The sequence below is a fragment of the Macaca mulatta genome, chromosome 10 (assembly GCF_049350105.2).
Source record: "Macaca mulatta isolate MMU2019108-1 chromosome 10, T2T-MMU8v2.0, whole genome shotgun sequence".
Lineage (NCBI taxonomy): Eukaryota > Metazoa > Chordata > Mammalia > Primates > Cercopithecidae > Macaca > Macaca mulatta.
Window position 1 is genome coordinate 24,319,395 of NC_133415.1, and position 72,089 is coordinate 24,391,483.

Below are 72,089 nucleotides of genomic sequence, written 5' to 3' on the forward strand. Positions count from 1 at the left end.
TCTTCCAATCCACTGGAGGCTTAAATAGAATAAAGGGCTGAGTAAGAAAGGATTATTTCTCTCTGCCTCACTGTCTTCCAGTTGGGACATCAGTTTTCTCCTGCCTTTTAACTTGGACTTGGACTGGAACTACACCATTGACTCTCCTGGTCCCCAGCTTGCCAACTACAGATCTGAGACTTCCCGGCCTCCATAGTCACATGACCCAATTCTTTAAAATAATCTCTTCGTATCTAGATATATTCTGTTTCCCTGGAGAACTCACACTAATACATACTATTGTTATTAGTGTTCTCATTTTACAGGTGGGGTAATGGAGGCTTGAGTCGCTGAAGTGACTTTCTTTTTTTTTTAATTTTCTTTTCTTTTTTTTTTAATTTTAGGTTCTGGGGTACATGTGTAGGATGTGCAGGTTTGTTACGTAGGTAAACATGTGTCATGGTGGTTTGTTTGCTACACCTATCAACCCATCACCTAAGTATTAAGCCCCGCATGCATTAGCTATTTTTCCTAATGCTCTCCCTCTCCACACCCATGACAGGCCCCAGTGCGTTGTTCCCTTCCCTGTGTCCATGTGTTTGCATTGTTCAGCTCCCACTTATGAGTGAGAACATGCTGTGTTTGGTTTTCTGTTCCTGCGTTAGTTTGCAGAGGAAAATGGCTTGCCGGAGTGACTATCTGCAGGATCTTACCAAAGAAACATCTGCACCAGAACTTTCACCGACCAATGAATCTGGAAAGGGTGAAATGATTTGGGTGATATTCAGGAACATTTTTGCAAAGGAAGGAACCTTAACCTGGCTTTCCAGGTCTTCCCCAGAGCGGCCTCAAATTGTCTTTCCTGTGCTCTCCCTATAACTTCTTGACACCTGCTCTGTCCCTCTCATGGCCCTCTATGGATACATCCTGCCCTGCAGCCGTCGTCACACTGCTCCATAGCCACACAGTGCACCACCCTGTCCCCTGGCATTACCTGTGCTGCCACGTTTGCCCCCGTCCTTCCTTTGGGGTGGTTTTGTGTCCCAGCTTGCACCCCTGTCCCAGAAACCTTTGCTGATCCCCTCCCTCCTTTCCAGCTCTAAAGCTGCTCTCTCTCTGCATGCCTGTGTCCTGTCCTCCCCAGCTGCTCTGCAAGGGAGTGGAAGGCGTCTACTACACGTCTGCATCCCTCTTCCTCGGGGCGGGGGTGCACCTTGGAAGTGCAAACACGTCTTATTTATATATGAATGAAGTAATAGATAAGAAGCAATGCCTTCCCAGGAATCACACTGTGACTTCTACCTTTGGGGAGTGGGGTACAGTCTGATGGCAGACCACATCAGCTTCACACACAGTGTTCATGGAGCCCTGGGAGCACAGCAAAAGTCTTGCTTTTGTGAGAAGCATGGTCCCTGTCCCTTCTCCCACCCAGATGACTGCCTGTTGGTCCTGGGAAGTAAGTGGTCAAGTGCCCCATGATGATAGACATTATTGTGTGTGTGTGTGTGTGTGTGTGTGTGTACAGGGGGTGTGCTGCAACAGAAGGAAAAATTCCCTAAGTAACTGGAAGCTGTGAATTCACCAACATATCAAGAAAAGAAGGATAAAACCAATGTTGGATAGATTGTTAAGAGATTAACCAACAAACAGAGAGAGAGAGAGAGAGAGAGAGAGAGAGAGAGAGAGAAATAGGAAGGGAAGTAAAAACCCAGAGGAAGGTGAAGGAGAACTTTTCTAGGCCAAAGCAAGCAGACGCTGATCCCTCTGCTCTCAGGGAAGGAAGATCAGTGGTTGTAGGGACCTAGAATAATGAGGCAAGAACAAAGAGAGAAGCCAAAAAGAAGCGGAGGAGGAAGAAGGGCCTTCCGTCCAGCGTACTCAATACGCCAGTCCCCGTGTAAACCTGTGCGCCTTCACTGTCATGTCTTTTCAACCCTCCAGGCAACCTCCAGGCTAGGAATTATGATGCCCATTTTACAGATGAGGGATCTGGGGCTCAGAGAGGGGCCGGCACTTGGTTAGGGAGCGGCGGCTTGCCAGTGGCCGAGCCAAGAATGAGCCCCGGTCTGTGTGGCCCCGTGCCCGGTCTCATGCTGTCGGAAAAGCAGAGCTGACAGGAGAAAGGTTAGAGGAATAAGAAACAGGCTGGGGACACGCAGCCTTTCCCAGGGCCCCTCCCAGGCCTGCCTGACCCCCTACCCTTGGGAAGGGACAGGTTTAATGGCACTGTCCCTCCTGGGGTGGAGAAGGTGCTGAGTGGCACTTTCCCACAGGACTTGGTGGGAACAGAGCTGCCTGGGCCCCAGCTGGCTGCCCAGCTAATGAGCCCCGGAGGGAGCCGGACAGGCCTCATAAAGCCAAGCACAGGGCAGCAGGCAGGAGGCAGCTGGAGCCCTGGGCTGTCTGCCCCTGGCCTTGGCTCAGTGCCGGCTGAAACCAAAAGTGCCCAAGACCTTGACAGACAAGGGAGCCTTGCCAATCCCTGCTCCTGGTGCCTCCCTCTCCCTGCACAGGGCCCAGATCTGAGCCATCTCCACGGAGACCATCACCTCACTGCCTTAGAGATCATGTGGTCCTGATGGGACAGTCAGGGGTTCAGCTCAGAGCTAGGAGGACCCTCGGAGAGCATTGGCTCCCTTCTCCTTGTAGAGTTAGGGTAACTATGACCCAGAGACTGCAAGCTACTGGGAAAAGGTCAAACAGCGAGATGGGACAGGGTTGGGTTGCAGACCCATGCACCCGTGTGTTTGTCTTCCTAGGAGAAATAGAAGTCCACCTGCCCAGAGAGTAATTGGAATATGTGATATGACCAGCCCTTGAGAGGGCAGAGGACAAACATTTAAAAAATGGCAACTTAGCCATTTCTAGCACACACAAAAAGGCCAACTCTGGATTAGCATAAGGATTAGCTCATTTAATCCTCCCCCAAGCCCCACTAGGACACTTGTAGTATCCCCACTGACAGCGGAAGGCTCTGAGGCTCAGAGAGGTTAAATATCTTGTCCAAGGTCACACAACAAGTGCTATGGTTTGAATGTCCTCTCCAAAACTCATGTTGAAATTTAGTTGCCATTGTGACAGTAGTAAGAGGTGGGACAATTCCCAGACTCCAGAAGTGTGAGAAATAGATTTCTTTTCTTCATAAATTACCCAGTCTGGGGTATTTGATTATAGCAGCACAAAACGGATGAAGAGAGCCAGTTGGTGGCAAAGCTGGAGTTTGAACCAGAGGCCAACCTTTTACCTGTTATCCACGTGGCTTTCCCACCGAGGATGGAGTCAAGCTTCTTCCAGTGTGGCCAGACCATGAGCTAAGCACTCACAGGGCAGGTGGACCCTTAGGGGATCTCACAGCCTGGGGCCGTGGTGGGTGATCAGTCATCACACTCCAGTCTACTATTCTGGCAGCCACCCAAGCTGGGCACAGAGGTAGACTCTGCCTGATTCCTGACACTTAGCTTGTTCAATGCAGTCTAGCCTCAGTGTCACGTCTTTTCATCACCAAGAGCTTGTCCCAGCTCCTTGGTCTTGTTGTGAGTGGTGATAGTAGGGGCTCTGGAATCTGCCTGCCTGTATCTGTGTTTTGACAGCGGTGTGACCTTAAACAAGTCACTTACCCTCTCTGGGCTTTACTTTCCTCATCTGTAAACTGGGACTAATAATAGTACTTGCCTCATAAGGTGGAAATGAAAGTAGTGACTATTTAAAGTGTTGGAAAAATGCCAGCACACCCCAGAGCTCACTATAAGTGATGGTTACTATGGCTACTGCTACTTCTATCACTGGGGCAGGGGTGTGCTACAAACTGGAGTTGTCACCATAGACGAGGTCTGTGCCACACATTGCCAACCACAGGGTATTTATTGGACACCCACTGTGTGCCAGGCCCTATGCTAGGCACTGAGGGTGAAATAGTGAAGAAGCAGGCAGGCACCATCCCTGTCCCATGCGCCACTCCACCCCAGTCTAGTGGGGCAATGGATGGGGAAACTGACAGTTCCACCCAGAGTGATCAGGGCTGCTGTGGGAGCCTCCCTCAGGAGGCCCCAGAGCCAACAGCGGGTGGGATGTGGGCTGGGTAGACTTCTCGGAGGATAGGTGGACTCAGAAGAAGGTGAGAGGAACAGGATTGGGGGTGGTGGGATCAGCATGTGTAATAGCCTAGTGGTGGACAGACCACAGGAGTGCTGGAGGACCAGAATGTGGTTTTATAGTACTGAAGATCATGGGGGACGGGGTCCTGAAAGGAGTGGGGGTTGGAAGGTCATAGAAGAAGGAGGCATGGAGGTCAACAGGGGCCAGATCTTCCAGCCAAAAGGAGAAAAGGGTTTGGACTTAACTTGAGGGCAGCAGGGAGCCATGGAAGGCTGTAGGCACAGAAGGGATATAGTCAGATGAGGGTTTGAGAAAGACTTTGTGCAGCATAGAGAGCAGAATAAAGTTGGGAGGGGCCCTGTCTTTCATGAAACAAGCAGAAGGTGGTTAGGAAATGTCTCCCGCAGGGGTGCGGAGATGTTGTTCCATATTCCTTGTCCCTAAGCTCAGGTTGTCTCTGAGGAGCAGCTCCCCCACTCCCAAGCCCATCCTCCAGGTACGTAGCCTTTGTAGCCTGGGTGGGGTGAGGTCAGAGCTCTCTGGAGCAAAGCGTCACTGTTGATTCCTGGGGTCCTCGGGAGGCCGCAGCCAGCAGGGAGGGCTGCAGGGAGAGGAAAATCTACTGAGGCATTCCCCGCAGCTGCCTGCCCTGAAGCATCACTGGCCAGGAATGCAGGGGCACCCAGGGGCCATGCTTATCACCCTCCCCAAGCGTCCGGAGCAGCCTGGTTCCTGTCGGCTGTCCATCCAGATGGGCCCTAAATCAGTGGGCTCTTCCTCCTCCAGCTGCAGCCAACACAGAGCCTGAACCCCAGCCAACGCCCAAGCCCAGAAGCCCAGACGATAACATGTCAGCCTCCCACACACACAGACCCTCCCAGCTCCCAACACAGCCACTGGGCCTCGCGTGTGTCAGCTGAGAGATGTTGCAACAGGGAAATGGCGTGGAACTGGACAGGTATGGGTTTGAATTTGGACTGCTGGGCTTAGTGACTCGCCTCAGTTTTCTTCTCTCTAAAATGGGAATATTAACAGGACCCACTTCCTCGAGTAGTTGTGAGGATTAAATAAGACAGCAGATGTGACTGCACCTAATAGGTCTGGCTAGCACATTCTCTCTGTCTCATTAAATATATACTCCAGAGCTCTAGAGCTCCTTTTGTAAGATCAATGCAATTACCCACATACAGCTTTGGACAGAATCTACTTCCGAGTTAATGTCTCCAGATTATTCCCCAAATGGCTCCCAGCACATTCTCTTAATGCATTCAAATTGGTTTCCCAGTTTTACAGGAACTTGTTTGAGACCCACTTCTGGGGAAGTACACGGGTTAAGAGGAGGAACCTGTAGTTGTAGAGGTTCAGTACCTGGTCTTCCCTTCCCTCCAGCCTGGTTTCATGGCCCCATGGAATGCAAAAGTTATAAATAACAAGCTATAGGATATGTTGGAATGTGATAGTTCTATGGGAAAGAAACAAGTAGAGGAGGATAAAGGAAATTGGGTGTCTCAGGGGTGGGAGGTGGTGCTAGAATTTTAATAGAACTTGGCTGGGTGAGGTGGCTCACGCCTGTAATCCCAACACTTTAGGAGGCCGAGGTGGGCAGATCATCTGAGGTCAGGAGTTCGAGACCAGGCTGCCCAACATGGTGAAACCCCCGTCTCTACTAAAAATACAAAAATTAGCCGGTCGTGGTGGCAGGTGCCTGTAGTCCCAGCTACTTGGAAGGCTGAGGCAGGAGAATTGCTTGAACCCAGGAGGCAGAGGTTGCAGTGAGCTGAGATCCTGCCATTGTACTCCAGCCTGGGCGACAAGAGTAAAACTTCATCTCAAAAATAATAATAATAATAACAATAATAATAATAATAATAATGTTAATAGAACTCCTGGATATAGTTTAGCTTTTCCTTTAAAAACTTCATCTTTGTGTCTGTTTTATATGGTACTTAATCTATGAATACAGTAGTGCATGGTCACGATTTATAAGCTTGTGTATTTATTATATAGGTATGTTTATATGTATTTGTGCATATGTTTGTATTTTTTAGGGTGTGAGTTCAAATAGTTTGGACACCCCTGAGTTATACAGACACAAGCAGGATTCTAGTGGATGGCCAGGCTTCAACTCTTAGGTATTATTTGCTCCTCAAGGTGGTCTCAGAAATCAGCCCTCTCCCCTAAATTCTACATCCTTGCTGAGTCCAGTTTGAAGACACTGATCCTCAACCTCTTCATTCACAGATGAGGAAGCTGAGGCTCAGAGAGGAGCTGTGGCCCATCCAAAGGTACAGAACTAGTGAGCAGCTCAGCGGGGAACTAATCCAGGTTTTGGAATTGTCCGGCGTCTTTCTGCTGAGCCCAAACCTCGAGATACTCCTTAGAAGTGCTGGAGCCAGAGTGAGGCAGTGGAAATGTAAGAAGACAGGGACCAGGGCGTGAGATTTTTCTTCTCGTTCCCCTCGCCCGAGAGGCCACTTAAGCGGCGCATAACTGCCCTGTGATGTATTGAACCCTCTCTCTGCGCATAAATGCGGCCGGTCAACCGCTAGGCAGAAATGCCACATATATTTCCTCCCATTAGATGAAATACGCCCCTAATTTGGCGGGGGTTTTGTTTTATTAGACCTATGGCAGCGAGGGGGCCCTGCTGCAGAGTAACCTTTTCCTGATCACTTAGTTCTCTCTGGAGAACACTGAGGGCCTCGATAAAGGGGGAAAGAAATGCCCTGTTCTATTATTTTTCAGCACACATTCCCAGAACAAAGCTCTTCCCGAGCCATGGAGACAATGCATGAGGCATTTCAGAGACGCCTCCTGTGCTAAGAATGTTCCTGGGGCTGGGAGCCTGGAGACCCACGTTCCAGCCTTTTAAACGGTGTCGTTTAAAAATGGAAGAATTGGCCACATTGCCTCCGTTCTCTGGGCCTCAGTTTCTTCATCTGTAAAACATGGCTAATGATGGAACCCCCATCATAGAGTTGCTTCAAGGATTAAATAAGATCAAAAATGACAGAAGGCATTTAGTATACCTTCTCTGTTAACGTCATTGTTTCCAAAGAGAAGTGAGTTTCTTGATCCCTATAGGAGAGCATGTTGGTGAATTCTGCTGGGCTAAAATTAAAACAGTGATTTTTTTCCCCACAGTTCTTTAGGGGTACCCTAATACTAATTAAACCTACCCCACACAAGGCTGGCTGTTGTGTCTTGGGGCCACTTCATCAGGGGAGGGAGATGTTAAGGGGCCTCACTCAGGACTGGTGCGTCCTTCCCTACCTCCATGACACCAGCCACCATCAGAGAGCTGACTGTGAATGTTCAACAGTACCCATGCAGAAGGGTCCTGAGCTCAGCGGTCTCTCCATCATGCTGGGGTTTGGGACCCTAGTTGTTTCCTTTCTTTAGCCCAGTGGATCTCGTCTTTTGCTGCACGTTACTATCACCTGAGGAGCTGTAAAAAATATTTACCCCAGACCAGACCAATTAAGTCAAACTCTCTGGTTGTGGGAAAGGAAGGGACCCTAGTTTTTAAAGCTCCCTAGATGATTCTAATGAGTGGCAAAGCTGAGAATAACAGTTTAGCCCTTTTCATGTGATCGAGACCAGACCCTAAATCTGTGTCTTCCTCCTGCAAAAGGGTAAAGTGGAAGAGCCAGACTGGAACTGGGTGCAAATCTTGCCTTTGTGTGGTTTCCTGCCTCCATCCCTGTTCACCTCCCTGTGCCTTGGCTTCCACATCCCTAAGGGGGAGTAATAATAGTGCCTGCTTCTTGGGACTGCTGGGAGAGCATCTAACAGGGTCTGCACTGTGCCCGGCACCTGTAAGCCCTCAACAGGTGGTGGGATCATTACCGTTATTACTCTAGACCAGGGATCCAGAAAACTATCTGCAAATTAGGGTCAGTTCTTAAATATTTTCAGTTTTTCAGGCCAGAGGGTCTTGGTCAAAGCTACTTAACTCTAGTGATGTAGCCTGAAAGCCACAGACAACATGCAAATGAATGGGAGTGACTGTGTTCCAATAAAAACTTCCAAAAACATGCAGCAGGCTGGATTTGGCTGTTAATTTGCTGACACCTAATCTGGAAGATATTTTCAGTTTGAACAACTTGGTATATGCTGGGTTTTACCTGTTATGTTTTGGGTTTATAGTCCTAGACAGGACCTGGAAATCTTTGTCTCATTCTGTCCTTTTTACACACTCATCTCATAGGATATTTATATGAGAAGCTTATGACATCGTTTTTTTGTTTGTTTGTTTTTTAATAATACTTTAAGTCCTTGGATACATGTGCTGAACGTGTAGGTTTGTTATGTAGGTATACACGTGCCATGGTGGTTTGCTGCACCCATCAACTGGTCATCTACATTAGCTATTTCTCCTAATGCTGTCCTTCCCCTAGCCCCTCACCCCTGACAGGCCCTGGTGTGTGATGTTCCCATCCCTGTATCCATGTATTCTCATTGTTCAATTCCCACTTATGAGTGAGAACATGCAGTGTTTGGTTTTCTGTTCCTGTGTTAATTTGCTGAGAATGATGGTTTCCAGCTTCATCCATGTCCCTACGAAGGACATGAACTCATCCTTTTATATGACTATGTTGTATTCCCTGGTGTATATGTGCCACATTTTCTTTATCCAGTCTATCATTGATGGGCATTTGGATGGTTCCAAGTCTTTGCTATGTGAACAGTGCTGCAGTAAACATATGTGTGCATATGTCTTTATAGTAGAATGATTTATAATCCTTTGGGTATATACCTAGTAATGGGATTGTCTAGTCAAATGGTACTTCTGGTTCTAGATCCTTGAGGAATCACCACACTGTCTTCCAAAATAGTTGAACTAATTTATACTCCCACCAATGGTGTAAAAGTGTTCCTATTTCTCCATATCCTCTCCAGCATCTGTTGTTTCCTGACTTTTTAATGCTCACCATTCTAACTGGTGTGAGATGGCATCTCATTGTGGTTTTGATTTGCATTTCTGTAATGACCAGTGATGATGAGCATTTTTTCATGTGTTTGTTGGCCTCATAAATGTCTTCTTTTCAGAAGTGATTGTTCTTATTCTTTGCTCACTTTTTGATGGGGTTTTTTTTTCTTGTAAATTTGTTTAAGTTCTTTGTAGATTCTGGATATTAGCCCTTTGTCAGATGGATAGATTGCAAATTTTTTCTCCCATTCTGTAAGTTGCCTGTTCACGCTGATGATAGTTTCTTTTGCGTGCAGAAGCTCTTTAGTTTAATTAGATCCCATTTGTCAATTTTGACTTTTGTTGCCATTGCTTTTGGTGTTTTAGTCATGAAGTCTTTGCCCATCCTTATGTCCTGAATGATATTGCCTAGGTTTTTTTCTAGGGTTTTAATGGTTTTAGGGCTTACGTTTAAGTCTTTAATCCATCTCGAGTTAACTTTTGTATAAGGTGTAAGGAAGGGGTCCAGTTTCAGTTTTCTGCATATGGCTAGCCAGTTTTCCCAACACCATTTATTAAATAGGGAATCCTTTCCCCATTGATTGTTTTTGTCAGGTGTGTCAAAGATCAGATGGTTGTAGATATGTGGCATTATTTCTGAGCCCTCTGTTCTGTTCCATTGGTCTATATATCTGTTTTGGTACCAGTACCATGCTGTTTTGGTTACTGTAGCCTTGTAGTATAGTTTGAAGTCAGGTAGCATGATGCCTCCAGCTTCGTTCTTTTTGCTTGGGATTGTCTTGGCTATACGGGCTCTTTTTTGGTTCCACATAAAATTTAAAGTAGTTTTTTCCAATTCTTTGAAGAAAGTCAATGGTAGCTTGATGGGGATAGCATTGAATCTATAAATTACTTTGGGCAGTATGGCCATTTTTATGATATTGATTCTTCCTATCCATGAGCATGGAATGTTTTTCTGTTTGTGTGTGTCCTCTCTTATTTCCTTGAGCAGTGGTTTGTAGTTCTCCTTGAAGATGTCCTTCACATCCCTTGTAAGTTGTATTCCTAGGTATTTTATTCTCTTTGTAGCAATGGTGAATGGGAGTTCACTCATGATTTGGCTCTCTGTTTGTCTATTATTGGTGTACAGAAATGCTTGTGATTTTTGCATGTTGATTTTGTATCCTTAGACTTTGCTGAAGTTGCTTATCAGCTTAAGGAGATTTTGGGCTAAGATGATGGGGTTTTCTAAATATACAATCATGTCATCTGCAAATAGAGACAATTTGACTTCCTCTCTTCCTGTTTGAATACCCTTTATTTCTTTCTCTTGCCTGATTGCCCTGGCCAGAACTTCCAATACTACGTTGAATAGGAGTGGTTAGAGAGGGCATCCTTGTCTTGTGCTGGTTTTCAAAGGGAATGCTTGCAACTTCTGCCCATTCAATAGTATATTGGCTGTGGGTTTGTCATAAATAGCTCTTATTATTATGAGATACGTTCCATCAATACCTAGTTTATTGAGAGTTTTTAGCATAAAGGAGTGTTGAATTTTATCGAAGGTCTTTTCTGCATCCATTGAGATAATCATGTGGTTTTTGTGATTGGTTCTGTTTATGTGATGGATTACATTTATTGATTTGCATATGTTGAACCAGCCTTGCCAGGAAGAATTCGAATCCCTGAATAGACCAATAAGAAGGTCTGAAATTGAGGCGGTAATTAATAGCCTACCAACCAAAAAAAGCCCAGGACCAGACGGATTCACAGCCAAATTCTACCAGAGGTACAAAGTGGAGCTGGTATCATTCCTTCTGAAACTATTCCAAACAATAAAAAACGAGAGCCTCCTCCCTAATTCATTTTATGAGGTCAGCATCATCCTGATACCAAAATCTGGCAGAGACACACAAAAAAAGGAAATTTCAGGCCATCACCCCTGATGAACATCTATGTGAAAATCCTCATCAAAAAGCTTATCCACCACGATCAAGTTGACTTCGTCCCTGGTACATAGTTTATTAAGAGATAGGGGTCTCACTCTGTTGCCTAGGCTGGGGCACAGTGATGCGATCAGAACTCACTGCAGCCTTAAACTCCTGGGCTCAAATGATCCTTTTGCCTCAGTTCACCAAATAGCTGGGACCATAGGCACACTCCACAATGCCCAGCTAATGTTGTAATTTTTTTTTTGTAGAGATGGGGTCTCGCTATGTTTCCTGGGCTGGTCTGCAGCTCCTCACCTCAAGCAATCCTCCCACCTCCGCTTGCCAAAGTGCTGGAATTACAGGTGTGAGCCACCATGCCCAGCCCCTGAAATATGTTTTTTGAAGTGACTACCACATTACAAGTTCTTTGTAAATGTTATTTCCCAATTCTTTGCATCTTTGTTTCAGATTATTAGATCTGAGAAAAAGAATTATTAAGGTGGTCATTTATTTGGCACCTGCAATGTGTCCTTGCTCATCTCATTGAATTCTCGTAGCAATCTTCTGAGTGCCTACCATTATCACCCCCATTGTCAGGTTGAGAAGACTGAGGCTTTGAGAGGCACAGATGCTTGCTCAAGGTTAGAGGTGGGATTTGAACCCAGTCTGTTAACCCCAGAATGTATGCTTCTCCATGCCTCCTTTCTGCTGTCATTAAGGAGGCTGGCACTTGGGCATGAAAGGCCAGCATGCATTATCCATCCTAGACAGCCTTTTTGTTTCTAAGACTGGAAAATGCAAGAAAGAAGTTGGCAGCCAAGGAACAAAGCTGCCAGAGACACAACAAAAAAATTCCTTTTGTTTTGGGTGTTTATCAGACATGCCCTGCATGGTCAGAATCTCCTCTGCACGAAGCTGGGGCTTTTCTGTGGTTATCCAGTGAGCATCTATTCTGGAGGCTGGAGAGGGAAAATCGTGTTTTGGAGATTCCTCTTCACCCGCCCAAATCACCTCTCTCTCATCAGGAGCCTCGTGGAATCCGAATGAGCGGGCAGACGCTATTCATCAGAATAAGAGTTGCCAGCACAACCCGCTATTTCTTGTTTCCAACAGTTAGGGGGAAAAATTTCAGATAGACATTTTTACTTTATGCAATTCTATTTTTGTCTCAACTTATCTGATCCTCTAATTCTGTGAGGGACTTTATTTCCTTGTGATGTTAAAGCCCCAGAGCTCAACGTTCTTTTTCTTTTAAGCTTCAAAAAACTGAAGACCCTATTCAGGGCTAAGCCAGATACCCATCAGCCCTCATGGAGGCGAATTATCGCTCAAGTCATCGCACTTGCGTACAAATTCTCCGGGGAGGTTTTTCTCCTTTTTTTTTTTTCTTTTAAGGAGTTGGGTGACAGATAGCAACTGAAGAGCAACCATGCTTTCTAGGGGAACAAGCTTTGCAGACTGGGTCCCAGCTTGGGGGTTCACTGCCAATCACTATCTGACCTCAGAAATGTCATTGGCTCCACCAAGAGCCAGTGACATTTGGCCATTCATTCACCTTGCTAGGAATCTCCAGTATTGAGGTTTTTTCTGACACATAGAAGAATTCTCAGTCCCATCTCCTGGTCACCCACCCATGCTCAAACCTTGCCTATCTAGGCAGATGACATCATCCTGCGCCCAGTCACTGGCACCCACCACTTTGCAACTGTGCATCACCCACATCCAACCCTTCTGCACCCTCTAATTTCCACCTCGGCATGCATTTTTAATGTATCTAATTTCCCCCTATCTGTTGTTATCATCTGTCTAGGGCCACTGTCGTCTCTCTCCTGGACACTACAGCAGCCTTCTGAGGGCTCTCCATCCTTCTGTCATTGTCTCTACCCTACAATCCATTCTCCAGTGTGGGAGAATTTTTCAAATTTGCTTTCAGCACTCCTCTTTCTAAACGCTTTTAATCGTTTCTCAATACACTTAAAACAGGAGCCAGCAAACTATGGCCTGTGGATCAAATCCAGCCAGCTGCCTGTTTTTGTAAATAAAGTTTTATTAGAACACAGCTACACTCATTTGTTTGCGATTTGTATGTGGCTGCTCATGTATGACAACAGATGACAGAGTTGAATCACTGCAATAGAGACTATATGACTATATGACCATATTATCCACAAAGCTTGAAATCTTTATTATTTGATCCTCTACAGAAAAATGTTTACAGAGTCCCGACTTATAATAATATCCAGTTCCTCAGTGTAGCCTGTTAGTAAGGTAATCATATGTGGTAGTCACTTGTGTTTAAGGTCCACTTTTCTGCACATTTCATTTCTCCCATCACAGCCTTTGCAATCTGTCTGTTCAGTTTCTCCATCAAGAGATAGATCTGTTTCTCCATCCCTTGAATCTGCATTAGCCATGTGACTTACTTTAATCAATAGAATGTGGCAAAAACATTGTATCAGTTCTAAACCTGTGAGTCAAGTGGCCATGCACACTTCTGTCTCTTGTAGAAGCCTGATGCTGCCATAAGAACAAACCCGCACTAGCCTGCTGGAGGATGAGCGACAGGTGACCCAGTCCTTCCCATGATCCCAACCAACAGCCAGTCAATCCCAGATAAAGAGCAGCCCTGCTGCCCTGCAGCTGACCACAGACACATTAGGGAACCCAGCCCAGATTGGCACAAACCTCAGCTGAGCCACAGATTCATGAGCTATGCTTACCATTTTACACCACTACAATTGAGGGCTGCTTTGTTACACAGCAGTAGCTAACTGACACATCATATGACATAACATTCAAGTCAGAATAGTTCTGAGAATTTAAAAAAAGGGCACTATTAATTTCACCTGACTATTCCAGGCAAATGAAAAGGTAAATTCAATTTCCCTTTAATGGCACTGTTTGATCTATTTCATTCCTTTCACTCAATCTTAATTGCAAGCCAGGGACCTGCTTTCCACAACACTCCCACTAAACTTAGGTCAGTTCCAAGAATATATCAAGTTCTTTTCAATCTCAAGGACTTTGCACAGGGCATTCCCTCTGCCTGGAATACTCTTATACCCACTGATGGACGCTTTCTTCTCATTCTTCAGGTCTCAGAACTTCATTATCAATAACTACCCACTTGCCTCCCACCCCCAGCTACAAACTTTCCCGGTTTTTTATTTGTGTTGTACTTATTACAATCTGAAATCAATTTGTAGGTTTATTGACATATTTGTTCATTGCCTGAGTTCTCCCATGAGACTATGAGCCCAGTTAGGGCTGGAACTCTGTCTTGTTCTTCTCTGTATCCCCAGTGTTTAGCAGATTTCCAGGCACATGGTAGGTGCTTTTTACATATATTTTTTAAATAAATGAATATAGCAAAAATTCAGCCTGTTAAACATCAACTGCATAATGGGTAGTTTCCCAAAACATCAACTGCATAATGGGTAGTTTCCTGGCTAGTTAGAATCAGAAATAGGGTTCTGAGTAGCCAGGCAGAACTGGGTTCAAATTTGTCCTCTAGCACTTTGTAGTTTTGAAATCATGGGCACCTTACTCAAATTCTCTGAGTCTCATTGTCTTCATTGGTAAAACTGAGTTGTAAATAAGAAGTAATGCATGTAAAATGCCCAGCACAGGGACTAGCATATAGCAGGTACTTAGAAATCAGTAGCCATAATTATTTTCGCTATAGTTGGGTCAAAAAAAAAAAAAAAAACAAAAACAAAAAACCAGCTTGAGTTCATTCCAGTAGGTCATTAGGTTTATCTCTCTTCTTTAGGGGAGAGGCCATTCTTTGACTTTTGACCTTGAGACATGGACAGATTTATATTCTTCCTTATCTTAAACAAGAGCCTACAAAATGCAAGTCAGAAAGAGGCAGAGGGTTAACTACAGGAATGAGGAAGGGATGGGCATCCTGAGAGAAGACCTGGAAGCAGATTCTGAGCATATACACCTTAGATCCATGTGTTGCAGTCCATAAACAGAACTGATGTGTGCAGTTAAAGTTCAAGGGCATTGGTATCTGAGCCCTAAATTCAATAAACACTTATTTTTCTAGGTCCCATTATTTGTTGCTGATCAAATTTCATTTTGGGAACTGCAAAACATCCCCAGGCCTCAATTACCCCAGCCCTGCTGAAATGTGAAATCTGTTACCCCTTCTTCCAATGGTAACAGCCTCCATGAATTTAGTGGGACACACGAACACCCAGGATAAGGACTACATTTCCCAGACTCCCTTGCAGCTATTTATGTCCATGTGACCACATTGGGTCCTATTGGATGTAAGTTAAGCTGTTTTATTGTAGCTTCTACAAATCTTTTTTAAATGACAACTAGCACATACTACTTTTCTCTTTGCTTTTCTTCATTTTGCTGCCCTGTGAACTTGGACATATTACCTCAGGTCTTCATGCCTCAGTTACTTTATACATATACTAGGAACACAACCTACTTCAAAGAGTTTTGGTAAAGATTAAAAGATCGTTGATAATAAATACAAGGTGTATGCAATGAGATAACAAATTTAAAATGCATACTTTGTTGCCTGGTTTATAGTAGATATTAAACAAATACTTTTGTTACTGTCCATGTGCACTTAAAAAAGTCACATGAATCCTCTGAGCTTCAGAGGTTTTCTCCATTATAAAATGAGAACGGTCTTCTTATACCAGATTTAAATCTAAATTATCCAAACATCTAAATGTAAAAATGTAAAAATAACAACAAAACCATATAAACATTAGAAGAAAGCATGAATAGATTCCTGTATGACTAAAGTATGGGAAAAACCTTTCTACTTATGATTCAAACATAATGTATTTAAAAGACTGCTAAATCTGAATGCATAACCATTTTGTAACAAACATCTAAAGAGAATATTTGTAATCTATGTCACAGATAAGTAGTTGATGTCTTTAATATAGAAAGAGTTCTTAAAAATCGAGAATAAAGACCAAAAACTCAGTTTTTAAAAAATAAGCAAAAAACATGATTAGATGTTTCTCAGAAAGAGGTGTATAAATGGACCTCAAAATGTGAAAAGATGTTCAACTCCATGCACAAGAGAAATGCAAATTAAAGCTACCCAAACATAGTATTTCTTACCTCTTAGATTGACAAAAGGTGAAAGCTTGACCACATACTCTGTTGGAACATAGTGACATTGTAGGGAAACAGATTATCTCATACACCACTGGTGGAAATGCAAATGGGGTATTTGAAAATATCTAACAATATCACATATGCATTTACCTTTTAGGCCTTAAATCCTACATTTTGGAATTTACCTAAAAATATACCTCTGCAAGCCCAGAACAACAAATGCATGTGGTTATTCATTATAATATTATTTGTAGTAGCAAAATATTAGAAACACAAATGCCTACTCATAGGAGACCAGTTGAATGAACTATGAATCTTCCAGATAATGAAGTACCAAGCAGCTACAAAAAAAAAAAAATGAGGATAACTATTACAAACGAAAATGATTTCTAAATCTTTTTTTGTTTTAAATGAAAAAGCAAAGTGCAAGTGAGTACTTATGGTATGTTCTCTTTCATCTAAAAAATATGGAAAGCTAAAAATATGTGAATATGGAGTCGTAGAAGTAAAAACTGGCAGGATTCACTTATGGGTAGAAGTGACTATAGACAGTAATTGGGGGCCGGGCCCGGTGGGTCACGCCTGTAATCCCAGCACTTTGGGAGGCCGAGGCAGGTGAATCACAAGGTCAGGAGATCGAGACCATCCTGGCTAACACGGTGAAACTCTATCTCTACTGAAAATACAAAAAAAGTATCTGGGTGTGGTGGTGGGCACCTGTAGTCCCAGCTACTTGGGAGGCTGAGTCAGGAGAATGGCATGAACCCGGGAGGCAGAGCTTGCAGTGAGCCAAGATCGAGCCACTGCACTCCAGCCTGGGCGACAGAGCAAGACTGCATCTCAAAAAATAATAATAATAATAATAAAAAGAAAAAAATAAAAAAAGAAGGTAATTGGGAATGGGGTGACAGCATGGAGATAAGAATGAGACTGCTCTTGGGACTTCTTTGTCTATAATTTATACTCTTGAATCATATAAATATTTTACAAATTCAAAGATGAAATTTAATCAAAGATGTTGAAAAAGACATCAAACCCTAAAATTGAATGTACATAGAAACAAACAAGCCTAACTACATATCACGTTGATAACTTTGCTAGGCAGGCTTCTAAAGTGGCCCCCAGTGACGCCCACTTTCTGGTACTACCACCTTTTGTATAATCCTTTTCCCTTGAACATTGACTGGACCTGGTGACTCACTTCTAATGAATGAAATATGGAAAAAGTGATGAGAAAAAGTTACTCCTGTCAATTAGGTTCCAAAGCGCTGTGGCTTCTATCTTGTTGGTATTCTGCCTCCCTGGTGCTTCTCATGTGCTAAGCTTGATAGACAAGGTGACCTGGCAAGGAACTGAAGGACATCTGGCAAAGTACTGAGTGAGGAACTGAGGCCCACAGTCCAGCAGCCCCCAAGGAATCAAATCCCACAACAGCCTTGTGAGTGAGCATGGAAGTAGATCTCCCCCAGTCAAGCCCCCAGAAGGACCCAGCCCTGCTGACACCTTGGCCAAAGCCTGTGAGAGCTCCTGAACTGGAGGACCCAGGTAAGCCACACCTGGATCCAGAGATACTGTGAGACAATAAACGTTATGGCTTTAAGCCACTAAGTTCTGGGGTAGTTTGTTAAGCAACAATCAATAATAATACAAATGTAACCATGTAGGAAGGGAATCAGCTCAAGTAACCTTTGAACACAGTTCTCTAACTGTGCTCTCAATTCAATACACTCTAAGGACAACAAGAACTACAAAGAAATCTTGAACTTGAACGAATAGATTGTTGTTGATAGTAGGATCAGTGTAATTCTGAAACTATTGAACAAATACGTTGATATTGGAGGAAATGGGGTTCTCAAAGTGAAATCAGAGAGATACGATATGGAATGAGGGACTTGTGAGAAAGAACTCTGTGATGTTGGATTTAATTTGGAGGCATCAGAATGAACTCAAGTGTTTCTTCTATTTACTGAAAGAAACTAGAAATAGCAATACCTTTACAGCAATAAACACACTTAGAACACGTATTTTGGCTTTTGTTTTATTTTATTTTATTCATTTTTGAGATAGGGTCTCACTCTGTCACCCAGGCTGGAGTGCAATGGCATGATCTTGGCCCACTGCAGGCAGCCTTGACCTCCTGGGCTCAAGTGATCCTCCCACCTCAACCTCCTGAGTAGCTGTGACTACAAGTATGCACCACCATGGCTGCCTAATTTTTGTATTTTCCTTGATGGAGATGTGGTTTTGTCATTTTGCCCAGGCTGATCTGGAACTCCTGGGCTCAAGTGATTCTCCTGCCTTGATATTATGGCTTTTAAACACCATTCTCCACTGAAAGGGATCGGGTCATCTTGGAGAAGTGGATGATTTAAGCATTTGAACAAGGAAAGTAGAAGATGAGTCTGGAACATTTTATTGTGTCAGAAAGTTAGGAAGTTCTCAAAGAATGAAGGAGGCACATGCACAAGGATGCAGGGGCCAGTTTGCAGGGGTCCACCTGGCTAAACCTGGGACAACTGGAGCATTAAAAAAATGCTCATGCATTATATATAAAATAAGAGGAGAGCAGTGGGAAACCCTTCTTTATCGAAGAATGTTAACAGTGTAAAAATATACATAAATTTTAAAAACTCCGTGTTGCAGCCATCCCTGCAATATTTGATTCTGGCAAGGATCATTAATGGATTCTAAAACTACTGGTCAAAAGTTTATGAGAGAAAGGGGTGTTTACATACTCCCAAAGTACTATCCTGTGGATTATATTATTTACACAGGGAAATGGGTGCTTTAACAACAGAAACATCTGGTGGATCCCACCTTAACCAGCTGACCAAATACTCAGCATATCCAGTAACGGGACCGAGTGACATCGTATGTCCCCTGAAGAGATGCAATGGAAAACACATACTTTTGTGATGTGACTGCCCAAAAGGTTTACCGTGAATTGGATGGTGAGGACATCACTGGACGAACCCAGATTGTGAGACATTCAAAACACAGTTGGTCCAGACTTTTCAAAAATGTCAATATAATTAAAAAGGAAGGAAAAAAGGTGAGGGGCTGTTCTAGAGCAAAGGACAGGAAAGAGGTGTGAAAACCAATCACGAAAACATGTGATCCTGGCTTGGATCCTCACATAGACTGATGGAGGCAGACGTCCTCCTTGTCAGTGGGCACAACCTCCCCTCCTGGATGCCTTGATTCCAGCCCGAAACTCAGGGCCATCCTCCCCACCCCGTATCTATGGCATTTTGAGGGTATGGAGGAGGGAATTGTCGAGCTATTTGCTAAACTTTCTCTGGACGTTCCCTCCCTCTCCCTGACCACCCCGCCCCACTTCCTGGCAAGCATTCTGGCTGTGATTTCATCTGGAATTACTGGAATCACACTGTCTCCTGTCAGCTTTCTCTCCCTCCCCCGGCCCTCCTGCTGATAGGAGACAGGAGCGATGGATGGTCTGAGTTAGCGGGGTCCCGGCACCACCCAGCGCAAAGGCACTGCACTCACGCACGCCATACACATGCTGGCTCACCTCCTCCATCCCGTGCCTCCCCTGTCTTCAGGTCTCTGTCTCTTACTTTATTTTTCTCTCGTCTTCCTTGCGTCTGCCTGCCTAAAGATTTCCGATGCTTAATCCTCCTCTATCTCCTTTGCTGTCTTTCTCTGTCATTGTATCTCTTGGCATCTCAGTTCCACGTCTTCTGTTTCTCTCTCTTTCTCCACCTATTTTCCCTTCAGAGGCATTTGCACCCCAATGTCTCTGTATGTTCCTTGCAGCATTCCCTCTGGAATACATCAGCACTGTTGCCTTTGGGGCTGGCCTGCCTGGGTGCACACTTGAGCTCCAATTCACAGGTAGGTGTGTGACCTTTCTTAACTTATCTGAGCCTAAGCGTCCTCCTTTTTGTGGTGGGAATAACAATAGCACCTCTCCCATGAAGTTCTGGAGGCAGTCGAAAAATTGGCACAGGCAAGAACTCCATAAAATCTCCAGTGGGCTAGAATCCACACTGCATACATACACATGCCCTCCTCCTGCCTTTCTCCAACCAGGTCTTCTTTGATCCCTGCTTTCTTTACACACTGTAGCCTCATCCACACCTTCTTGTTTCCAAACACAACAAACTCACTCCTACCTGTAGGCCTTTGTCCTTGCAGATCTTCTCCTTGGGGGGCACTTTCCAAAGACTTTGACAGCATCCACTTGTCATATCATTCTGGCCTTCTGGCACTCCTTGTGGTGGTTTTAAAACATGTCCTTACATTCTTTGACACTCCTCCCTTCAAAAGGCAATGATTCATTCCCCTCTCCTTGAGTGTGGGCTGGACTTTTTGACTTGCTCTTGGAGAATAGAATGTGGTGGAGAAGGATGGTGTGTGACCTCTGAGATAAGGTCATAAGTGAAATTTCAGCTTCCCCCAGCAATTTCTTGGATCACTCACAGTGGAGGAAGCCAGATGCCATGTCATGGGGGTGCTCAAGCAGCTTTCTGGAGATGTATGTATGGAGAGAAACTGAGGCCTCCTGCCGACAGCTGGCACTAACTTGCCAAGCATGTGTGTGAGCCACCTGGGTAGTGGAGCCTTCAGCCCCAGTTGAGCTTTCAGATGAGACTGCAGTCCTGGCCACCATCTGGACTGCAACTTCACAAGCGACCCTAAGCAAGAGCCATGCAGATGGATTTTTGGCCCCCAGAAATTGTGCCACTACATTTTGGGTAATTTATTATGCAGCCATAGATAATCAGTACACTCACTATTCCTTTTTTCTGATGCCATACTATATTTTTGCTTGCTGATTTTTTTCCTCTGTCTCTCCCACTAGGCGTTAAGTTCCATAAGGGCAGTGGCTGTGTCTGTGTAGTTCATCTGTGTGTCTCCACAGCCTGGCATATGAAGCTCACTAAGTAACTCAGGCATGGGTAAATGGAAATCAGTCATTTCAGGCTCAGCCTAATAAATCTCCCTCCTATGGATCTCTCTAGAGAGAGCAGTAAAGTTTGCCCAACTTCTTTTTCTGTCTTTCTGTATTTGATTTCGTGCACTTTCTGTGGCTTTCTGCTTAGTTTTATTCCTGGCTGCCTGACAGAGGGTGGGTTTATGCAGCTAAAGAGGCACCTGTGGGAGGAAGGGCTCTGTGTGCTTTCTCCTTTAATAAGCTGTGTCCAAAAAAATAAAAAATAAATAAGTAACTCCCCTTTGCCAAAGGGATAAAAATAGCCAGGATTTTAATGGAGATGGGAGGTGGGTATTGTGAGGCTGAAGCTGAGGCAGCTCTATTGTCTCTGAGCAACCCAAGTCTGATCACTTATCCACACATAAATTATACTCACTTATTCATTTATCCATCCTTCCACTGAGTCAATTGTTAATTCATTCACTATTTATTATTTGCTTGTCTATTTATATCTACATTAATTTATTATCTATCCTATATTTTATACTTACTAATTAATCCATTTATCCATCCATGCACTCAACTATTCATCCATCCATCCACTCTCCATCTATCCACCCATCTACACATTTATCCATCGTTCATCCATTCACCCACCATCCACCCATCTTTCCATTCATCCACCCATTCTTTCATGCATCCGTCTGTCCATCCACCAACCCATCCATCTACCCATCTATCCATGTATCCACCATCCATCCATTCACCCATTCATCCACCATCCATTCGTCATCCATCTATCCATCCATCCATCCATGCATCCTTCCATCCACCTATCCATTTATCCACTCATCTATCCACTTATCCATCATCCATTCATTCACCCATTCATCCACCTATCCTTCCATCCACCCATCTATCCATTTATCCATCATCCATTCACCCATCCTGCATTCATCCATTATCCATTGATATACTTTTCATTTAATCCACACATAAGGGCATTAATCCTAATGCCCTTATGTTAATTAATGAATCTATTCACTTAACAGTGTGTCTATTTATTATATATTTTAATTCATGAATTCACTAAATCTTCAATTCTATTCATACCCCTGAGTATTTACAGGTGCTACTACTTTGTGCCAAGTGCTATGCTAGCCTCTGGAGTTAGGAGGTGAAGGCGACAGACCTGGTTCCTACCTGTGTGCAATTCACCCCACTATTTTCTGGATTTCAGGGGAGGAGCTGTTCATGGGAGACCCTGAAGTGAGCACAAAATTTCTGCTCTCTAGAGACTCATGATGTGACAGGGCTGGATCATGACACCTGGTGCTGCTTCTACCACTGGAATCCTTAACTTCTGGATCAGCCTCAGTTTTCTTTTCTGGAAAATGGGGACAATGTTGCTAAAATCATCTTTTTTTTTTTTTTTTTTTTGACAGAGTCTTACTCTGTCGCCAGGCAGGAGTGCAGTGGCGGGATCTCGGCTCCAGGGTTCAAGCCATTCTCTTGCCTCAGTCTCCCAAGTAGCTGGGACTACAGGCACACGCAGCCACACTCAGCTAATTTTTGTATTTTTAGTAGAGATGGGGTTTCACCGTGTTGCCCAGGATGGTCTCGATCTCCTGACCTCATGATCCGCCCACCTTGGCCTCCCAAAGTGCTAGGATTACAGGCGTGAGCCACTGAGCCCAGCTGATAAAACCATCTTGAATGACTTCCATGTGAACACAGTGATGCAGTGGCTTTATAAACTCTAGAATGGGCTACAATTATGTATATATGTGTGTGTGTGTGTGCGTGTGTGTGTGTGCGTGCGCGTGCGTGTACATACAAGGTTTCTTTTGAGTTTCCTATCAGCCAGGCATCACTTTCCTATCAGCCAGGCATCACACCACTGGGGAACCAGCAACTTTGCTACCTGGGGTCATCTCTGGCATCTTGCTGGTATGCCAGAGAGCACCTGGCAGCCATGAACAGACCAAGTGGGCTCTGGAGGGTTGAAGGTGCTTATTATGAATCCAGGGGGTCTTAGGGAGCTAGCAGTCTTTCCTCCTCAAGAAGGAGATAATTATTGTTTAACTTTCATGTGGGCAGTGCAGTGAATGAGACATTCTTAAACACCTCCCTCCCCATTCCCAGAACCTCCAATTCCCAAGGTTAAGTGCATCTTCAAAGTTTATTAACCAAGAACTACTGTGGCTCACGTGATCCTGGAATAATACAGACCTGCCTTTTAATTTCCAGTGAGCTCCTTGTATGCTTTGTGATCCCAGGAGATTGTTTCACTTCTCTGAGCCTCCATTTCCTCACCTATAAAGTGGAGCTTAGAAATACTTCCAAGGCTGTCGTTGGGCAGTGTGGGTGCCTAGTAAGGGTTGGCTGTTGTCATTCAAGAAGGATAGTGTGAGCCTGCACATGAGTCAGCAGGGGAGAGAAGGCAGGATTCTGCCCAGAACAAGCCAAGGAAAATCAGATGCAGTTTTCAATTATTGAGTCACCGTCTTTTGTGGCTTGGAAGGAGATAGAGGATTCCTCCTCCCAACCAATACCTTTACGATGTTCTTTCCACACAGCTCTGTGGTTTGCAAGGCAGGCTCTGCACTTCATCCTGTTGAATCTTCAACCTGCATGTCGTGTGAGTGGGGTCCCTTCACCCCCTTTTCCATCAGAGCATTAGAACAGGCAGAGTTCTTAGAGCTGGTCTAGTCCAGAGATCTCAGACTGGGGGCCTGCAGGCCGGTGACTCTCTTCTGGTCCCAACCAGATCAGGAAAGCAGAAACTCAGTGAAGCCATGTGGAGGGGCTAGAGTTGGCTCCTCTGGGTGGAGCCCAAGAAGCTTGGTGGGCACTCGAGATCCCTTAGGAACAGCCCCACTCCCCTGTTCCATTCCTTCCTCATTTTGTTCCTCATTCTCAAGTCATCCTGAACTCTGTGCAAGTCCCAGAATGACCCTGGCTGTCTTTGGCCTTTGCAAAAATTGTTTCTTATTCCTAAAATTCCCTTCCACTCACTTTTTGCCCAGATCCCTACTCATCCCTTTTTATCCAGATCCCTTTTTACCCAGGTTCCTATTCATCTTTCAGGTCTCAAGCCCAGATCATGTTCCAGGAAGGCCTTCCCTGTCTGGGTTGGGGGGCCCCTCCTTTGTGTTCCTAGAGACCTCTGGACTCCCCCTACCACTAATAAGTCTGTCTTAAGGTTGTCTGTGTCTATTTGGATGTTTGCGTCTCCCCTTGGATCAGAAGGTCATTGGAGACTTGGTGTGGGCACCATTCACTCCATGTCCTTAGGTCACAGGGTAATGACAGCATAGAGAGATGCTCAGAGGTATCTTTGGATGAATGAGGAAGGAAGGAAGGTAGGTAGGAAGAAAGGAAAGAAGGAAAGAAAAAGAAGGAAAGAAAGAAAGAAAGAAAGAAAGAAAGAAAGAAAGAAAGAAAGAAAGAAAGAAAGAAAGAAAGAGAGAGAGAAAGAGAGAAAGAAAGAAAGAAAGAAAGAGAGAGAGAAAGAAAGAAAGAAAGAGAGAGAAAGGGAAAAAGAAAGAGAAAGAAAGAAAGAAAGAAAGAAAGAAAGAAAGAAAGAAAGAAAGAAAGAAAGCAAGCAAGCAGGCAAGAAAGCAAGAAAGAAAGAAAGAGAAAGAAAGAAAGAATTTTGGCGTAAAAACTTGGGTCTCATTCTTTCCCACCAGTGTGCTTTTTACAATATTATCTGGATGAGGCTCAGAGAAGTTAGGCAACTTTCCTGAGGTTCCCCAGCAGGAAAGAAGCAGAGTCCAGGTTTGGTGCCATTTATGTTGTCCAATAAAGACAACATTTGGCAGTGAAGATGGCGCTGGATTTGGGGTCCAGAGACCTGGCTTGAAGCTTGGAGAAACGCTGTTGGGCTCTCTGGGCCTCAATCTCTGCATCTGTAAAGTGGGGCTGCATCCAGATGCCATAGTGAGTGTCTGTGTCTCCGGGCATGCTCAGGGACACCTTCACAGGGAAAAGAAGCTCACACAAGTGAAAGGGAAAACATTCCAGGCCGAGAAAGGAGAGCTGGACCCATACAGCTGGAGGAACAGGAGGGAAGTCAGGCTGGAGCAGCAGCAGCAGGAAATGGAGGCTGAGGCTGGGACTAGGAAGAGCAGCCCGAGAGGCCCTTCATTTCCAGGTCGGCCTAGTTCCCATCCTTGACCTTGGTTGTTCACCTCGAGATGTTTTCAGATGAGAGATACCCAATCCACCTCTCTGGATCTGAAAGTGCAATTTTATCCCTCCGGATTTGCGTAGAAAAGGTCTGGCCCCCGCCCCATCTCGTTTTCCCAGCCAGGTCTCAGCGCTCAGTTCACACAAGGCGAAATATTTGGACATCAGCAAAGCATTAAGTAATTGGTGGATTTTTTTTTTCCTTTTCCATTTGCATTTGTTTGTTTCCTGCTGGGTTGCCTGACACCAGCCAGCCTTGAATTTGGTCCTGTTCTCTGCACAGCTGGACTCAGGGAGCCCAACCCAGAGTGTGCATAGAACAGGTGGCCTGCCTGGGAGCCAGAGAAATGGTGTTGGGTACATAGACAGCAGCGGGTGCTGGACAGTCCCTGGGATCTTGAGGGGAAAGCGAGAAAATGGGAGCAGGCCCCCAAAAACACTGGCAGACTGCACTCCCATCATGACCTAATGAGATAGTGCAGTTGACCTACAGCAACAGCCAACACCGCAAAATGAATGAACCCAAGGGGTGCAGACCAGGGGGCGCAGACCTAAGAGACCTGGGTAGTGTCTGGCTCTTTGAGCCTTGGGCAAGCCTTTGCAGCTCCTAGTATCTGTTTCTTCATCGTTTGTTTCATGAGTTGTTATAAAGGTTGCCAGATTTAGCAAATAAAAACACAGGACGCTCAGTTAGATGTCAATGCCAGATAAACAATGAATTACATTTGTTAGTATAAGTATAGCTTGTGCAATATTTGGGGCACAGTTATCCCAGGAATTTTTCTTTGTTCCTCTGAAATTCAAATTTAATGGGGCATTCTATATTTGATCTGGCAACCCTCAATGTTGTAACAATAAAGTGAAATGGTGTGTACACATCCTTCATGGTGTGCTTCACTCCAGGGAAAGTGATCAGAGCCCAGTCACCATTTCTATTAGTGTCATACCAGGAATACTAGATATTAAGTGCTAATACTAATTTGTTAATATCAATTACTATAGTATTAATAATTATTCATGTAGCTAATTAATATTAATCAGCACAAATATTAAAACTCATCATTTACTGAGTAGCTACTATGCTCCAGGCATGTCCTTCACATGACTTCATTGTCACCACATCACTCACTGTGGGAATGTCATTGTCCCCGTTTTATTGCTGAGTGTCTCAGGACTCCACAAGGTTAAACGTTGGTTACAGCTGTGAGACCTGGGTTGCTGATAGAGAAACACTGTTCTGAGTGCCTTGCAAGGGTTCCCTCCTTAAATGACCTCATCAACTCTGTGAGTAGATAGAGTAGATACTATCGCTAAACTATTACTACAATCTCTATTTTGCAAATGGAGAAACTGAAAACTAAGACTTGCCCAAGGTCACACGGGCTCATCAATGTCTGAATGAGGCTTCAAACCCAGGCAGTAGGCTGTCTGGCTCCATCCCTCCTCTAAGCTACTTTATCAGCCCCATAAATAGATAGAATGAGGGCAACTGTGGAGTGTGTCCCTAGAGGGTAGAGCACAGGGCTACCAGGCTGTGGCAAGCAGCACACACCGGCCCATCACCAGCCGTATCCCATTTAACCCTCTCAGCAGCCCCCTGTAAACAAAGACATCATTATTTCTATTTCTGATGGGAGCTGAGACTTCCCTGGCTGTTTGCAGTGAGTTGGTGTCAGGACAAATGTTTACAGAGTTCCAAAGCTGAGCACTGGAGCAATTTGGAGGGTCAAGATAGGGTTCAGCCAGTGGAGTCCAGGTACCCTCTTCTGCCTCCAACAGAGAAGCTCTGACCCTGGGCAAGGTACTCCACCTCTCTGATCTTGCATCTCCTTGCCTGTAAAAAGAGAGTGAAAAAAATACCTTCCTCTAGAAAGAACTGTTGTAATCTTCAAATGACTCAATCCATAAGAAGCACTTAGCATAGTGCCTCCTAACACATAGAAACTGCAAAGTAAATGTGAGTAGTTACGGTCATTTTTAAGCACCTGTCTTTGGGCTCTCTCAGTAGCAGAGCTTGAGATAGAGACTTCAGAGCAGGTGGTTCCTTTGGGAGGTGAACTCAGGATGCCCCAGTAGAGGAATAGCCAGGGAGACAGGAAAAGAAGAGACCAACACAGGGTGCGTGAATGAGCAGGTGACTGCTGCCAGCACTTGGAGCACAGTCCTGCTGGGGAACTCTGGGAGGCTGCACAGAGCACACCTAGAAGTTGTCTCTACCAGGGGTGAGGGAGTTGGGATATTTATCCTCCAAGTCCTCTACATCTCTGGCCTAATCCCCTGCACATGCCCAGTATACTCAGTGGGCCAGAGAAAGCCCCTGGGCAAAGGCAGTAGTAAAGTCAGTGGGCATGGGAAGGGTGAGGGACAAGCAGGCATGGTCAGGGCGTCCACTACATCTTGACAGCATGTCTGGAAGACTTCAGTTAAAAAGCATCCTTCTGCTAAAACAATAGCAATGACAACAACAACGATGGCATTGACAACAATAATAACAATTCAGGTTGAAAACCAAGGACATCATCTGCCCCCACCTCCCCATTTGGACTCCCAGACCAGTGTTCTCCTCCAAAGCTGACAATGAGGTGACCAGCTGTCCAAAGAAGCACCCCAAATTTATTTCTGCTCCAGGAAGGGCATGGAATGGCTGTCTGGCTTTTAGGAGCTGGTGCCACCGAGAGAGGAGGACATTGCCTGTCCTTCAGGCCTGTGCCTCCTGCAGAGGCCGTGGTGCTAATTGCAAAGGTAGGGGACCCATAAAGCATTCTGGACGTCTGCTGGCGGCTGGCTGAAGGCAAGTCCTGTCAGGGACCAGCACTCAGCTTTGATTTAGCGTCAGAGTAGAGGTTTAAAAGAAAAAGGGGGAGGAGGAAGATTCCATTGGGTTGAGCAAAAATACTCGCTCTAAGTGGTTGGGCCATGAGTGTATCTGTCAACCTGGAACAAGAAGAGAATTACTATCTAGATAACTATTTACCGCACCTCCCAAATGTCTGGGGCTTTACCTGGCTTGCCTCCTTGTGTCCCCCAACCCAGCCACTTAAGAATAGGTACTATTATTTTTATTTCCATTTTAAAGATGAAGGAGTGAAGGCTCAGAGGGGGAAACTCACTTGCCCAGGGTTACACAGTGAGGAACGGTCAGAGCTGGGATGAGGACCCGGCTCTGAATCCAGTGCTTATGCCGGGCAATATGTAGTCCCCTCCCTAACACAGGCTATGGAAATGAAAGTTGTCTGGAGATGCACTGGGAGGCAGTGGAAGCCGGTGGTTAACCCAGGGCTTCTGGCATCAGAGTTTCTGCTTTATTTCCTGGCCATCCAGTTTTCATCAGCTATAAGGCTAGTGAAGCATTGTACCATCTCTGGGACTCAGTTTCCCTATCTCTAAAATGGGGACACAAGTAGTACATTCTTCCCTGGGTTGATCTAAAAATTGAATGGCATCAAGGCTTTAGAGAAACTAATTGAGTCCATAAATATTCCATCAACTCTAGGGGGTTTGATAATTCACAGGAGGCTCTTGGAGGCAGAAGATATATGAGCTTTCAATGATGGAAGCTCGGCTGTTGCACAGGTCAGATGTAAGAGGCCAGTCGAATCTGGTTGCAGACTTCCATGCCCTCTTTAGCAACCCCCTTAAGGAGCCTCCTCCTCCCAAGGTTTCGCAGAGGAAATTCCAAGTCACTGCCTGGAGCGTGGTAGCAGACAGCTTCCTCAGGGTCATGCCATCCGGTGGGCTGTCACCACATAGCGTGCTGGTCCTGTGCTAAGCACTTTACATATTTCATCCTACAGAGTCTTAACTACAACCCCTGAGCGAGATCTCTCAGCTTTGCCATTTTATGGGTGAGCAAGTAGAGGTCAGAGAGGCAAGATCCTTTGTTCAAATTACAACAGCTGGCAAGTAGTGGAGGCCAGGATGGAGCTCAGGAGCCCAACGGTCCATCCACCATCACCTGAGCTAAGAAATGTGAATTTTTTTCCTGCAAATACCTGATGAAGGTACCGAAGACAACTTCATTGCCCTGGGCAGATGGTCACTGCCTGGTCCTGCTTGGTCACAGCCAGTCAGCTAGACTGGATGCTTCTTTGTTTTTCTACGGGACATTCATGTCTCAAGGGACACCAAGTCTAGAGTCTAGAGACTCCACACTCCACGGAAACTCCAGCCTAGTCCCCCAAATTCAACCACAGCCCCGTTCATAATAGCCTGTCTCTGGAACACACTGTCCAGCTACTCCAGACCTTGCAAGATTCAGGAAGTCATCTATGCCTTTAATAATAATGATAATAATAATAGAAAAGTCATAAAGAATGAAATCGAGTGACTTCACCCTGGACACCAGGCCACGTTAGCTCATGGCCTGGTTTTCTGGGTCAGCGACAGGGGTGGTGTGTGATACTCTTATGCAAGGCATTTGGCGGCAGATAAACTCTAGTTCCTAAAGATTATTATTTTAACAAACCCAGTGTTGACGTGTCCAAAGGCAGCAGGAGGCTCTGAAGGGTTTTCCAAGAAAGCGTGTGTTTCTTGGGGTTATTTTTTCAGACTCAAGTTCAGGGAGGGGGACTGTTTTGCTCAACTCGTGTTTCTGGAAAAACAGGCGCTTGGAAAGAGTTGGCCGAGGCAGGCAGGATGTGGAATGGAGAGCTGTGGTCCTGGGGGGAGGGGACGGAGGAGGCAGCTGGGAGAAGGGCTGGCACCCTTTGCTCAGGCTCTTCTTGAGCTGGGCCTTGGGAGCCTGGCCATTCCCGACCAAAGGAAGAGGCTTCTAGAAGATGAAAGCTGATTGGAGTCTCTGTGGACTCACTCTTGAGAAATACGCTTCATCCACTTGGCCTTTCCCTGGAGCAAGGATGGTGACAGAGGAAAGGTGGACAAACACCATCTTGGTTGGCTTCTAGGCCAACTAAGCTAAGGGTTGTTTCTCACGGAGTGCTGTCTAGATATCGCTGACTCACTGTGTGCCTCAGTTTCCCCGCTGGACTCAAGAGCTTTGAGCATGCTTTGTATGACCCAGTCCCTACTCGTCCCTCCAGGTTCATTCCACATCACTCTCTTCTTCATGTGCTGGCGTCCAACCCCACTGACTGTCCCTCAGACCCCTGAAGGCCCATGGTCTTGCCAGCCTTGAGGCCTTCCCTTCTGCCTGGAACCCTTCTCTTTGCTCCTAACCTACCTCTGCCTCATCTTCCTGGCCCCACTTGAATATCACCTCCTCGGGAAGCCTTCCTGATCTCCCAAACTGAGCCAGAGCCTCCATTGTTCTAGCATTCGGTACTTCCGTGGAGCACATTTCACAGTTTAATTCTATGATTCCTTGTCCAATGTCTACCTCTCTCACTGACTCTGAGGCCCATGAAGAGAGAAACCACGTCCTTCTTGTTTACTGTGGTTTCCCTGGCTTCTGGCCTGACATACAGAAGGTGCTCAGTGGGCGAATGGAAACACCTCCCCAGCAGGGCTCACAGCAGTGGGTGTCTCAACCCAAAGGCAAGGGCAGAGCTCACATCTGACCTGCTGGACCCCAGGACACCAGGCAGGTACCAGACAGATGATGGACAGATGGAGATGAGTTCTTCTATACCTTCTTAAGATTATGCAGAAAGCCACACTCTAGGGATAAATATATCCCACCCACCTTCATTATGTCGTGATCACCAGTCAAAAGAGGTCATGTGCCTCAAAAGAAAGGTCTTTATTTGGTCTGTGAAGACCAATCACTCCATCCCAAGGACTCCCTTCTTCTTCAAGGCTCCTTTATTCCCTCTTGTTCCCTGGCTTCCTTTCAGAAGCCAATGGGGAGGGACAGAGACTGCGACAGACTCCCCACAGGGTCTCACGAGGAGACTCCTGTGTGTTCTCACTTCTCCCCCGCTCCTCCAGCCATTGTTCCCCCCTGAGACCCACAGCTCTTTCAAGCTCAGAGGTGAGTCATCCGCGCATCACGTGTTTCGGTGAATGTCAAGTGTCTCCTGCTTTAGAGCCTTGAGCCCTGGACTTTGTTTTATGGGGTTTGGCTGTCTGGGGCCGCCGACGATTTCATCCATCAACTCAGGATCGCTCCAACACTAATGCTGAATTTATAGAAGTGGTTAAACAAAGTGTTGACAATAGGGACGGCGTGTTTCTGATTAACACTGCGATTCCAAGGGAAGCTGCCAAGTGTGGGGAAGTCAGTAAAACACAGCAGCGATTTCCCAGGCTCAGTGAGTTGGGGATTTGACATCACGGGATTAACAGATGTTGCGCAAGGAACTTGCAAAGCGTTGGGAGGCATTGCTCGACAGAACAGCACGGGCTCATATACAAACCAGAGTCGTTCCTTCCTGTCTTTCTTCCTTTTGCTTTTTTTTTTTTTCCTGAGAGATTAAATCTGAATCCTCTTTCAGCCTTAAGAGTTTCCATCAGGAATTGCTGTCAGCTTCAGCAATGCTCCCAGAATCCTGTCCTTACTCCTTTCTGAGAGTGAACAGTAACACTGGTTAACATTTATCAAAAACTTACTGGGGTACCAGATACTTCTACAAATCATCTCCTGTCATCTGCACGGAGAAGCAGGGACTGTGATGATCTACACTTTAAAGCTAATGTTTTAGTCTGAAATGGTCGAAGACTCACGAGAAGTTGCAGAATCAGGACAAAGGGTTCTCAGGTTCCCTTCCCCCAGCATCCTCCAACGATGATATCCTATATGACCATAGTACATTGTCAAAGCCAGGAAATCAGCTTGGGTCCAATGCCATACACCTTATGCAGCTTGTATCCAGTGTGTACATGCATTTAAAAAAATAGTCCTATGCTGCTTTAGCACATGTTTAGATTACAGCAACCATCACCGCATGAGAATGTAGAATTTTTCTATCCCCACGATAAAATTCCTTTGGGTTACCCTATCATAAAGGTATGCTGTCTTCCACCCTAAGCTCTAGAAGTCACTGAACAGTTCCCCATCACTATAATTTAGTCAATTTAAGAATGTCATGTAAATGGAGCTATACAGTATGCGGCCTTTGAGGTTGACTTTTTTTCACTCAGCATAATGCCATTGAGATCCGTCCACGTGGTTGGAGGTATCAATAGTTCATTTCTTCTTGTTGCTGATCAGTATTCCTTTGTATAGATGAACCATGCTTTATCTGTCCACCTGTCGAAGGACATCTGGTTGTTTTCAGTTTGTGACTATTGTGGATAAAGTGCTAAGAACACACATGTAAAGGTTTTTCTGTGATGAGCCGCACCCAGCAGATGAGGAGACGGAGGCAAGAGCGGGGAAGTGACTTGCCCAAGGTCTCACAGCCAGCACCTGTAATGAAGATTTGAACCCAGGTAGTCACTCCAGAGGCTTCATGCTTAACCGCCTGCAAGACTGAAAATCTTGTAGGTAAGAATAATTAACCCTAAAAAATCAGTTAACGCACCAGAAAGATGTGCTGTGTTCATCAATGGATTCACTTTCTCACAAGAGTATGCCGCGTGCCCCTTGCAAAGACAGCTTAAGCATCAAAATCTGGAGTCAAAGTCTAGCCCTTGGCTTGGTACGTAGGGAATCTTCCCAATCCAGCCTCTACTGGCCTTCAGTTCTCACTTCCTGCCATCCTTCTCTGGCTGAGCAGAATGCTGTTTGCTATTTCCCCTCAAACAGCCCCTGAGATTCCAGCCTCCTTGATTCTGCTCACACCATCCCTTTGCCCAAAATGCCCCTCTCTCTATGTCCACCAAGCTCTCTTCTGTTAGTAGATGCCTGTGTGGAAAGACTGGTCCATCCTCATCCCACCGTCTGGAAGGTCTTGGCTCCATGAATATTTATCTATTTCCACAAACACAAATATATTCATTAAGCAAAGCTTTTCAAGGACCGAGGATGTGGAAGGCACTGAGCTGAAGCCTAGGAAGCAGAAATAAATAATCTATAGTCCCTGAGCTCAACTATCAAGTTCCTCAGTCTGCAGACATCGAAAGACATACTGCATGGTGAGATGAATGGAGGGCAATGGAGGGGGAAAAGTGCTAGTTTGGAAGGTTAGAGCCCCAGATTCAAGTCCTGGATGGCTCCTATCTGGTGGTGGAACCTCCCTGGACTCGTTTCCCACCCTCTGCTCTGTTTTTCTTACAGAGGGGCTGTGAACAGACATGGGGTTAATTGATGATGCAAACATACTTTCTTCCTGGGCTGGGCATCTGCAGGGAGGAGCTGGCCTCTTTCGCTTGCCTGGGACAACCAGACCCAAGATCCCAGAGTCACCAAAAGCCAGTGCCATTTCAGCCGGCTGTGTGGGAATCCGGGTGCTTCTTTGTCTGCAGGATGCATATCAGAGGACAGCGTGGGGTTGGAGCAAGGGGAGTGAGAGAACAGAGGGCCCACAGGGAGGGACTGACCTTAAGTGCGGCAGCTCCCTTCCCCCCTTAGACCCATAAACAGCCCCAGCAGCCCACACTCCCACCTGCAGCTCATCTTCCTCCAGGATCCTTTCATGCTTGCTCTGCATTTGATTTCCTCCCTCCAATGGCCTCCTGCTCCCCATAAAATTCAATCTCCTTTTGTTTTCAATTCAATTAAGGGCCAGTAATTCCACCCACAAGGCCACACATTGAAAGTACAGTCAATAACCCGGCTGTGGTCAAAGGCAGACTGGCCTGAAGGGAGAGACTCAGACAAGTCTCTTGGGTCCCAGCTGAGGTGAATATTGGATGGGGCTTTGGGGAGCGAAAAGAGCCCCAATGGGAGTTAGTCTCGACTTCTAGGCCTGGCCATGGCACCTACTCAACTATGACCTTGGCCAAGAGCTGGCCTCCCTGAGCTCAGTTTTCCCATTTGTAAAATGGGACCGAGAAAGTACTGTTTGTACTTTCTGCCCTGTTCTGCCAGAGTTTTTAGCCCCGTTCTGCCACTCACCCAAACATCATGGGTGTTATTTCAATACTGATTTAATAACTGATTACAAATATACCACACCCAGGAAGCCTGCTTGCAGGAACTTGTCCTCTAAAATATTTGTGCATTAGTTGGGTGTGGCGATATGCACCTATAGTCTCAGCTACTTGGGAGGATCTCTTGAGCCCAGGGGTTCGAGGCTGCAGTGAGCCATGACTGTGCCATTGCACTCTAGTCTGGGTGACAGAAAGAAAGAAAGAGAGAGAGAGAGAGAAAGAGAGAGAGAGAGGGAGAGAGGGAGAAAGAGAGAAAGACAGAAACAGAGAGAGAGAAAGAAAGAAGAAATAAAGAAAGAAGGAAAGAAAGAAAGGAAAGAAGAGAAAGAGAGAGAAAAGGAAAGAAAAAACAAAGAAAGGGAGAAAGAGAGAGAAAGAAAAAAGAAAGAGAGAGAGAAAGAAAGAAAGAGAAAGAAAAGAAAAGAAAAGAGAAAGAAAAAGAAAAAGAGGGAGGGAGGGAGGGAGGAAGGAAGGAAGGCTCTTTGTGCAGGTGTGCAAATATATTGATTTAAGGATGTCCATTATTTTGGTGGGATTTAGTACATTTTCTACTGCCATACTCTGGAATACCTTTCAGCTGTGAACAAGAATGATTACATGTACTGTTATGAAATGACCAAAATATATTATTAAGAGAAAGTTGCAGAAATTATATGTTTATATATAATATATACGCACATATATAATATACACATATAATTTAGGGGAACATATATGAAACATATAGATAGGTACGTGTGTGTGTGTGTGTGTGTGTGTTTTGAGTCGGAGTTTCACTCTTGTTGCCCAGGCTGGAGTACAATGGCAAGATCTTGGCTCACCGCAACCTCCACCTCCCGGGTTCAAGCGATTCTCCTACCTCAGTCTCCCAAGTAGCTGGGATTACAGGTGCCTGCCACCACGCCCAGCTCATTTTTTGTATTTTTAGTAGAGATGGGTTTTCACTGTGTTGACCAGGCTGATCTCGAACTCCTGACCTCAGGCGATCCACCCGCCTCGGCCTCTCAGAGTGCTGGGATTGCAGGCGTGAGACACCGTACCCGGCCCCATGTTTCTTTAAGAAACAAACCAACGTTACAAACAGTATACGCATCGAAACAGAAACAAAATGGTACTTGTGGGTGATGCCTGAAGCACATCCCACTTTTAAATAATAGGGTTTGGAGTGGGGAGAGGGGAGTTAAACACTTTGAAGTGTTCCAAAGAACATAAATTACTTTTACAATTAAAACACATATAAACCTATAAAATGAAATGAATCCCTACTTGTGGTTGAGAATCTGAGCTTCGCATTAAGGTAAAAAAAAAAAAAAAAAAAACAGACTATTTAATTACCACAGCTCAGCGATAACCACTGTTGACATTTTAATGTATTTCCTCATGGTCTTTTTCCTTGTTCACGAACACATATATTTTTATAATAAAGTTGGAATTATGCTTCATAGAAAATTTTGTAGTCTGTTCTTTCACTTAACGTTTTCACATAAGGGTTTTCCCAGATCATTTACATTTAGTCTGTAATCACGCTAGGAGGCCCCGTGATGGTAAGGCCACCTGTATTTTCCCTAATCCGATGCATGTCGGAATTACCTATCAATTGTTTTGATTGGCTGGCTGCTCCCCCAGGGCAGGGAGACAGCCATCCTATTATTTGCTGTATTGACAGACCTTGCTCAGTTTCTTCAGGAGATCGAGACCATCCTGGCTAACACGGTGAAACCCCGTCTCTACTAAAAAATACAAAAAAAACTAGCCAGGCGAGGTGGCGGGCGCCTGTAGTCCCAGCTACTCAGGAGGCTGAGGCAGGAGAATGGCGTAAACCCGGGAGGCGGAGCTTGCAGTGAGCCGAGATCCGGCCACTGCACTCCAGCCTGGGCGACAGAGCGAGACTCCGTCTCAAAAAAAATTAAAAATTGGGAAAATAGCAGAGGTCCTTTCCCAGGTCCTCGTGAGGATGAAAGGGGATGAAATACATAGCACATGGCAGTGGGTCAATAAATATTTGCTGAATAAATAAATAAACAGAAGGGAGAATAAGTGAATGTAAATATTTTTAAATAGGTGCAAAATAGTGGCTGATGGGACACCCCCTATGTCAATGTCATGGGCTGTCTCTGTTTTCTTACCCTTAGGAATGAATCACAGTGGTAAACGTCCTGGCATGACACATCTGTATGTAGGCTAGGCTCTGTGTCTTCTTCGAAACCTCTCATTTCTTTTCTGATGCTCTGAGTCACTCCAGGGTGGGAAATCAGGCCCTCACCAGAGCCTGGCTTTGAAAGCAGCCAAAACAAATTGTTGCGCTGGTCCCTGGGGGGGAGTGTCATTTCATCCACATAAGTGGCTTTTGATTGAAGCCAGGGAGTCAGTCACACAGCTTGGGAAAGACAGTATTTCCCAAGACAGCCTGTTGTGAGGAGAGCCCTGGGGAGTGGCTGAGGGTGAATTCCCAGTGGGATCCATCCTTCGAGCCCCAGATTCCTTGACTCCCATAGTTGGGCAGACTGTAGTCAATATCTAATACAAGGTGCTGAGTCAGACATGTTTTGAGTCTTAGGTAAAAACTTCAAATAACAAAACCGTGCCTAGATCCCTCTTCACCACTTCTGGTGTGACTTTGGGCTCTGCAAACCTCAGTTTCTTATGCTTAAAATGGGATAATAGCAGAGGTCCTCTCACAGGTCATCGTGAGGATGAATGGAGAGGAAATACAAGCAACACGTAGCACAGTGTCTGGCACATGGATGGCCATGATCAAGGCTGGCCATCATTTGAGCCTCTCTGGGGACTTTTGGATCAAATCTGTGCCCCTTCTTTGCCTTGTAGATTAACTCCATTTCACTGGACTAATCACCACTGCTTGTGTCTTTGCAGAAATGTAGCTTCCTCATCAGAACGTCCTTTGTGGCTCTGCCTTGAACATACACTTCTAAGTGTTTTCTTTGATGATTCAAAGGGAACACAGAGAATCTATGACCAGATGTCTGAATGGCAGGCAACTGGGTCCATAGCTGGTGACAAACCCAGGACTCCAAAGGATCTCAAGTGATTGGAGAATAGGTCAAATCTGGGCAGGTACAATTGAACAGGGAGCTCTGAAGATCCTAGAGCTGCATCCAAAAATTCAACTCTAGGAATCATATTCACTGTAACAAGAGCTCACAATGCAAATAATAGTAGCTATACCACAAGCTCACAACCATCCCATTCTATGCCAAAAACTTCTAAGTAAGGGCTTTGCATGCAGTCTTCTTCATCCTCCACAACTTCCCTCTGAGTGAGTTCAGTTATTATCCCCATTTTCAGAAGGGGAAACTGAGGCTTGGTTCCCATACCCAAGGCCTTCCAGCTGGTCGATGGTTGAGACGAGATTCAAAGGCAGAGGACATATGGCTCAAGACCGTGCTTCACCCATGAGCCATCTTGAATGACAGAACTGCCATGTGATTCAAGGTTGGTCTGGGGGTCTTACAGAGGTTCGCAGCCCACTGAAGACCCCAGTGTTTTCCAAGAGGCTGGCTTTGATTTATTACCACATTCATTTGTGCAACAAGGATTAACTGAGAATCTACCTGTGCCAAGTGCCATGCCAGCAGTAGATTTAGGGTGAACCAGCCAGAAATAATCTCTGCCTTTGTGGGGCTCACAGTCTAGCAGGACAGACCAATGATAAATAATGATTCCAGGGGAGTCCAGGTTGTAAGAGATGTTACAGGGGACTCAGCAATCACCACACACCCTGGGGCCTCACCTGGCTGGACTCAGCCCCTGGCAGGGGAGATCCACCACCTTCTTTGGAGTGAAAGAATACACACAGATGCTTGGCAATACGCCTGGTACATAGCAAATGCTCAGTGTTAGCTGTAATAATAACAAAAAATGTCCCCACTCTGACTTGCATCATTGACTTCTTGGACCCAGCAGGATGGCTCTGTTCTTATTTCTGTTAAACTTGACTTCATTAGATTTAGCATGTAACTCGGCACGCTCACAGCCCCTCCGAAGCAAAGACCCTCTCCCCTTACTGTGGGGATCAGCTGGGAGAGATTCATTTAGGATCTGATTTCTCATGATTCCACTGGTTCAAGCCTCCTTTACTTTTGAGCTTAAGGACTCAGCCTGAGCCTCCAGCATTTATCTGCACTTAGGCACCGACTACTCCAAGCATTTGCTCTGATTCATCCAAATGGCCCCAGATCTGTGGATCCTGGAAATGCCATTTGCAACAAAAGGTTGAAACAAATATCCCTTTGGAAGGAAAAGGAATACCTTAAAGAAACTAAGCTAACTCTGATACAGCCCTTGCTCTACTTAGATACCTCCTGTGTGAACATACGTTATTGGGTTACTTCGAACTACAGATGCCCAGCAGATGCTCTGCTCAACCCATGGTCCCACTGCCCAGATGCAGAGACTGGGGCCACTGAGGGACATGCTCAGTGGAGCCACAGGGGAAGCCTAAGTTCTGACCTGACGGGTGGTGGATTCACTCTTGGTCACAGCAGCTCCACCAGCCCTGAGATGGGAATCTCATCAGGCGGGTTTCCCTCTGAGTGCTGTGTCTTTCCTGTACCGGTACTTGCAGGGGACACTAAAAAAACAGCTTCTCATGAAGGTGTTTCGTAGTTTCTGCTTTCCGGCCTCACTCTGGGCCAGGAAACGATGAGAAGACAAATGCTGCTGGGGCTTGTCTTGGGTGGGAACATTTTTTAAAATGCAAGAAAGCATTTCTTTTATTCCCCACTCTCACTTGAAGCCAAAGCCTAGACTTCCCAGCTTGAGCTCTTCTCACCTGCTAATGAGAATTCCTGATTCTCCTGCTCAGCTCCAACATGAGGGGGTGCAGGGACGAGTTCTGGTCAGCATTTCTTAAACTCAAATAACGTGGGGTCCCTTTTAAGGAGCAAAAATGAAGAGGCTCCTAATAGTTACTTAAGTCAGTTTATTTTAAATTTATACCAGTGTAAATCAACACATTAACCTCTTATATCTTATTTTTGTAGAAAACCTCCTCACCTTCTAAGCATAACTACATACACATACAATTTAAATTATCAACATTAATTTAATCTGATGGAGAATGAGTGCTGTTTGTTTGAATCTAAACCACACATACCAGGTTTAATATAGGACTGAAATTCTAGATCCACTTCTATATGTATACTCTGCATCAGTTAGAAATGGCAACTAATCAGGCCGGGCGCGGTGGCTCAAGCCTGTAATCCCAGCACTTTGGGAGGCCGAGACGGGCGGATCACGAGGTCAGGAGATCGAGACCATCCTGGCTAACACAGTGAAACCCCGTCTCTACTAAAAAATACAAAAAAAAAAAAAACTAGCCGGGCGAGGTGGCGGGCACCTGTAGTCCCAGCTACTCAGGAGGCTGAGGCAGGAGAATGGCGGGAACCCGGGAGGCGGAGCTTGCAGTGAGCTGAGATCCGGCCACAGCACTCCAGCCTGGGCGACAGAGCGAGACTCCGTCTCAAAAAAAAAAAAAAAAAGAAATGGCAACTAATCAAAGAAACCCGGAAGACCATGGTTTAAGTGAATCAAAGTTTTATTTTTCTCTTGTGTCAGAGTAATCAGGAAATATCTGGACTCTTCTGCGCTGAGAGCCTTAGCACAAGACCAACAAGTTCAAGGTGCCTGATGGTCACAAGATGGCTTCTGTGGCTCCAGCTTTTGCATCTGTACTCCCTGCAAGATGGGTGTACTCCCAAGTACACCCATCCCTTTTGAAAAGTCTGCTCAAAAATCTCACCTAACAACCTTTGCTTGTGTCGCATTGGCAGCTCCATGTCTAAGGGAGGCAGAGAATAAAATATTTTAGCTCAGCATATCAGCACCTCAGATAAAATAAGGGGCCTGTCGCTATGGAGAAAGGGAAGAATGGACTTTGGATAGGAGAGTACCAGTGGCTACCACACTCTATTTTTGTTTTCTAACTTGTATAATTCCAAGCAAAGACTAACTTTTGAAATGGGGTATTGGTCAAAACAGTATGTGCAATGGAAAGGCTTAGCTTGTTAGCTCAGGATAATCAGACCTCCGTTAAATCAGATTTCACTTAATCTACCGAACTTAATGATGCATCACTTCAGTACACAAGAAGGTAGTCTGCTTTACATAAACCAGATTTTTGAAATCACCATTAAATGAACATCTATTACAATCACTGAAGGCATCAAAAACAGAGAAACGTTTTCTCTGCATATTGCCTGCCTCCCTCATTGCCATTGAGTTATTGCGCATTGGCCTGTGCAGGGCTGGAGTCTAGTGTCCACTCACATGTGAGTCTGGCACTGATGCAGTGGGCTGGACCTTGTGGAGGCCACTGTGCTTTCGTCTGCTACATGATGAGGCAACTCCTCCATCCAATTCTACTCTTAGAACACCAGCAGAATCTTCACTGGAGCCACGCTGTGACACCTTTTGGATTTTACTCAGTAATCTCACAACTGTGAACCCAGGCACTGAAGTCACGTGGAAGTCCTTGGTTCTAAGATGATCTCCCAGGTTAGAAGGCAATTAGAACCCTTTTCCAGGTTACGGTAGAAATGGGAAAACCAAAGCAAGTAGACAAGTGAATATATTGGGGTGTGTTCGTGGGCCCAAGTTTGAGACATGATGGCTTCTGCCACCAGGTAGGTGGCTTTCAAAGGGCCCCTATGTCCATGAGTCTGTGTGATTCCCTTACAGGAGCCCTCGAAGCAGATGGAAGAGTTATTTCATTTGAGAGGTGAAGGACTCATACCTCAGAGAGGGCAAGCTACCTGGTGAAGGTCCCACAGTTTATGAAGGTCTGAGCTGAGACTCACCCTTGCTCTGTCTTGGAGCTGTGTAGGGCTGGGCTCTGAAGCCTTCTGCAATACTGCAGCTGAGGCCCCCGAAGTGGCGCCACCATTCCCGTAGCCCCCAGAAGCAGAGGAGACACCCTAGGCTCCTAAGACCCAAAAGCATCTAAGAGAAGACCCAGATCCAACTACTCATTATACAGATGTGGGAAGTGAGCCACTGGTGGGTGAGAAGCTGACAAGTCAGGAAGACGCAACAAAGACGGGGGCCGTTTCCAAAGGCCGAGGCCATGGCAGAAACCCAGCAGTTTCAGGGCACACAGGGCCACAGAAAAATCCTATTCAAGGATTTGCTGCTGTAATGAAGATGCTTATTATTGCCGTCATTAATACTAGCAGTTCATGCCTTGTAGAGTCAGCTCTCAATAACTATCTCTGGCTCCTCCTCACTCTGGTTATTCACCAGACTTATTAGCACAGTGCTTGGCCGTATTATTATTATTATTGTTCACTAGCTACTCTAGCTCCAAAAAGTGCTCCAAAAATAAGTTGAATGAATGAATGAATGAATGAATGAATGAATGAATGATTCTAGCAGAGTTCCCAGGGCCCCTACTCTGCCCTGCCTGGCCTGGCCACCTCCCCACACCGGATCACTGTCTGCCTCCCTGTGATATGAAACTGCCTTTCCCATTACCAGCACGAATTGGACTCCTAATCCACTGTTCTTTGGTTTAAGAGTCATTACAAAGTGCTTAATTAAGTAAGCCTCGCTTAATCACCAAATGTTTGCATGCGAAACGAGTTCCCGGGAAGCAGGGCACTTGACATGTTCTGCACAGAAATAATTACGCCGAGGAGGGGGAGGACGGCGGGCTGGGACTGGGAGCCTCCACATTTCATTTGAGGGCCTCGCCCATTCATCACCGAAGGGGAATTAAAAGGCTTTAGCTGGAGCAATTCGAGAACTCCCACATTCCTGCCGGATGAATCACAGGAGTGGGGCCGCTGTCTGGGTTTCCAAAGGCGCAGAGCAAGGGGAGAGGTGGGAATTTGAGAGGCGAGTTGGAGGCTGGTGGGGCCCCAGGGAGGGGTGCTCTCAGGAAGGGGTGCTCTCGGGAACACAGGGGAGCTCTGCCTCCCGACAGCCCATGTGATAACAATCCGTCCCTGGCTCAGTCTTTTATTTCAGGAGGAGGTTTGCAAATTGTATATGAATTTGCAGAATACATTGGTGGTGGCGGTGGTGGTGGTGGTGGTGGTTAGTGGTGTGTGTGTGTGTTTGTAGGCTATCATTTAATTTCTTCCTCAAAATCTTCCTAATCCTGCACTTCCCACAGAGCACTGGATTAGTTGGTACAAGAATGAACTTACCTTTCTTATCTCAATGGCTTTTTGTCTATTTTCATAGGCATTAGAAAAAAAAATACAGAATCAGCACCTCATTCTCTGATTTCAAGGGTTTTATCAAATCAAAGTTGGTATAAAGGGAAAAAAATAACTCTTTCAAGGTAGAACAAGGGTGTGACCTAAATCAGGAAGGAGGGCCACACCGTGACTGAGATTTGGGACCCTTTCCCTTAGCACTTCACATTTCCCACGGTACTCGTCACAGCGGGACCTCATGTCTCTGGATTGTCAAGGGCTCTTATGCCCATTTTGCAGATTAAGAAACGGAGGTCCAGGAAACACAACATCGCCCCTCACTTCTTCTCTGGGATGGTGGTGGCTGCATTGTACTGTCAGAAAAAATTATAAAAGATGTTGATATGGGCCAAAAAAGGTATAAAGATTGCTGAATGTTCTGTCTAGCATAACTGTCCAGGACATCTATGCCTTTCATCGTCTTTGAGCTATTTCCTAACTCTCTAAGCTCAAGAAAAAAACGAGAGTAATACAAATGCTTGATGCCATAGAAATGCAAATGAATTGTGTCCAGTGGAATGCAATTGATTATTATCCTCAAGTTATTGACCACTTTCGTATCTACTTGTAAATGAATGCCAGCATTTCTGTTTGCCTGCATGTCTGTGTGGTGCTTAAATTCTCCTTTGAACCGGTTGTGCAATTTTCCTGGTTCCGTCATTAATTAATGCTTTAAATAAAATCTCTGACGGGTGTTCATTCTGTAATTGCACGAGAGTCGTGATTTTGCCTTTATTTAAAAATTATCCTTTAACGGTAACCACCCAATAAGGAAAGGTCAAATTCAACAACGTGAGATGGGAGAGTAGAGGGACTGGGTTTGGATGATATTTGGAATGGAAATTGTTTGTCAGTAAGTGTGCATTTCTGTTTTCTGCAGAGTTTCATCTTTTTTTTCTCTCCCCTATCTCATTCAAGCAGGTTGCCAGCTCTACTGTCATCATTCGGGGGTGGGTACAAGCCATGCAGAGAACTGACAAAGATCCCTGGTTTTCTGATATTTTAAAACTAAGACCCTGGCTGTGGCACCACCCTGGGGGTAGAGGTGGGAGCTGAGCTTTCTCAACATCTGCCTTATGTTATGTTTTCCTCTAGCCCAGCGGAATGGGGGTTGGAAAAAGAAGTTACATTGATTTACAGAAAATAAACAGCTGTGATTTCTTGCAGACTCCTGAGCTGGGGGACAAGGTTCAAGCCTGCCATAGGACTGGTAATGAGAGCCTGAATTTGTGTCTCGTTTAAGCCTCATCCGACCATGAGACTTTATTTATTTATTTATTTATTTATTTATTTATTTATTTAGAGATGGAGTGTCACTCTGTTGCTGAGGCTGGAGTGCAGTGGTGCGATCTCGGCTCATTGCAACCTCCTCCTCCCGGGTTCAAGCAATTCTCCTGCCTCAACCTCCCGAGTAGCTGGGATTACAGGCACCAGGCCACTTTTTTATTTTTAGTAGAGACGGGGTTTCACCACGTTGGGCAGGCTGGTCACGAACTCCTGACCTCAGGTGATCCACCCTCCTTGGTGTCCCAGAGTGTAGGTATTACAGGCATGAGCCACTGCACCTGGCCCATGAGGCCTTTTACAATAGAAAGAAGCAGGGATCGGAGAGAGTAGATAATTCCCCAAATCCTCTCAGCAAGTGAGATGTGCCAGCCTGAGCCCAGAGCCTGTGCACTGCATCACAGTTGCCAGAGTTCCCAATGTTAGCAGTGTTGGCACCCGGAGGGGAGCTTCTGAAATGCAGATGTCTGGACCTTCCTTCCCTGAGATTCTGACTCAAGACCTAGTAAGACCTTTTACGTGAGGTAGGGCCCAGGACTCTGCATTTGACCATCAACCATGTGGATGCTGACGCATAAGCAGATTTGAAGGAATTCTACTCCACTGGTTAATTCTAGCACACGGAGGAAAGCAAAAATGCTAGATAAGAAGTGGTTCAGAAAATACATTGCAAACAACATTCAAGGAAAAAGAAGCATCCAACTGGGTCCCGGAGGGTCCAGGAGACAAACCAGTGACATCAAGGTCACCCTGGGCTGTCTGGATGAAGCAGGAAAGCCCTCAATTTTCAGGCTGGAAGGACTCCTGGTACCTTTCCATTTTACACATAGGAAAACTGAGGCTTGGATCAGGAAAGTGACTTGTTCAAGGTCCAACAGCTGGAAAAAGGCAGAGCAAAACCTACTATTTAGGAACCCTAGATCTTGGGCTACTTTCTCTACACTCACACACTCATTGACTCACTGATGCATTTCATTTGCTCATTCATTCATTGACTCTTTCACTGAGCTTGTGTTAAGGTCCTGTTATGTTCCAGGCACAGTGACTTATTAAATAAACACTTATTGAGGATCTACTATGTGGCAGGTGCTGGTTACCTGAGATATGAGGAGCTCACGTTTTATACATGGGTTTGGAAACAAGTGTATAAAAAAACCAAACAGGCCATGCATAGTTCCTCATGCCTGTCATCCCAGTACTTTGGGAAGCCAAGGCAGGAGGATTGTTTGAAGGCAAGAGTTTCAGAGCAGCCTGGACAACATAGCAAAACCCCGTTTCTACAAAAACAAACTTAAAAACATTAGCTGGTCATGGTGGTGCTTACCTGTAATCCCAGCTACTCAGGAGGCTGAGGTAGGAGGATTGCTTGAGCCCAGCAGATTGAGGCTGCATGAGCTATGATGACGCCACTGCACTCCAACCTGGGTGACAGAACACACACACGCACACGCACACGATAGAAAAACCACCACACCACCAACAAAAAAACCCAACAAAACAAACAAAAACAATTACGCAAACAGCAAAAAATATCCCATTGCTTTACAGTTGACAACTCACTTTGAATACACATCATTCAATTCTCACACCCACCAACTCTGTGGGCAGAAAAGAAGAGAGACTCCAATCCCAAATCAGCAGATGAGGAAACTGAGGCCAGACGGGTGAAGCAGCTTTCCCAGGTCCCACTGGGAGTGTTGGCTCTGTGGCTCCAGCCCCACTGCTCCCAAAGCCACCTAGTGGAGTTCCATTCCCAGGGGTACAGAGTCCCTGGGCATGCACAAGAAAGGTTGAGGGGCAGAGGAGAGTCCAGGGACATGGAAAATAATAATAATTGAGGCTCAGCATGCGATGGAACCATTCTAAGTGTCTCTTGTCAATCCTCAAATCACTCCGCCAGGGAAGCTTTGTTGCCTCCTTTACAGAAAAGGAAATTTAGGCTTAGAACTGTGTAGGAACTCGCTCCAGATCCCACCGCCAGTACTTAGCAGAAGAGGAACTCTGCCTCCCACAGATGTGCCAGGAAATTCATTGACATATCACAGACATTCTATAAACACCTGTAAAATCCAGAAGTGTAAACCACTCACCTTTTCTGCCACCACTAGCCCTCCCCTGGGAATTCCTCAAGACTGTTCTCAAAGACAGCTCCATCAGAAGCTGAAGAAAATCAGCCTCAAGGAATATCTAGGGCCAGATTCTTTGCCCTGGGTTTGGGGAAGAGGGCATGCCTGAGCATCTGTGGCTCATTGGTTTCCTCTGGCTGTGAGCCTGCTCTACCCATGCATGGGCAAGGTTGCAAGTGCCAAGTAATTTATACTTCCCTAGGAACAGTCCTCAACCAGTCCCAGGTGGGAGTTGGTGTATAAATACCCCAGCTCCTTTTCCCCACAGAAGTACTTAATCTATGCCATTCCCAGAGTTCCCAGTGAAACTAAGCTCTGGTTGACAATGATAACCTACTCCTAATGCCCCTATTAAAGGTTGTCTTCCCTTTCCTCTCTGACTCCCTGCCCCTTTCCTAATGGTGCTTCCTGAGATCACCTTCCAAATAAACACCCAATGGTTTCCTTGTCTCAGGGTCTGTTTCTAGGGAGGCCCACCTGAGAGAAAGACCAGCGGGACAGCGACCACTTACAGATCCACCCACATCCCAGTGAACTGCGTGGCCCATCATCCCTATCTTTAAAATACCTTCTGTAAATTGTCAGACATTAAGTATTTCTGGCTTGAGGCTATACGGTCACTTTCACAACCACTCAACTCTGCTAAGGTAAAGTAGCCATTGACAATATGTGTGTGTGGCTGTTTTACAATAAATATTTATTTATAAAACAGATGGCCAGTTCTAGGGCTGTAGTTTGCTCAGCTACAGGATCAAACATCTTGAACCATTCAAGGCCTTTCACACTTCAGCCTCGTGCTTAAATATTTGTCAACTCCTCACTAGGTGCATTCAAAACCCAATATAGGCTTTTACCAGAGGAATTTCAGAATCTCTCCTTTTGGAGAAAATCACCAGTTACTCCATAAAATAATCATTTGGTAAAGCAAACAAACATCTTTTCCCCCCCAAGATTGATCTACATGGTTCATGCTGGAAATGTGTTGTCTCTCCCTGTCTCACACTCCTCCTCATTTTCCAGGAATAGAATCACTGCTTCCTCTTGCTTCGTTTACAGCTTCCTGACGTAGCTGATCTCACTGCCAGCCATAGGAGCCACGTGTGACCCAGACCTGGCCAATCAAAGCCATCCTTTCCCCAGGTCATGTGATTGTTTCAGGGAGAAGCACATGACCCATTCTGGACCAATGAGAATCTTCCCTAAGATTTTTTTCCTCTTGGTGGGTTACTAAGCAAGGGGTGTACCAGTTCAGGAAGGTGGATGGTCATCCCAGGTACAATTTAAGGCCTATGTGAAGAATGAAGCCAAGATAAAAAGAGAGAAGGGTAGCCCTTGTGGAGTCAGGCAACAACATCAAAGCACCTACTATGTGCCAGGCTCTGAACTAACTTCTGGTAGTCCCAGCATGAGTAAACTCCAGTGTTCCCTGCTTTCAAATGGCTCAGAGACTGGTGAGGGAAGATTAGTCAACCCACAATGACAATTCAGCGTGACAAGCACTCTTACATGAAGAGGTCTATGGGAGAGATACCAAAGTGCAGGGCTGGCCAGGAATGCTTCTCAGAGGAGGTGCTACTTGAGCTACAATTGGAAGAATGTATTGCTCTTAGCCAACAGGAGGACCAGCATTCCAGACAGAAGGAAGAGCGGGGAGGAACTTGGCAGCAGTGTGGACTGGGGCCCTTACGTGGAGCAGCAGGCTTGGAGGCTGCAGACCTGGGCAAGGGCCAGGCTTTCTGGGACTTGTGTTGGTACAAGTGAGACTGTCCCAAGCTGTCTTTGGGAGAGCTTCTCAAGGCTGTGGCTTTGAAGGTGCATTTCTGCTGCACTCACCACTGCACCCATACAGCTCTGATGGTCTCCTCTCTCTCTCTCTCTCTCACTCTGAGCCTGCCTTTTCCCAGGAATCCAATAGCTGCCACTGAGCCATGACCCTTCTAGACTCTTTTTCCCCATGCTGAGAAAGCTTCATGATGTTGCCAGGAAAAAGACCTGGATGGGGGACTTCAGAGCAGGAAAGAGCTTCTGCAGAGGACAGATGCTTCAGCCTATGAGAGAAAAAGGAGGAAAATGGAGAGAGATGACTTTGGCTTTGATTACTGGAAAGAGAAGCTGACCACTCACTGGAGAGGAAAAGGAAAGGGAAGATTCGGACTTGCTTCCAAACTTGGCCATCTTGCTTTGGAGAAAACCGAGTTTGCTAAGTCTTAGATTGGCTGGAGAAGAAGCTCAGCTATGGGATTCTGGTTCCTCAGTTGCAGAGAGGTTGGGGACATTTGGGGCTTTTGTGCTGCCTCTTAAACACAGAGGTGGAAGAAGCTAGGGATGACTGAGAACCCAGCCTCTCCAATTTACCTCCCCAGACAGAAATTTGTTGGGCTGCTGAGGAAGCAGAGTTGGAAGATTTCAATTTCAATCCTGCTGTGACCCCTCCTGGCCACCTTAGGTTCCCCTGTTTTATCCCTTAATCACCCCCTGCATGTGTGCATCATCAGTTTTCTCAAACTTTGTGTCATTTTCATTGCTGGGCTCACCGACTGTCTCTCTTCTGGGCTCTGAGCAGGCTCCAGTTGCCCTAGAGCCCAGCACTCAGTATTTTATTAATAAATGAGTAATGATCATGCAGGATACTCTGCCAAATTATAGTCATTTCTCTTGGCCTCAGTCTTCACCTCTGTCAAGTGGGAATAATAATGCCTTTAGCTGCCTGTGCATGTCTGGTGCATATCTGGGCTTCAGTATTTGATGGCAGAACAAACGCCCCAATGCTTTAGAAAAGGGATCGTGTTCTGCTGATTTACTTTGTTCATTATCTTTGACATCAAGAGGGATGTGGGCACGCTGAAGTAGGTTCCTCTGCAGTTCTCATCTTCCTCTCGCTTATTTGCACATATTGAGCTCCCTCTGTGCCATAGGTGCTTTCCAAACACAATTTCTCAAGTATATAGTCCCAAGTTGGGTGCCCAAGAAGCATAGTGAGGCAGAGTTTACCATGCGTGTCATTTATTAGGAAGAGTTTTCAGATCGACACCCACAGAAGGGAGGGAAGAGGGGAAGTGGGTAGAGGGAGAAGTTGAGTCACGATGCAGGCTGAACAACGGCCTCAGCCAACAACATGGGCAGCCCTGGAGCTAGAACAGCCCTTCAGTGCCATCCAAGCCTTTATAACTTACATGGATCAGTCATTGGGTGAAGCTTCCTATCTCCACATGGACGTGACCTCAGATGAAACTGTGGAGCTGGGGCCATCCCTTAAAGGGCCAGTGGCTAAGGCGAGCACTCCCAGACGCTGCGACAATGAGGCTTTCCTCGAAGAGGGATCCGAGCAACACCTCTTAATGTCCAGTGCACAACTGTCCCCAAAGGAGGGTACTGCTACCTCCACATATGGATGAGATCAGATGCGTAAACAGTCTCACTCCAGGACACACAGACAGGAGCTGCCAGGACCTCCCAATTCCATCGCTTCCTATGTCTCTCACCAATGCCCCTGACGCTGCACAGACCTGCGCCAAGCAGCCAAAAGCACAAACCCCGCGCCCGAGTCACTTCCCGTCAGCTGGCAGGCCTGCCACCCAGCGCCTCGCGGCTTTGCCTGGAGCCCGCCAGGCGAGGTGGCTTCCCTGCCCGAACCCATCCATCCGCTTGTGTTTATTCTGTGCGCAGCCAACAGCTGCCGGGAGCTGGGCCTGCCAACTCTGCCGCGTTCAGGGATGCGTCTCTCCACCCATCTCAGAGAGCTCTTTCCTGCTGGCTCTTTCTGGGAAGCCTGGCTTATTTTTATTTTTCTCTTTCTCCTTCCCAGCGGTGTAGCTGGATTTCAGAAGGACTTGCAAGAGTTGGGGGGAGGGAATCGGATACAGCATCCAAGACGTTGGAGGGTGGAGAGTAGCTGCAAAATTTCTACTTCGGACCAAACGCGGTGGCTCATGCCTCTAATCCCAACACTTTGGGAGGCTGAGGTGGGAGGATCGCTTGAGCCCAGTAGTTCGAGACCAGTCTGAGCCACACAGTGAGACTTCAGCTCTACAAAAAAATAAAAAAATCAGCAGAGCATGGTGGCGTATGCCCATGGTCCCTGCTACTTGGGAGGCTGAGGTAGGGGAACGACTTGAGCCAAGGAGGTCGAGGCTACAGTGAGCTATGATTGTGCCACTGCACTCCAGCATGGGCAACAGAATAAGACACTGCTTCAAAAAAAAATCTACTTTGGATTCTAGTTCATTTTCATTTTTCATTTATTTTTCTTTTTTCTTACCAACATATGGCTTTTTAACATTACAGGATAAGGGCTGACAATGAGTTTATGAGTGTGGGTTTGGAACATGAATTTGCAAAGGAGGCAGCCTGGGCATTCTGATCTCTGTTTTGCTGTGTGACCTCGGCTGGGTGTCTTTACTTCTCTGAGCTCCCGATTCCTCATCTGTGAAGTGGGTTAACGATCCCATTTCTCAGGTCCATTTGGAGGATTGAATATGAAAGTGTTAGGAAAACTACAGTGGACCAAATAGGTGCTGAGATCTCGTGTCATGATTATTCCCCTTGTACTTTCTCTAAGGAGATTGGTGACGGGCCTGTCCTCCACTGTTCTGAATACTCACTCAAGTTGGTACTGCACTTTGCAGTTTGCTGCACAGGAATTGCATCATCTTTGAAGATGCCACGAATATTCTCCAATCTGCAAAGCAAACCTCTTCTCACACCTTTCATCCGTCTCTGGCTGACCAATTTCTCCCTGTCCTTTGGCTTGGGCTCACATATCACTTCCTCTAGGACAGTGGTCAGCAAACTTATTCTGTACAGAGCCAGACAGTAAATATTTTAGACTTTGTGGAGGCACACGGTCTCTGTGGCTACAACTCAACTCTGCTGTCAAAGTGCAAAGAGACACAAACAATACACCAGAATGAGCATGGCTGTGTTTCAATAAAGCGTGAATTATGGACACTGAAATTTGAATGTCATATAATTTTCGAGTGGGATGAAACATGATTTTGATTGTGTAAAACCATTTAAAAGTGGAAAAACCATTCGTAGCTTGTGAGCTGTATGAAAGAGGCAGTGGGCCAGACTTAGCCTGGGGGCAGCAGTTTGCTAAGCCTTGCTCTGGGAGGTAATTGCTGGTCACCCCCTGTCCTCTAGGCAGGCTACATTAAGGGCCTTTCATCAGGGTTTCCACATCACAGCACTGACAACGGAACATCCTAATTACCTGTTAACTCCTCTGTGGACCGCCAGCTCCTTGAAGGAAGCACTAAACCCTCAGCACCAGCACATAGTAGGTAGTCAACAATTACATATTAAACAAGCCCATGTGTGGATGAATGAACCTTTTAAGCAGCTCCATGTTGCAGATATAAGCTCCATTTTACAGATGTGGAAGCTGAGGCTCAGAAAAGGAAAGGGATTTTCTCAGCATCACGCAACTGTAAACATGACTGAGCTGGGGTTCAAGCTCCCAAAAGAAGAATGTTAACTGAGCAATTGCTATGTGCCAGACACAGTGGTGCTTGGGGCTTCATACGCCTCAGTCCCCACGTACTGGGCACCCATTGTGTGCCAGGACCTGCCTGGTTCATAGCCCTTTAGGTTGAGAACATTAGATTCCTCACTGTGAGAGCACCAGGCTTGATTACGCACTGTGGAGTTCAAAGAACAATTCTGGAATGAGGAATTCCTACCATACCTGAGCTAAGCACTTTTCAAATTTAAGTCCTTCATCCTTGCTCACCACATCCCAGAAGTGCAATCTGCAAATCAGCTTAAAAAGCAAATTAATTAATTTTTTTAAAAAAAAAAAGAAAGAAAGAAAAAAGCAAAAAGCAGTGACAGCCATCGCAGCAGCAGCAACAGCAGCATCTGCTGAGTCAGGTTATCCATCCACAATAATCGATGGCTCATCATCCAGCCATTTCCCTCCTCCAAATACACAAATGAATAAAGAAAGGGTCTGGGCTTGCAGACAACCGAAAGGACACCCAAGGCAAAGTTGCCTCCGGCTGGGAAAAAGTCACCTCCCCAGAACGATGCCCACATCGGCTCTGCTGCCGAGGTGGGAGATACTGGAGGTAAGTCCCAGACTCAGCCAAGAGGGCTGCAGCCCACAAGTCCCCCCGCATGAGATTAAGGCAGGTAAGCAGGAGCTCCAGCTGTCTAAGGCAGACCCTTGCTCTCAGTGGCTCTCAGTGGTGTGCTTGATTCCCAGCCCAAATTGAGTGCCCCAGCGGCCCCATTTTATTAAGCATGCCCAAGTGGCAGGAGGCTTTGGTAGGAGAATGAGGCGCTTTCCCGCTCATGCTGGCTTCTGGGCCAAGCCCCTTGGCCGCACTTCACAGGCCCCCAGCACAGCCCCCTCGGCGAAACCATTGCGAATCCACTTGTTGACGGTGGCCTGCTTGTAGGATTTAATGGTGGAATAATATTTACACAGCAAACTCCTCCAGTGGTGTCCTAAACACCGTAAACGGGATTTTTGGAGCTTAATGAGAGTTAGTGGACTCAAGACAGGATAATGTGGCAACTGGCGGCCCTAATCTGATCTGACACCTACTGCGCAGTTAAGACTTAGTGGGCGGAACTGTTTTCAGAGTTGGCAAAAGTTGCTTCTGACTCCTCCCTCCTCTCCCTTTTTTCCCCTGTGAACTTTGAAACATTTTTAGCACCACGTGGCCTGCAATGGCTGCATCTCAGCTGCTGTCGATGCCCACAAACCCCACACCCGTGCCTATGGGTCCGGCGATGGACCTTTGAAAGGGTGTTAGGAGAAGGGTGGGCAGGAGGAAGGTAGACTTAATCACTTCTTCTCTCTCTCTTTTTTTTTTTTTTTTCTAAAAGCAGCACAGAATATACCTTTAAAAAAAAAACCTTGGATTTTAGTGTCAATATCAGAATTAATTTCGTACCCATGGATCCAGTGGGCTTTAGCCACCATTCAGTCCTTGATCTACACTAGAGGCAGAGCTGCATCTAAAAAGGTTCAAGAGTCATAGGTTCAAATCTTGACTCTGCTACCTCCTAGACGACTCACTTCCCTCTCCAAACCTCAGTTTTGTCATCTGTCAAATGGGTATGATGGACAATACCCATCACAGGGCTGTGTGGCAAGCATATGACTAAAGCACAGAAGGAACCTAGTACAGGATTTTACAGAGTAAAGAGTTAATAAAGACTAGTTTGGAAAGTCTTTTTGACCTCAGTTTCCTCATCTGTAAAATGGGACTTCTATTATCTACCTCTAAGGATTAAATGAGATAAACTGGTACAGCATAGCCTGGATCAGGATCTAGAAGTCCAGCCCCCAAGCCAATGCCAATGTCTCTTGTCTTCAGTTTGCTGTAATTGACTGACATCCGATATGCTATTATAGGAATATATACCCCCAGTATCAGGAAGGGATCTTCAATGGTTGGAGAATTCCTTTACTTTCCCGTAACCACAACCAGATCTTGAGCTCTGCTACCTTTTTTTTTTTAGATGCCACATCTCTCTCTGTTGCCCAGGATGGAGTATAGTGGCACGATCTCAGCTCACTGCAACCTCCACCACCTTGGTTCAACTGATTCTCCTGCCTCAGCTTCCAGAGTAGCTGGGATTACAGGCACCCGCCACCACACCAAGCTAGTTTTGTATTTTTAGTAGAGATGGGGTTTTGCCACGTTGGCCAGGCTGGTCTTGAACTCCTGAATTCAAGTGATCCACCTGCCTCAGCCTCCCAGAGTGCTAGGATTACAGGTGTGAGCCACTGCGCTTGGCCTGGCCTTGAGCTTTGCTTCTTTATACAGGAAGAGAATCTGTGAAGACCAGATTACCTAGGACTGGAGAACCAGGTGGCCCCTGGTTCCTTTAGGAGTCTAGCTGGGTAGTTCCGGTAACCCAGAGGTAGACAGTTGCTTGGCGTGTGCATTTGTGGGTTTTGACTGACAACAGGTGGAGAGCTCTGGCCAGTGCAGTTCTGGATGGGAAGGGGCCTTGCTAGATCCAGGCTGCCTCACCAACCTAGGTGGGAGCCCTCTAGGCACATTGTGTGGTGGCTTAGCCTGGTTTTGAATCTTTCCCTTACTAGCTATGTTTCCTGTTAGCCTCACTGGCCTGCAGTTGCCTCCTTCATAAGATAGGGAAAGAATAGTTTCCATCTCACAAAGTTGCTGTGAATTTGAATAGGTTGGACCATATAGAGTTCCTGGAATAGAGTGTACTTCACATGACCCCAGTGTCCTCAAGTCTATCAGCTTAAAGTATGAGATCTAAAAGAAAGAACAAGATGCCCTTTCACTACCTCCAACTTAGAAAATCCCAGAGAAGGCCTCTGATTTGCCTGCCCCGGTCATGTGACCATCCTTTAACCTGATCACACATCCAAAGGGCTGTCTGTGGTTACACAACAAGGGTTTTTATCTTAAGATAGGGAAGGTGGACACATTTTCTGAAAAGAGAAAAATGGTAGTCATTAAAGATCATTTCAATGGCTCCGTGATTTTGGATACAATTTGCAAACATCTGAGTTCAGTTCGAAGTCTGTAAAATGATCACAGAGATGTCTACACTATATTGAGTTATTCTGAAGATAAAGCCAAAGAAACCATGGATCACATTGCCCGGCACATTTTAGTTCAGCTCAGTAGATGTTTGCTGAATCCAAATGTTGTCATTTTGGTAAGTTTGTGTTATTGTTACTGGTCCCAGGAGATCTTTAATAATTAGTAATTATGTAGAAATAAGGAATTATTTACTCAATTATCTTTTTATAGATGTTCAAAGACAAATATACACACATGTACATACACATACATATATATATGTATATAAGAGATAAATCGATAAATCTATATGTGCCCTAGAGGTGCTTAAGATTAATTTTTCTTTCATATTATTGGTCTGAAAAAAAATCAAATGGGGCAGGGGTAAAGCTGATGAACATTATATCAAACTTACATGGGTCCCAGATCCTCCCTTTTTAACCAAAATTTTATTGTAAAAGTATTAAAACAAAACTTGGAAGAAGTTTATAGCAAATATATGTATACCCTCCACATAGATCCCACCATTGGTTAGCATTTATATACTTTATTTGCAATGTCTGCCCATCCCTCAATACATCTATCGATCCATCTTAATTTTTGATACATTTCAAGCAAGCATTTCAACAATGCAATGCCAATATTTATCTATAGCTTTTTATGTAAAAAGCATATACATGTATTGAAATGCATACATCTTAAAGATACGTACATTGAATTTTGTCAAATGCAAACATCTGTGTAGCCCAAACCCGTCAATCCTCCAGAAAGTTTCCTTACACTCTTCCCCAGTCAATCCTTGTTCTCACACCCAGAGTTCAGCACTGTGCTTTTTTTCCCCCCACCTCTGATTAGTTGTTTGTTCTAGAACTTCATGTAAGTGGAATCATACAATTTGTACTTTTTTGTTTCTAGCTTATTTCATTCAATATAAAGTTTTGGAGACTGGTATTTGTTTTTGCATGTAGCAGTACTTTGTCATTTTCACTATTGTATGGGATTCCAATTTATGAATATACCACAATTGATTTATTTATTCTCTTGTTTATGGTCATTGGGTTATTTCCAGTTTGAGGCCACTATAAATAAAGCTTCTATAAACATTTGGATACGAATCTTTTTGTGAACATTTATTTTTATGTTCTTGGTAAATACTTAAGCATTGAATTGCTGGGTCAGAAGGTAGGACGATGTTAAGTGTTATAAGAAACCACATAAGATCTTTCTCCAAAATTCTGGTATCATTTTACATTCCTGCCAACAATGTATGAGAGTTCCAGTTGCTCCACATCCTTGTCAACATTTGGCGTTGTCAGTCTTTTTCATCTTATTCATTCTTGTGGGTGTGTAGTAGTCTCACTGTGTTTGTAGACCTCTTTAAAAAAATCAGTGCCAAATTCTCATCCACTTCATAAAATGCCTGAACTGGAAGGACTTTAACTTTTAGATGAGGAAACTGAGGTCTGGAGAGGAAAAGAGACTGACCACCATTTCACAGTATTTTAAAGATAAAGCCAGATTAATAACCCAGGCTCCTGCAGCTGACCTAGGACTCACAATAAGAATGTGTCATTAAATTGAGCACCTATATGTGCCAAGCATTGAAGTAAACTGTCTCCTCTTCACTATTTAAGTCATTCATTCATTCATTCAACAGATACTCACTAAGCTTCCCCCTGGTCCAGTAACATTTTAACATTACAGATACAGAAAGAAATAATAAAACCTCCTAGTTTACAAAGAACTCACTCTACTGAATGAGAATCTTCCATCCTTGATCCAAGTCATATTTTTTTCCACTTTAGATACGGCAAGAGCCACAGGCATTAATGCATTAAGGGTGCTTTCATGAGTGTAAAGGAAGCTGCTACAGCACTTTGAGAATCTTTTTGTTTGTCTGTTTGTTTGTTTGTTTTAATGGAGACTTGCTCTGTCACCCAGGCTGGAGTGCAGTGGCACGACCTCAGCTTGCTGCAACCTCCACCTCCCAGGTTCAAGCTATTCTCCTGCCTCAGCCTCCCAAGTAGCTGGGATTACAGGTGCCTGCCATCATACCTGGCTAATTTTTGTATTTTTAGTGAAGATGGGGTTTCCTCATGTTGGCCAGGCTGGTCTCGACCTCCTGACCTCAGATGATCCACCTGCCTTGGCCTCCCAAAGTGCTGGGATTACAGGCGAGATTGATTACGATAGCAAAGATGGGGGGTGCTAACTCCAGAAGATATCTGTATTTTTGCTCTTTCCCTTCATTTTGTTTCCAAACTTTGGTCATCATGCACCACATATTCCCCTGAAAGAGGTGAGTGTCCCTAGAGGAAGGCTAGAAGTCCAAGAGCCCTGGTGGGAAGAAAAAGCTTTGTAGAGGGGAAGGATCTTTTCTCAACACTAATCGTTCAGGGAAGACCACCGGGGTCCCATGAGAACTGCTTGGTTATTTCTAAAATCAACTGGAAGTGGATTTCCAGGCCAAGACAGAGAAGAGGCCTTAGATATTACATCATCCAGAAGTTTCTGCAGACAGACCATGGCTTGGATTAGCTATCTAAATTTCACCCTCCATATGGAGATAGGTGGGGGAAACATTAATATGCAAATTCCTGGGTCTTACCTATAAGGATTCCAGTTCTATAGATCTGAGAGAGAAACCCAGAAATCTTTCCTTTAAAAAGGTTCCATGGGAGTTGGAGGGCTTTTAGGGTAGTGAAATTATTCTGTACATTATTATAATGGTGGATACATGTCATCATACATTTGTCAAAAACCATGGGCTGTACAGTACCAAGAGCGAACCCGAATGTAGACTATGAACTTTGGTTGATAATGATGTATCAATGTTAGTTCATCTATTGTAATGTTGATGGTCGGGGAGGCTATGTTGGTGGGTGAGGGATAGGTGGGAACTCATGTACTTTCTTCTCAATGTTGCTGTGAATTTAAAACTGTTCTAAAAAATAGTCCATTAGAAAAATAGAAGCTCTATGGATTTATGCAACCATCAATAACTATAACACATTTCCCTGCCCAAAACCGTTCCGTGGTTTCTCAGTGTCCTCAAAACAAAGCCATGCTCCTTAGCCTGGTCTCCAGGGCCCTGTGAGGTCTGACTCTGCCCTTCTCCCCATCACTCCTTACTCAGTACTTTTGAACATCTCTTAGTGCTGGGATAAACTCATTCTCATTCCAGAGTCTTTGCTCAGGTGTTCTTTAGAGGCATTTTTTCCCTCACTTCAGCATCCCCGTTTGCCAAAAATATTCGTATATGTTCATCAGGCCTTGGCTTAGGTGTCACCTCTTCCAGGTATCCTTCCCTGATTGTCCCTGACTGAATCAGGTGCTTTTTCTTGGGCTTCCACAGCACACACACCCCACCCACTTTGCTTCCCCCAATTTGGCACTAATCACCCTCATGTATAACCATATTCACTTCTCTCTCCCCTGAAACGCTATCAGCCCAGTGAGGTTCAATAATTTCTTTTCTATTAAATCCTGAGTGTAAGCACAGGGCCTAGCACATAGCGGGTGGTCAAAAAATGTGGATTGAATGGATGACTGAACCCAGTGGCTTCCACACCCTTTCAATCCCTCCCCTCTTAAATCCTGTTTCTCTGCACACAAAAGTCTTGATGGTGGCTGAGGCATCCTGGCAGATAGCTGGCTTCATTCTCACGGCCATCCACTTCAGACCTATTTCTCCGTTAGGTGAACAAGATCCCACAGGTCCCTAATTAGCACTGTGGACTTCTGGAAGCTGCAACATCTCAAGAATGGTGCAGTGGAGTCTGTTCCTGGGGCATCCTGCCATGCCCCCTGTTAGATAGAAGGAGAAGGGTTATGCAGCCCATTTCAGCAGCTCCTCACTGTGCTGTCAAAGCAAGGCTCCCAAGTGAGCAGGCACAGGTGGTAGAATGAAGAGTGAAGAGGAGCAGGAACAGATATGAGCTAAAAGCCTGTCCTGCCCCTTGTTCCATATTCCAGGTGCTCTCCAAGTCCTTGGCGAGCTGTTTAGGTAGCAGGTTCTATAATGGCTTTGAAAGTAACAAGTGAGTACAGGCCATTTACTGGGGAAACTACGCCCCAGGTCCTCTATTTGGAAAAGTACCTTCTGATCGGGCCACATCTCTGCAGAAAGACTTACCTTTGGGAAGCTCTTTTACTTCCACTCCCTCAATACAGCCTTTCTATGACTCTGCAAGTGGTACAGAAAGTAAGGCTCAGAAACTAGAATGGGTTTCCCTGATGCCACCCAATGTATCAGTCCAGGCTCCATACAGGAAACAAAATACAGTCTAGGTATCTTAAGCAGGAAGGAATTTAATACACGGAATCCAGGGCATATAAGACCACTGCAATGGAAGAAGGAGCAAGTTCTAGGTTAAGTCTCCTAGAATAACTCCCAGAATATACAGAGCAGAGGCATGTGGACAGCTACTGCCAGAATTATGCCAGATGCAAGACGCTGTTGCATTTCTAACACCACTGCCTCTTGATGTCTAGGATGTGGGAGAATGAAGTGAGGTCCCTGTTGCAGGAAAATCTCCAGTTACTACCACCACACTATTTGCCAATAGCAATAGCCACAAACTGCCAGAGAACGGAGTCACATTAGCTTCCTAAATCTCACATCAATACCTCTCATTGACAGGAACAAATCTGCATCCAGAACCCTAGCTTTCAGAGAGTCTAGAAATATCCTGCTTAGGCTGGGCGCGGTGGCTCACGCCTGTAATCCCAGCATGCTGGGGGGGCCGATGTGAGCGGATCACGTGAGGTCAGGAGTTCGCGACCAGCCTGACCAACATGGTGAAACCCCGCCTCTACTTTAAAAAAAATACAAAAATTAGCCAGGCATAATTCAAGCTACTTGGGAGGCTGAGGCTGGAGAATTGCCTGAACCTGAGAGGCGGAGGTTTCCGTGAGCCAAGATCACGCCATGGCACTCCAGCCTGGGTGACAGAGAGAGACTCCAACTCAAAAAAAGAAGAAAAAGAAAAAGAAAGAAAAAGAAATATCCTGCTTAGCTTTGTAGCCTCTCCAGGCCAAAGAAGGTAGAATGGAAGTTCAGGGAAGCCACGCAGAGAACCCAGCACTTAGGAAACCCCAGGCTGAATTCCAGCTTTGCCACTTTCTAATTGTGTGGTTTTGGGCAAGTGACAAAAATATGCTTTGCTTTCTTGTCACTATGACATGATAATGCCAGCAGCCATCTCCTAGCAGGGCTGAAAGGGTTAAATAAGATGATGCTTGCCCAATGCTCAGTGGAGAGCCTGGAATACCGTAAGTCCTCAACAAATGGTAGGTGGGTGAGACCATTATTATTATCACAGTTTTAGAAAAGGCTAGCTCCTCTCATCTCCTTACCAACACCACCATCACCAAAAAAAAAAAAAAAAAAAAAAAAAATTAGGTTACACAGTCACACAAAGTATTTTCATACTGCTTCTGAGAACGAGAATCCTTGTAGAAATATAATTTAGATACAGAATTCTTGAATTACCAGGGCTTTTCTGTAGCTTTTGGGGGACAATGGGAAAGAATACTGGAAGCTAAATTTATTGTGGGGAAAGCTTAGTATATGGTTAATCCCCCTCTGTGGAGCAGCTCCGAGAAGGGAGGAGAAAGAAAAAGAGGTTCTTGGTATTAATTCTCTCAGAAGCAAACGAATGCCTCACTTTGCTTGGGACCACAGAGCATGGGGAGGAAAATAGTGGAATATCTTCATCTCCATCCAGTGTTTTGAGAGGATGGAAGAGAGTTATTAATCTGTTCCTAGAAGGGCAGCTGAGTCCGCAAAAAGAGGTGAGAAATCACAATCAGGCAGCCCTGTGTGTCCCTGCCCCCACCAGGATGCATGACGTTGGGCAGGTCGTGTTCTTCCTAGAACCTCTTCTTCCTCATCTGCAAAGTGGAGGTGATCTCTTCTCCCCGCTGGATGGCTACGAGGACACAAAGTCAGGCCATACACTGAGTGTTCTGTTTTCCTGCCGCTGCCCATGGGCCTGCCAAAAATCACTGGGGTTTATGAGCTCAAGCCAACGGAGAATGTATGTGATGGGGTGTCAATTCCAGGACAAACGTCTGATCTGGGTCTCTGTACCGCACGGAAGCTGGAGCCTGCACCTGTAGCAGCCCACATTTCTTTTTTTCCATCAGGGCAGCGATGCAGGGACACTGAAGAGACTTGCCAGACGGAAGGGGCGGTAAGGGGACCGTTTCCTATCGCGGTTTCCAAGTGTCAGGTATCAAGGTAGCTACTTGCAGCTAACAAGCATCCTCAGACAGCGATGGAAGAGAAGAGCCACTCATGGATGGTGGTGTGTCTGAGTCGGAGGATGCCTCCCTATCCCTGCCACGCTTTGCATAAGTTGCTATGGGTGCCCCTCCCACGAAAGTGGCCAAAGTGATTAAGGGGCCATGATTGGCATCCTGGGGCCCTTTGCAGCAGGCACGACCACTCGACGCCCATTTGAACGCCTGAGGATGGTGGTCCGGAAGGACCCACCGGCACGGCGGGAAGGCTCGATTAGCCCACCTGGCAGCCGGACCCAGACCTGGCTGGCAGCAGCATATTGCTCACCGTCTGGCAAATAGACAGATTTTCACAAACCAGATTCCTCTTCACAGGCCTGGGCCCTTCCTGTCCAACTGTTCCGGCATCTGTTTCTCTTAAAATGTATTTATTACACCGAGAGGAATAATAATGGGGCCAGGTCTGAGGCCCCGGAGGCAGCAGCGGTTTCTCCACCCAGGGCTTCCTTGGGAAGCATTCGTGTCAGGGAAAATGGAACAATGCTTAACCTGGGAAGAGTGTGCCCTTGGTCACTGGAGTCGGAGAGGGACTGGACATTGACCCAGGGTCTAAGACTGAAGGAGATATACTGGGGAAGGTGGTTGGGGGCTTGACCTGGAGTCTACCTGTGGGCTGTGTGGCTTTGGGCAACTTCCTGAACCTCTCGGAGCCTCAGTTTCCTTCTCTATGAAATGAGGGTTTGGCTGCATGACCTCCAAGGTCAGTTGTTTCTTGCTTTGCCTGCAAGTGATTTGAAAAGTTTATGCCTGTAGAATTCAGCCTTACCTGCACACCCAAGATTAGGCATTCATTCATTCATTCATTCATTGCTTCATTCCTCAGATTGTTCAATGAGTAAATTACTGTCTACAGGACATTGGGGATGCAAATGATGATTTAAGGAAAGAAGGGAGCAAGGCCGCTGGAAGCATGTTTCCCACCACTCAGATAATGTGAATATGTGTACCAACACCAATAGCAGCTGGTGTCCATGGGCCTGGTTTACCATGTGTCAGGTATGGTGTTAAAGCACCTTATAAACATCACCTCCTTTAATATTCCCAACAGCCCTGCAAGATATATATATAAGGTATATATATATACACCTTTGTCTCTATAGGTGATACTGGGGGAAATGGAAGCCAAGCCCAGAGAGGCAAAGCAACTTATCCAAAGTCACACAGCAAATACGCTGACAGGAAATACCCTGGATGAGGATTTCACTGGTTGACTGACCATCTTGGGTTCCTATTTCAATGGCTTTGCAGCTTTTGAAGATGTGTTGCTGCCCGGATCCTATCTGATTTCTACAGTAGCCTTCTGGGGTTGCTGGAGAGGACGGTGAATCCCACCTGACTGGTGAGGAAGTTGAGGTCTAGGGATGGAAAGTGATTTCCTCGAGGTTACAAAGCAAGTCAGCAGCAGCACGATCTGGAAATACACAACTGTAAACCTTAACCTCCCACTGTTCGTTCATTCATCCCCTCACATAACAGGTACCCTGTGTAGTTGATTCAAATGTGCTCGTTTAGCTTTTACTATTTCTGAAATCAAGTTTCATCATACAATGCATGACATGCTATGTTTTAACTGGTAGATTTTTTTTCTTAGGGAAACATAAAATAACGGTGCGGTTGTAAGCAAAGGCCTATTTGATGGTATTTACTGAGCACCTATTATATGCCAGTGTTGGACATGGCTCCTGCTGCTCTCCTCATCCATGGAGCAGGCCATGGGAAAGCTGAGATTCTTGGGAAGTCCTAGGAAGATGGATTTTAGGTGTCAGGGTTTGGTTCCCTTCACCATGTTCATTGGCCAGCTCTGTTCAAGGAAAGGGGGTTGCAGACAGATTCCACTTTGGTGGTGGCGGTTGGGGGTGGTAGTGACCATCGACCATCACCAGCCTCTCAGGAGCTCTCATTGAGGAGCCTGAGAGCTGAGCCTCTGTTCAGTCTGTGCAGGTGCCCTGCTGTCCATCTCCACTCAGACAAACACCTTTCCCAAGTTCCCTGGGCCCAGGGAGACTGCGCTGGGCCCCAGGCAGTCCTCAATGGGACTGTAGTGATGATGATTCTAGTACTGTTGCTCTGAGCTTCTGGAACATTTAGGGTAGAATGATTTTGTCGGCTCAGCCACTGCTGATTCCCAAGAGACAGGAGGAGCCAGAGCAGGGGGTGCAAGCAGCTGCAGTCAAAACACAGTGATGGGTTAGTTTGCTCTGAGGAGGGGGAGGTGGGGGCATTGTGCTGGGACAGAGCAGCCAGTGCTGGGAGCTGATTGCCTGGCAGGGCTGGGCTTTGCTAAGAAGATGAACGTGCCTGCTCTGCGAAGGTCTGCAGGGCTGGCAAAGAAAATTGAGTCATAGCATCAAGATCTCCAGACATTTGGAGCAGGTACGGGTAATTTACCCCTTTGTGGCACGTCTGTTCCTTAGACAGAGGAGAAGGGCAGCATCTTGGGAAAGAGGGCAGCCCAGGAAGAGATGTGGAGGTCTCCATACACGGACGCATCCCTTGGGAGACAGGCAGTATCATGCAGCAGAGCCAGGCTGGAACTGAAAGAGAATTTAGAGACCAAGCCCATGATGTCCTTACTTTTATAGATGACATATGGAGACCAGAGAGGATTGAACCACCAAGGTCACACAGCAAGTCTCATCACCAGCAAAGTGGGCATGAAACACCTCCTTTCTCCTGGTGTAGTGTTTATAAAACCATGCTATCGGAATACACACACACACACATACACACACACACACACACACAGAGTCATATGCACACATACACACATACACATGCATACATAGACACAAACACACACACAGACGACACACATACACGAAGTGACTTTCCTATCATAGAAACACTTGAAGTAAGGGGTTGTCAAGTTAAAAAAAAATTCTGAAGGTGTTTTATACTTACATTGACAAGGTTGTACATAGAAGAGTAGATCCAGGGGTGGCAAATGGTCTTAGGGAAAATAAAAGCTGTCTTTGACTATAACTGGTAAACTCTCAGTTACATAAAGTTAAATCTTTCTTTATCACAGGGCTTATCAGAGCAATTAAAACGGTATTGTGCATTCCCAAGAAATGAGTGGGGAGGAGGACATATGGGTGAAAGGAGAAAAAAAAATATTAGTTTCACCCCATTATCTTTCTTAGAATTATTAAAGAAAAGTGTATTGATTTGTAATGCTAGGATACCAAAGAATAAAAATAAATATATAAAGACTTAGTGTCCATTCATTCATCCATCAGTCCATCTATCCAACTAACCACCTATCCATCCATCAATCTAATCATCCATGAATTAATCAAGCCAACCATTCATTCATCCATCTGTTCATCCAACCATGTAACCATTTGCCTGTCCAGCCATTGCTCCATGCATCTATTCCTCCATCTGCTCGTTCCAAATCCCATGCACCCACCTACCTATCCACCTAACTTTTAATCCATCCATCCTCCAAATACTCACTGACTACCTACTGAATGTCAGGTACTGTATTAGGACTAGCAGTCTGCCGTGAGAAGGGGACAATGGATGCAAAAACACTCCTTGTTTGAGAAGGTACTTGCAATTTGGTGAAGGAGAGGAGAAAGGCAAATATGCTGCAAATATATCCACCTGTAGCTCCTTGTAGTGAAGGTGTGGAGTGTTAGGATTGAGGCTGAAAGGCCGCAAGTAGAGGTCCTCTAACCTGCCCCAGGGAGTGTGGACATTATCCTTCAGTCTCGTTGCTTATGTTTAGGAACCTCAATGTCCTTAGTTGTAGAATGGGGTTCTTAACCATAATTACAGACCTAGGGAGAAGAAGCAACTGTCATCCACCCTCTTTTTATAGTCACTATTTTACATGTGTTTGCATGTGATTTGCATGTGTTTTCTTGTTATTTGCCTGTGTTGCACTTGACAATCAGTGTCTCCACACTGGACTGTGGGCCCCTTTAGGGCAGGAGCTTGAGTGTTTTTGCTCCTCAAAGCACTCTTTCAGGCTTAACATGGAGCAGGACATGGCTTAAGCATTTACTAAATGTCTGATAAAAGGCCCGCCAAATGGAAGAAGGAACAAAGGTCTCCCGTGTGGGCTTTCGCGAAGACACAGAGTCAAGGCGACTTACAATGCATAGCCTGGCATGCAGTAGGTGCTCAAGGTATGTGACTTTGCATCTTCCTGGCTGACCCTGCACTGACACCCAGCCTGGGAGTGACACGGGCCTGAGTTCTCCTTGGCAGCTGCCAAGGCTGCTCAATGAGGTCCTTTCTATCTACTGTGGGGCCTTGGAGCCCATTCTGAGCTCCGGAAGCAGCTGCCTGTGAATCAGCCCCACCAGCCTGACGATGACAAGGCCTCTTTGGATGGAAAGAGGGTGGAAAGGCCTCTTTGGGAGGAACTTCCCAGAATGAGCTAACTCCACAGTGGCCACATCAACCCAGAAGAGATGGAAATTACGAAGAGGCCCCTCCTAATGCAAAGTCAATTACCTTCTCTTTAATTTGGAGAGGTCGAGACCAAACTGGAGCCGTGATGTCACCCAGCACAAACAACCCCATGGGATTCTCCATTCAAGAGCAGGTCCAGGCCACCCACGGCTTCAGTTGACCTAGCTCAGGTCCCCATCCCCGGGCCTTGGGGGAGTCTGAGAACCTGCCTGGGCAAACTCGTCTGCTGTGGAGCTTGGAGCTGTGCTGAGGACAGGGGTGTGCTCAGTGCCTCTCAGGGGCTGCTTGCTGTCTTGGGGAGACTTGGCTGGACCCATCTGAGCTGCAGCCAGGTGGGTAAGAGGGGGGACTCCGGAAGCAGCCCATCTGAGTTCACAGCCCAGCTTTACCACTTACCACCTACGTGACCTGAAGTATTCACCAGCCTCCCCGGGGCCTCCATTTCCTCATCTGTGAAATGGGAACAATAACAGTACCTACCTCATGGAATGAGTGCATGGGTTAATAAACTGCTATCTTATTATTGTGGGCACAAAAATAGCTCCTACCTTGGAGGATCATGTGAGGATTAGGTGCGAACACTCATAAGGTCTAGCACAGGGCCCATCACAGAGTAGGTGCTCAAGAAATGCGGCTCATATGATCGTCACATCCTTTGTGCTTCCCTAAATTCTCACCCCATGAGGTTGTCCATTTTCCCCTGGGGTTAGGCTCTGACTTACCCCAGGTTTTCTTGCTCGTCTCCCTCTGAAGCTCTCTACAGCTGCTTCTGCACCCAGCGTGATCACATTGAGTCCCCAGTGTCCCACCCATTCCATGTGCTGCTTTACCCACCCCGGCCTTTAGACTGTGTCTTCTTCAAGAACGGCATCTTTGTCCTAGTCACGTTCCATCCCCTTGCCATCTGGGAAATAGCTGTTGCCTTCGTAAGTGACAGACCCCACTCTGCTACTAACGGGCTGTGTGATTTTGGAGTGTCGCTGTGTCGCCCTGATTCTCAACTTCTCGCCTACCACAGGGAAACAACGTCAGTAAGCTCACAGGCTCACCGGAGGGCTCAATACAGAGATGGAGTTAAATTGCTTAGCCCATAATAGGACCTTAATAAATACTAGCTCATCTTTCTCTTATAACCTGTGTGACTTTTTGAGCAAGTTCTTTAAGCTCTCTGTGCCTCTCTGCAAAAGGCAGTTTACTCTCTGCAAAATACAGATAACAGCAGTGCCTACATCATCCTGTGCTTTTGGGATTCGGTGAGTTAAAACATGTACAGCACTTGGAAGCAGGAACAGTATCCAGTGAGTGATTCCTACATGTTATTTGTAGTGATAATAGTGAGATCATTCTTTCGTCTCTGCTCCTCTTGGCTGTTTGTGGACTGAGTTAGAGCTAGGCCTATCGTGTGGCAGATGCTTGATCAATATTTGTGGGCTGACTCTATGGGAAACTCATGAAATCCTCACCAGCAAAGCCCCTCTGCAGGTGTGCACTTCTGCTGGGACCGGTCATTGGTGCTGCCTTGTCTTTAACATTTAGAGACTCAGCAGCTTAATCGGAGATTAAGTCATGTCAGCACTGAGTCCAAAGCACCTGTAGGCAGAGGCTAATTCTAAATGTTGCAAGATGGACAGAATTTGGTATAAGAGAAGGATGGAAAATGTATGTACGGGGAATGAGAGGGAAAGAGGGGTGACTTGTGACTTCAGAACAGAACCAGGGAAGACTGACTTCCTTCTTACTTTCCTTCCTTCCTTCACCCAATATTATTAAGCACCGCTCTATTCCCAGCCTGGAGCTAGACTCCAGCAGGGGACGAAACGTGTATCCTGGACTTCCTGGATTTTGGATGTTCAGTGAAGGCAAAGAGGAGCCCCAGAAGGCCTTAGAGCAGAGAGGATTGAGTTGAGATTTGATATCTGTCCCTTTTGAAACCCTGCTTGGAGGTCCTTCTTTCTCGGGGGGTTTCTCAACCACAGGTCAACATCTTAACAAGGGAATGAATCTTTCACTTGTTAGCAAAGCAGCCATACTTATATCCCCACTCCGGGCCTGCACAGGAAGGAGAGCCCTAACAAACTCCATTGCAAAGTAAGGTGTGATGGAAGAATGACCATTCAGACCATTGTCCTTGGCTGAGTAAATGTGAATTCAACCACATAATGCATAGGGCACCGTCATTAACACCAAGAGTGAGAGGCACAGCTATTGACATGGAAGGATGCCCACAGCATCTTATTAATGCCAGGCCAATTCTGTTTACTGATAGCTCAAAAATAGACAAAAGTACCAGGAAGAGAGGCTGATTAATGGGTACAAATACACAATTTGATAGAAGAAATAAGACCTAGTGTTTGATAGATCGGGAGGGTGACTATAGTTTACAACGATCTATCATATATTTCAAAATAGCTAAAAAGTATTAATTAAAATGTTTCTAATACAAAGAAAAGACAAATATTTAAGGTGATGGATATCCAAATTACATTGATTTGATCTTTACAAATTATATGAATATGTTAAATTATCACAAGTACCGTGGAAATACGTACACCTATTTTGTCTCAATAGAAAAAGAAAATTAAAATATTTTTAAAAAGACAAAAGTAAACAATGTGTTGTTGAGGCTTACAAACATATAAATAAAATTATAAAGAACAGCAACAGCTGATAAATACTGAATTCAGGACGGTGGTTACTCTGTGGGGGAGAAGGAGGGAGTGAGACACAAGAGCGCACCTGATGGTGCGAAAGGACACGCACCATTCTGGTCTTTTGCTTAAACTGGGTTTCGGATAAAAGGGATTCACTAATTGCTATTTTTACACCCTACTCATACAATAAATACTCAAGTATTTCTACCCAATATTTAATTTTATTTCTTTAAAGAAAACTGATCGCAAGATCTTATTTGAGAAGGGGGAAAAAACAAAACCAGTTTCAAAACAGGAATCCAGTGTGATTCTATTTTTCTTTCATCAGTTTAAACATGTGGGATAACAGTATTCATTTTCAACACGACCTAGGGCAAATTACATCCCCTCTCTGGATTTCAGTTTCCTTGTCTATAAAATGGGAATAAAGAAATGAGAGAAAGCCTGTGGTGTGCTTAACGTGGTGCTTGGCAGATAATAAGTGCTTAATAAGTAAGTTGCTCCAAAGAGTTGCCACTTTTAAGACTTTCAGCCAATGATCTCCCTCTCTCCCTCCAATTGATTAGCATTTGTTGCCACTGATCTAAGGATTCTTGGAACTGATCCACTTACCAAGGTGGCTGGATGAACCAATGTTCCTCATTCCTTCCATCATGGGGCAATTGTCCATGGCTCCAAAAGCACTCTTGGCGAATGGCCACTCCGAGACAGAGTGTCACTCTGTTGCCCAGGCTGGAGTGCAGTGGCACAATCTCAGCTCACTGCAACCTCTGCCCCCCAGGTTCAAGAGATTCTCATGCCTCAGCCTCCTGAGTAGCTGGGATTACAGGCATGCACCACCATGCCCAGCTGAATTTTTTTTGTATTTTTAGTAGAGATGGGGTTTCACCGTGTTAGCCAGGCTGGTCTTGAACTCCTGACCTCAAGTGATCCACCCGCTTCAACCTCCCAAAGTGCTGGGATTACAGGCATGAGCCACAATGCCCAGCTGCCAGTGGCCACTCTTTACCCCACCTGGATGCATGCCCTTTTGCTAGTTAAGGTCCCCACTTACCAGACGTCATTTGTTTGTTCCCAAAACTGCTTATTCCAGTGATACTCACCAGCATAATAAGATCATTCAGTTAAAACTTAGAGAAACCGATGACTATGTGTATGCAAGGAAAAGCTATCATTTCCGGGAAAATTAAGTTTGCTTCTTGAAAAGTTTTTTGAAGGTGAGTTGTATAGTTTTTTAAAGGTGAGTTGTATGGTTCTATAGGTTTTTTTTAAACGTAAACTGCTTTTAAATCTATACATATATATATATATATATATATATATATATATATATATATATAAAATTTTTACTAACAGTGATCACAGAAAGAATTCTTGGCTTGTCATGGTGGCACACGCCTGTTATCCCAGCACTTTGGGAGGCTGAGGTGGGAGGACTGCTTGAGTCAGGAGTTTGAGACCAGCCTGCACAACATAGTGAGATCCTGTCTCTACAAAAACATTAGCTGGCCGCAGTGGTGCATGCTGTAGTCCCAGTTATTTGAGACGCTGATTTGGGAGGAGCACTTGAGCCCAGAAGTTCAAGGCAGCAGTGAGCTGTGATCATGCCACTGCACCCCAACCTTGGTGACAGAGTGAGACCCTGTCTCTAAGAAATAAAAATTTAAAAAACTTCTTAAGAAAGCATTAATATTATTATATAGAATATATATTTTTATATAATATATATTATCTACTATGTATACATTATATATTATATATAATATATATAATTACATGGAAATTATAGAGAGAGAGACATGGAAATAAATATATATTTATATATAAAGAAATTATTTATATATTAAGAAATATATATATGTAAAGCAAGAAAACTGTAAGAGATAGACGAGGAGGATCCTAAAAGATAGAGAAAAATCCAGCATTCAGGTGGCTGTTTAAATGTTATCTATTCTTGCTCCATTGAAAAGAAATCAAATCCGGACATTGACAATGAGAACTGAGGCATTGTGACTCTGGGTTTCCTTAAGGAAGATAGGCTAGAAGAGACCTCCAGGCAGAGAAGCTAAGTTCCAGCCTAGAGCCTCTGACTAGGATCAAAAGTTTGATGAATAAATGTACACTCTATGCTTTAAGTAGAAATAGAGTATCACTTTTTTTACCCATCACCAAAGTTCAAAGACAAACCGAAAACTGGGGAAAAGCATGAGCACTTCCCATCACAGACCGAAGGCTAATTTCTTAGTCTGTAAAGAACTCTATTTATCAATCAATAAGAAAGAAAAACTTAGTTAATAGAAAGATAGGTAAAGGGACTAATAGATAGTGAACACAAAGAAAATACAAATCCTTCTGAAACGTCTGAAAATAAAATGCTCAGCTTCACTTTTGATAAAAGAAATGCAAAATAAACCTTTCTAGAGACACCATGTCTTTTTTCATGGATGGGACTGGCAAAGATTCAAAAGTTCAAGAAGATTCAGAAGTTTAAGAACCAGCTATGTCACTGAGGCTGTGCGCGGGCTCTCCTTTACTTTATTTCATTTCTTTATTTTTAACTTTTATTTTAAGATACTTGGTGAGAGCAGGAGCTGGTGCAACTTTCCTGCAATCTGGCAAAAATTTCCTGCAATTGGCAGCAGCTAACATACATAACTGCTTATGTGCCTACCGTGTGACCCGCAATTCCACCTCCAGGAATTTACCTTGCAGATAATCTCCTACACATCCAAAATGGCATATGGACGAGGGTTCTTCCTGCTGAATTGGCTGAAACGGCCACATAAATAGGAAGCAACCTAAATATCCGTCAACCATATGCTGGTGAAGGGAAGAATGGCCCCTCTATGTGTGGCATAACATGAGCATGAAGTAGAATGAGGATGGTCTTCATGAGCATGTTGGAAGCAATCCCTGAGACGGATTGCTGAGCAATTGAGGCAAGATGCACAATTGCATGCCCAGTAATCTCTGCGAAAGACAGAAATGCATAAATATAATTGCTTGTATGTGCATAGTATATTTCAGGAAGACTTCTTAAGAACCCGTAGTATTGTTGCCTCTAGGAGGGGTGAAGACAAACTAGAGACTCTGTTTCCCTCCCTCCTGCCTGCCTTCCTTTCTTTCCTTCTCCCTTTCTTCCTTCTCCCCTTCCTCCCTCTTCTTTCCTTCTTTCTTTCCTTCTCTTCTTTCTTCTTCCCACCCTACCTCCTCTCCCGCTTTCCCTCCTTCCCTTCTTTCTTTCTCTTTCTTTCCTTCCTCCTATCCTCTCTCCCTCCCTCCCTCCCTCTCTTCCTCCCTCCCTTCCTCCCTCCCTTCCTTCCTTCCTTCTGCTTTTTTCCCTTTAGAATTTTGAACCATGTGACTGTATCGCTGATTGATTAAAGAGTCAAATTTTAAATGAAAAAAATATTCAATGTATGAATGTGTCACTTGAAAAAGATTCCTTGCATTAAGTAACTTATGAGATAAAGTGACTTAACTTTTCCTTCTGATTTGGTTCTAATCCTAGACAACTAAGCTTCTACTCAACCTATTTGCTAATTTTTCTGTAATGAACGTGTATTGCTTCTGCAGTTATACACACACACACACACACACACACACGTGTGTGTGTATGGATCACAAACACACAAATAAAAATGTTTAAAAGCCCACACAGACCTCCCTGTGGCTGCCAGGGCCCTGCTCCCAAGTGAACAAGCAAGCTTTCTCCCCTGGTATCAGGTTTTCCCACCCTGCCCCGCTCACTCTAACACGTGTTTGCGGGCTGATAAAGGTGTGCTGTGTCGCTGCTGCTGCTTTTAATTAATTTTTGACATGAAAGCTCCCAGTCCCTTCTCCTGCCCCAGAGACCTGCACACAAACTTGCCTCTCCCTTTCCCAGGAAGCAGCTGTCCAAGTGTAGCTGAGTTTCCAAAAAAAACAAGGGGTGGGGGGGAACCTCACACTTCTTCTTCTTTTTTTTTCCATTTGCACTGATTTGCATATTAATAGTTTGCATATTAACCAGCGACTTCAGAGGGTGGGCGGGCTAATGAATGCAGCAATCTCCTCAATTTTAACTCAATTTGCCTCATCCATATTCCAATGACTTTGGGGATTGGTGTTCAGCGTTCATTGAAATTATCCGAGGCAGACCCAGTGTGGGCTGCTCTACCATTAATCCAATTAATTAGCCCCGTGGATACGGCCGCCTGGGCTAGGGCCCTTTGTTCAGTGCTGGGGGCTAATGACAGCCCCAATCTGATGGGATAATGAGGGGAGCGAAGGAGGGTTTGACCCCAAGTCTGGGTCCTGGGTGGTGTTTGGAGCAGGGAGGGGAAGGTGGTTTTTTGGAGGGGGCTTGGATCACGGGGAGACAGCTGCTTTCCTTCCCTACTCCTTCATGCTCTCATTCAGTCACTCAAGTCGCCCTCACTCACTCCTTAGCATGAGATGTCTCCCATTTGCCCCTTCACACTCTCTCCATCCCTCTTCTTTCTGCTCTGTGCCCGGGAAGGGTGAGCTACACCAAGGGGCCCTGG

At 45.4% G+C, this 72,089-nt stretch overlaps 3 long non-coding RNA genes across 3 annotated transcripts; 2 read left to right on the forward strand and 1 right to left on the reverse strand.

The window, feature by feature from the left end:
• The first annotated feature begins 19,383 nt into the window (after positions 1 to 19,383).
• On the forward strand, positions 19,384 to 24,438 carry LOC144331532 (uncharacterized). The gene is made up of 2 exons (XR_013398797.1): positions 19,384 to 19,869; positions 22,152 to 24,438. It is a non-coding gene; the product is annotated as an uncharacterized LOC144331532 (long non-coding RNA).
• An 18,927-nt stretch (positions 24,439 to 43,365) lies between these two features.
• On the forward strand, positions 43,366 to 48,305 carry LOC144331533 (uncharacterized). Its single transcript, XR_013398798.1, has 2 exons — positions 43,366 to 43,465; positions 46,722 to 48,305. It is a non-coding gene; the product is annotated as an uncharacterized LOC144331533 (long non-coding RNA).
• A 9,334-nt stretch (positions 48,306 to 57,639) lies between these two features.
• Positions 57,640 to 59,277, reverse strand: LOC144332234 (uncharacterized). Its single transcript, XR_013400135.1, has 3 exons — positions 59,196 to 59,277; positions 58,317 to 58,367; positions 57,640 to 57,988 (listed from the first exon to the last, which is right to left on the reverse strand). It is a non-coding gene; the product is annotated as an uncharacterized LOC144332234 (long non-coding RNA).
• Between the last annotated feature and the right edge of the window lie 12,812 nt (positions 59,278 to 72,089).